Here is a 72,089-nt window from a genome sequence, read left to right as displayed (position 1 = left end):
ACCCGACCGCAGGTCGATTTTAAAATAAACCTGAGTCCCCTGGAGCTGATAAAACAAATCGTCAATTCTGGGAAGAGGATATTTATTCTTAATTGTCAATTTATTTATTTCCCTGTATTCTATACACATCCTCATGATTCCATATTTCTTTTTCACGAATAAGACTGGTGCTCCCCAGGGCGACACATTGGGCCTAATGAATCCTTTATCCAGTAATTCTTGCAATTGATCTTTTAACTCTTTTAACTCGGCTGGGGCCATTCGATAAGGAGCTTTAGACACTGGAGCTGATCCCGGTAGAAGATCCACTGTAAACTCAACTTCACGGTTTGGTGGCAAACCAGGTAATTCCTCTGCAAATACATCTAAAAATTCTTTAATTACAGGGACATCAACTTGTTTCAATTCTTCTTTCGGTGATTCCTTAATGTAAGCAACAAATCCCTGGCAGCCTTCTTGGATCAATTTTCTCACCTATATAGCCGACATAAGCTGTGGCAAAGAACGTACCCGCGAACCAAGAAATCTGTATTCTGGCTCGCCTGGAGGTCTGAAAATCACTTCTTTCAAATGAGAGTCAATACTAGCATGATTATCTGCCAACCAGTCCATGCCCAGAATTATATCAAATCCTTGCATATATAATATTACCAAATCAGCTGGCAATATCTTTCCCTGAATAGTTATTGGAAAATCTCTGAGTACCCTTCTACATCTCACCACTGACCCAGTCAGCGTAGCTACAACTAACCCAATATCTAGCAACTGTACCTCATACCCTGTTAGCTTAATATATACTGCAGAAACAAAATAGTAGGTGGCACCTATATCAAATAAAACAATAGCTATAAATGAGAAAGCAGTAAGGGTACCTGTAACTACATCTCAAGCTGCATTGGCGTCACCCGGAGTCAATGCGTACACTCTCGCCGATGTCGTATTCCTCTATTGTCCTCCACGGGGCGCCTGATAACCACCCCGGTATGGTCTAGGAGCTGGTGCCTGAACTGGCAATCCCTGACACAACCACGATTGGTGCCCGGGTCTCCTGCATCTATAGCAAACATGCTCACCCATCCGACACTCACCTGAATGTCTACATCCACACCTAAGACATGTAGGAACAACTCGTCCACCCAGAGGTCCACCACGGCCTATCGTCCGCCCCTGACTGCCTCCATATTGATCACCTCTCCATGGCCCTCGGCTAGAACTTGCATGTAGATCTTGAGTCGTGGACCTCTTCCTCTGTCCCTGAGCTACAACACCTCTCTGCATACCACTCTCAATGATAGCAGCTCTATCCACCACCTCAACAAACGTTTGAGCTCAGAAGCCAATAACTTGCTCAAATAAATTTTGTCTCGGGCCTTCTTTGAATTTTTTGGTTTTCTTTCCTTCATCTGGTGCTAAATGTGGGGTGAAACGTGATAACTGAATAAATATGGCAGCATACTAGGATACTGTCATCTGCCCTTGAGCCAAATGCAGGAACTCGACTGCCTTCGCACTCCAAACGATAGCAGGGAAATATCACTCAAAGAATAACTCCTTGAACCAACTCCAAGATACTGGCACTAGATCTGGCCTCTGCTCCTCAATCAATCGCGCATTGCGCTAACCTCCACCAGTGCTTTGCCTCTCCTGTCAACTTAAATGATGCAAATGCCACTTTCTACTCGTCTGTATAGGCCAGTACTGCTAGAATCTCTTCAACATCCTGAACCCAGTTCTCAGCTACAATCAGGTCAAGTCCCCCAGCAAAAGAAGGAGGCATCATCCGCTTAAACTACTCGATCGTGTAGCCATGCTCTCCTCCACTCCTGGCCATCTCAGTCATCACCTCCTGGGTAACGCTACGCAGTATGACATCTGTATCTCCACCTCCCATACTGGAGGGTCCTGGTCTCCAACATCTGTACCACTACTCCCTAGGTCCATCCTGAAAAATACACAGACATTGTTTCAGCATCCTATCTCCCGTACAAATCTAATCTACTCAAACAACTCCCCAATTCTTACCCCAAAATCCAATCCTGCAACCCAAACACACGATTCGTCGATAGTTTACTATGGTTTTCCTGAAATCGTCACCCCAGGAAAAACATAGAACCCATCACGAAAATCCTGTATTCAGACCACAGAACACAACCTCAAATTCTTTTCCTATATTCTGATATTGTACCCACTGCATTCTAGAGTCTACAAAACCTAGCAAACTAGGCTCTAATACCAAACTGTGACGACCTGCTATTTATTCAACATTTTTTTTATCATTTGTCTAAAATACTACTAGTAATATCCCAAGCCCAAAGGAGCACTAGGGAATACTCTGTACATCATACAAAACTAGGCAGCGGTAAACAAAATTGAAAATTGCTATATATAATATAATACCAGAAAACTATAAAACTCTGAAATATATTTACAATGCAAAATACCCAGTGATGTCTCTATGGTCTGAAAACTATCCCAAAACACCGTTATCTAAAAAATACCTACCCTTCCTACAAGGTAGCTCAAATCAACCTCTACCCGTGAGCCTGATCTGCTCGCCTAACTGGATCTCCTGAAAAATGGTAAGTTACTAGGATGAGACAACACTCACTAAGTAGAAATATGCTATTACTAGTGTGTGGTGGCTGAGTTAAATAGTTAAAATACTGAAATACTACTGTAATATGAGAAAATTGATAAATTGTATAGAATATATCTATCTATCATGTAATCTTTAAAATATGACTGTGTATATGAGTTTGCTATCTGAAGATACTGCTAGTATAATAATATAAATTGCTGCTGTGTGATATATTTATACATAGGAACTTCTACTATACCCTGGGATCTGCATATCGTGATATATCCCCTCATGATAGGGTTGTGCGGCCCGTAGGCTGGACTTACACTGGTTGGCTCACCAGGCAAGTCAATCTATATCTGAACATATGCCAATCTGTAATGATCTATGAAGATCCTAGCCCACTGCAATCTCTCCCAGCTGTATCAAACCTTTGTCATTGTCTAACCGGCTACCTCAACCCAGCGTGCTAGGGAGACTGCAATCTCTCCTAGCACGGTTATATGGAATCCATATGCTATCTGAGTCATGTGGTTGCACGTGTCTGAAACTAGCAACGTTACCGTGCTTTGCTGTATATCTCTATCTATAATATCCACAAAGGTTTGTAACTGTGTTAGTATACATATATAAATATATAATAATCTTGCTGCTTTTAACATGATTTCAAAAACAAGCATAACACTATAATTCTGAGCTATATTATCTGAGATATCTGACTGAAATATATATATTATCTATCTGTATCATCTGTGCTTTTTATCTGAACTATCTATAATATCTGTATAAAATATCTATATATAATATTTGTATACTCTGTATATAATATCTGTATACTCTGTATATAATATCTGTATACTCTATATATAATATCTGTGTACTCTGTATATAATATCTGTATACTCTGTATATAATATCTGTGTATTCTATATATCTGCTGTAGCATCTTGATGCTATCACTGTATAATCTGTTTGAGTGTTATGGTCTAGAAATCATGTTTTTCTCTGAAAATACTGTAAGTCTCATTCATTTCTAATATTTTGAAATATCTGAATATCCGTATATCTGTAACACTGTAAAATCTATATATATGGTACTGTAATAACTCATGCCACACATTTGAATAAACGTAGTCTCATGCTCAATTTTTGTAATTTTACTATAAAAATAATAATCATAATTCTCTGGAAAATAATCTGATATACATGCTTGTAAAAACACTTTCATAATCTTCTATATACATATTAAAAGTTGCTGGCATAGCATATTTCCCTTACCTTAACTCTGAAAAGCCCCTACTAAATTCTGGCCCTAAACCCGAAGGGTTCCTAGCTCAACATTTTGAAAAAAATATTCCCTAGAACAAAATATCAGTATTTTCTTACCTACAACATTTCTGATAACTATAAGGAAGGCATAATCTGAATAAAATACCGTACCCTGGATTTGGGATGAATTTCAAATCAACTTTCCCCACGATTTGCTCTGGCAGCCTTGCAGAGAACTTTGCCAAGAGCGTCGTGGTGGCCTCAGATCTTCAATCTGGCGAGAAATGGGGCCAGGATTGAAGAGAGAAGGGGAGGGGGTCATAGGAGAGAGAGAGAAAATGGTTTCTATGCTAAAATTTGATTAAAAATCTGAGTTTCAACTATTTATAGGGCTGGATTCGTCGACGAGACACGTCACCTCGTCGACTAGTCCTGTAGAAAGTTCGTCAACGAGCCTGCACCCTCGTCGATGAGTTTCAGTATGCTTTAAATTCTCTCTCGGTATCTTCTCGTCGATAGGAAGGGTCTTCATCGACGAGTCCTGTAGAAATTTCTTGGGTTATTACACATACACATTTAACACAATCAATCACCTAATCATGTTAACTACCAATCCCATGGGTCTAAGCCTGTCCCGTCACACTGACACGAATCCATCAATGGTTTGCCGTGATCTTTTTGAAATCATCATTCCAGGAAGAACACAGAACACCGCCAACGAGTCCCTGTCTAGCAACAACACAATCCTCGACCTACACTACTCATTTCCTACATCTTATACTCTGGTATGTACAATTAAATACACCTAACCAAGTCTACAAGATCTAACAACCTGGCTAGCTCTGATACCAAGCTGTCACGCTCCGAACCCGTAGATGAGTCCTAGGTGTGAATATAGTAACCTAACCTATCTTTGTATCAATTAAAATATAGATGTACAATACCAAATGAGGGTCCGACCCCATGGGGTACACAGATGCCCTTAAAACATAAACATACACATCCATACTCATCAAATACACAGCGGAATACGGTCTTTCTATACATGTACAGTACCATACCAGAATCTATACAAAACTATGATATACAATTCCATAATTACAAAACATACCTCGGGTCTCTACAAAAACTGTAATGACTTGGAAATTTAAATAATTAGGAAATATAATGAATAAAATGGATTAATGAATAATAAGGGGATAAAGGAAGGATTTAAGAAGGAAAGCAGGCCTCGTCAACGAATGTCCTGTATTCGTCGACGAGTGCCCTTCCAATTTCATCGACGAAGTTTGTTCCTCGTCGATGAAGGAATCTCGAGAGAGAATTTTGGAACTCTGAATTTCATCGACAAAAGTATCTTCTCATCGACGAAGTCTCTATAGCGCCTCGTCGACGAATCGACGTGTCTCGTCGATGAAACCCTACCTATAAATTGAAATTCTTTCATTTTTCAGCATAAAACTCAGGAAAATTCTCCTTCTCTCTCTAGAAAACGATCTCCCAGCCTTCTTTTTTCGATTTCGAGCCGGATTTGACCCAGGTTGATGATCCGGAACCGCCACGAGGTTCGTGGGATCATTCTCTTCAAGGCTGTAGGAGCTGATCGTTGGGTTGTGAGGTTTGAGAAACATCCCAAAATCAAGGAAGTTAGTTATTTTGGGATTGTCTTAAGGAACATTGTTATTTGGAGCCTAGGAAGTAGTAAATAAGTGTTTTCTTAAGATTTGAGTTAATTAGAATTTATTTTAATTAAATTAGGATTTTTGATCTAGGATCCAAGTGAACGCCGTGTGGGTATCGGTTCGGGGATCTTACAGGCGTAGTTTGAAAGTCAAGTAAGGGAAAAATTTATGTATTAAATCAGGTTTTTCATGAATTAAAATGGATTATATGTTATTTAAATATATATGTTTTTATGTGGGTTTAAAATGCCAGCCATGAAATTTATGTTTTCTGAGCCTAAGGACGTTTATATAGCTATGTATATGTGAAAGTAAATGAATGAAAGTGAAAAGGAATTTTCTGAGGAATTAATGTAAGAAATGAAATATATTTTCAGCATATAAATGTTAATTATGGGTTGATTTATTTTGTAAGAAATGTATATGAATTTTATTGTTAAACTGTGTGACATGAGAATCTATGCAAATATATGTTAAGTGTATGAGATGCAGACTAAATAAGTAAAGCTTTATGAATAAAATATGATATGAACAATGTTGCTTATGTATGTTAAATGCAACAATGTAAATGTAAGATAGCTGAAAGACAGCCATATTAGTAGATTCTAGCTCATTTTTATGTGGACTAACTGTAGCAGATTCTAGCGCATTTCTATGTGGAAACTAACAAATGATGGCTAAAAACCAAGGAATGAAATGAAAATGTTATGCAATGAAATGACAATGAAATGAAATGATAAATGTGAACGATGTAAATGGGAAAGAATTACTTAATGTGAAATGAAATGCAATGTTTAAGCTATGAACATGAATAGATGTGTATGAATGAATATTGACAGAAAGGAATAAAGTATTATAATATTAGAAGTATCTATGTATGTAGAACATGTTATGATAAGGCGAGGCAAACTCTTCGCTTGAGGGCATGCTGAGAAAGGTGAGGGTACTAGTAGCTTCAGATGTGGCAGTAGCTGCATATCGTACTAGGGTAAAGGGAACCTATTTGTATAGGCGGGTAGAGGGTGGGTAAATTTCCCTATCCTTAGGGCCTTTGCCGTAAACTATGGTTGAATGCGTGAGTACGAGATCAAGTTAACACTTAAGGACTTACTGAGTAAGGTGAGTGCCTTGGTATGCTTTCGTTGTGACCTTAGGGTTACCTAAGTATCAGAGCAGAGGGGTGCTACTTGTATGGGCGGGTAATTACCCCTATCCTTGGGTAAGCTCATGGGTTAAATATTTGCAAGTGAATGTTTAGGTTTAGAAATTGATTTCAGAATTATGTTAATGATTTGAAAATGTATAAAAATGATATCTTTATACCTCATGTTAGCCACACGCTGTTTTAATATGTATATTTTCTTCCCTTACTAAGATGTGTCTCACCTGAATATGAATGTTTCTTTTTCAGGACATCCTCAAGGTCGGTCTTAGGGAGCTTGAGGGTACTTAGTTTTAAGGAATAATAAGAAACAGGGTATATGTTCATACTATCTTGGGGATGTAAATATTTATGTTTTATATTTTGTGTCGTTATGTTATAAGGATGTTATGAGAGAAATGATTGTGAATATACTGAAATGTGTTGGAGATGTATGTATCTATGGAAAATGCAGGTGATGGATAAATTTTATGGATTTCTAGTTAGGATATAGCAAACTTTGGTATTATGGAATGTTGGTATTGTAGAACTATGTTTATGGAGATTATGGTTATGTTTTTTGCTGCGTCTATTATGAATTATGCAATATCAAGATTTTATTAGGTATAACGCATCGGACTCAGGTAAAGGGTTCGGGGCGTTACAAAAACGATCACGAAAATCCAGTTACAAAAATTCGTACCTAAACAGGTACTAACAGCAGCTAACGACACCCCCGCTTTCAAATGCTAAGATGCTAATTATGGCTACCTGAAGGACGTGAAAACATTTGTACGTACATTCGGGGTGAGACACCTCTCATTAAAGAAGAAAACAAGTTATATTAGTGTGTGGCATACTAGTGTTATTTTACGTAAAACATAACACTATACAATACGATACAGTTCGAAAACATTTCCATACAGTTCCATATAGTTCTAGTATTTTCAAAAATCCATTCTAGTACATAAGATACCCAAACATACGGTCAGTGTTGTCACACTAATACACAGTCTACTCTATGAAACCCGAAACTTCACAGCGATTACGTTGCCAATACGAGCACCCAATACCCTATGGAAACCGAAGTCCCACAGTAATACCGTTGCCACTATGGTTTAGCGCACACCCATCGGTGACCAGCCGAAACACACAGATGATATTTCACACCCTCGAATATAGAGTCGGACACTCTCACCCACGGTTTGACACCAGTACATGGCGCAACGTATGGTAATTAGCCGCCACATAGTTGTTTCAGCGTACGGTATTTAGCCGCCACTAGTTGATTTTATAAAACCTGAAATCATTTTGTAGCTCACACTCTATACATATCAGCGTACGGTAATTAGCCGTCACTAACTGTTTTACAAAATACCTGAAACAATTACATACAACAATACATTCGACACTTATTTGGTTTACGGTAAATCATATCGTTTTCCAATTCAAGCATACATTTTTATACAAATATGGATAACAGTTATCTCAATAATACAGTTTAAATAAAACAAACGGTTTTCCAAAAAAAGCAGAGATGATACCCAAAATCCCCAAATTTTCTCGAAAAATGTAACCCAAAAATTTTGTATTTTATCTGATAGATTTTCCCAAATAAGCAGTCAAAACATGCATACGATTGTAGCCTACAAGCTTACCGATCCCGATTTCGAAAATAAATTGATATAAACAGAATCGCCTTACCTTAACCCGAATTCCAACTACGAACTCTACGGTTTCCAAAACTACGAACCAAGACTCGAAAACCTATAAACCGCAGTACAATACATGCTTACAACTCATACTACTACACATATTTCGAATCAAAAAAGAAAATTGAGCCTTACCTCGATTTTGGCCCAAAACCCGAAACTACTCGAAACGAGATTCCAATCCGCCAAAAATGTAGAGAATCCTCCTCTGATCTACGCGGTAACGTCGGTGAAGATACCTAGAGAGAGAGAGTTCTTCAAGTTCTAGAGAGAGAGGGAGAGGATATTCTTGAGATAACTTAGTGATTAAGCAAAAGAAAGTGATATTTATAGCCCTTGACTCGGTCGCCCTCGTCGAAGAAATGGCGCCCTCGTCGACGAGCCACTGAAGACGCCTCATTGACGAGCTTGAGATTCCCGGTTTCCCGAAATCTCTCGGCTTCTCCTCGTCGACGAGCCTCTGAATTTCGTTGATGAGAATAGAAGGGACTTCGTTGACGAACCCTGGCCTCGTCGACGAACTTTGCACAATTTACCAATTTACCCTTCTTTTATATACTTAATCCATATATCACGGTTTGGGTTCTTACACAGGAGGTAAATATTTAATATTTCTTCTAAAAATTAAATATACTGACAGGAAATTTAAATATATAGCATTTCTTCTGAAGATTAGATATATAGCCTCTTCAGGAAGACTATCTTTTCGAAATATTAAATATATATAGGCGGTACATAAATAAAATCAGCCATTAAGGCGGTATTTATAGAAATAAAACCGTCCATTAAGGTGGTATAAATATATAGAAATATATTAGTTGGTTAGAGTCTCATGTTGATAACGTGTCATAAAATGATGCAAGAATTAATAATAAAATAAATAGAGATGAGTAGAAAAATAAATGAAGACGAGACAGAGATTTTACGTGGTTAGGATATACCAACTCCACATGTGAAATGGATCAAAGTTTCACTATTTCGGGAGGAATTACAATATGATATGGATATGACCTTATACAAAATATCTCTCCTTACTTCTTTTGTTTCTCTCATATTTCTATCTACTTCTATCTTTCTATCTTTTTCTTTTTCTTCACTTTATCTCTCCTTTTCTCATATCTTCACTATATGTCTACTCACATGGAAGCATCAAATGTGTGTCTCAAATGAGAAGTGGAGGGTGCCCTTTTATAGGGCAATATGGATAGCTAAACATTTATTGGGGGAAAAAATCTAAGGGGTGGAAGATGAGGTGGCATACACTTTATTAGTACGAACATATGGGGCTGGTTCGCATGAGACATGAATTAGTGTAGATATATCGGGTAAGTTCATAGTTGACATGAGGGACATCCACCTATATTTCATAACACATATACATTAATATCAGAGAGGGCTCCATTTCTAGAAAGTGTATACACATGAAAGGATAGGTCCCTTATATAATTTCTTTGTTTGATGCAATAAGTTTCTCTTCCATTTTTGTTGTCGTTGTTGTTGCAATTGTATGGATTTTTTTTTTTTCTGGTTATAAATATGAAAATTAATTCAGTGTTAATTAAGTAAATGCCTATAGTTTATAATTATTTTAAAAAATGTAAAGTGTTGAATTTAATTAGTAGTGATAATGAATATTGAGCTAAAACGTGTTAGAATTATAAATATTTTTTTGGTGTATTTAAAAATAAGTACTGTCGATAGTACGTTTTTACACAATAAAATAAAAATATCAAATTGAATATATAAAAAATTAAACTAAAAAGAAAAGACTGCAACATAAGATGATTGACCTGCCCCCTTTTTATAGTCGATCAAACCTATTTCCTGTTTTTAGTTTAGTGCCACCCGACAGTATTTGATGAAAATTTAAAATTTAGAGTTATTTCCATATAGTTGGACAATGGATCTAGGTCTATCAAGTGTCCTAAGAGTTTTCGCATGTCAAGCAGCAAATATCGGGAATCAAAATCAGACGGCCCAACCCGGATGAAATTTTTTTGTCACAGAGTACTCCGTGAAAAGGAAAATAGTAAAGAAACACTCATTTATAGTATCTAGTAAGGTTCCCAATGATTGACAAACACTAATCTCTCACAAAACAGCTTTCTATGTTATTCTACCTCTAGTACTCATAAACATTAAATGACCAAGGAATCATACTCTACACTAAGGCATTATAATCAAAGAGTAAATTATGAACTAAAATTTACATTATGGCTTTTTGTGGTTATCCATCCAATGTATACAAACAAGTAGTCACAACCAAATATAATGCCCTAAACAAGCTTGACTTGTGACAAAAGGAGACTTTCATGATATAAATCCCAAGAAGTCTAAAATTTCACTTTTATAATTTAATTTTAAGTATTTCTCAACACAATTCTATATGGGAAGCTCTTTTATTGCAAAAATTGTATAGTTAATGCAAGTTAATATGGTATCTCATGGTTAGTTAATTAACCAATCACCAAATGCCACATTTTTCTTGTAATGGCTTCCACCCAATGTTGCCCTCGATGCGACATCCCCACGGAGCGAGGGTGCCCTGGGGCGAGTGAAATAAAAAGTGGTTTTAATTTTCGTGAAAAATGGAAGGTGAAGTCGCCACTAACCTTTTGGAGTGTCGTTAGAACATTTGATTACTACTCAATTAAGAGTAGAATCGGTTTGCGTTACCAAAGCAGGGATTGAAGAGTTCAGTTATGCGAGAGAAATGTACGAGCACCCCCTAGACATCCGTTCTGTGAACGGTACCTAATTAATTAGAAAACTATCCCAAATTAAACTTAATAGTCTTTATTTACTCTTTTAGAAAAGTTTCACAACACTAATGCAAATAATGAGTTATGTAAATACTATATAATTATTCCCTCAGAACTAGGGTACGAGATGCTTAAAAAGCTCATACCCTTTCTTTAAAATCATAACGATAAAAATTGAGAAAATATTTTATGAAAATAACTCCTAGATTTATTTCAAAATTTTTATAGAATTTTTCTAAATATTAAGTAATATTTTCAAAATTTTCATGGAAGTTTATGGAACTCATTTCTATTTTTTCAAGTGCAAAAACTATTTTCTGGCCTTAAAATACTTTTTAAAATTTAAATTTTCCTGATTTTTTGTTGTTGTGATTTTTCCATATTTAGCCTGAATTTTCAAATAGATAACATAATAGAAAAATAAATAAGAAAATACTAGATAACCGGTTCAAACTGGTTTAGTGGGTCAAATGGTTCGTAGAGGAGCAAACGGGGTTTAGATTTAGGCTTGAACCTAACTTTGGGTTTGTGTAACACCTCGAACCCTTAAACCCGGGTCCAACGCGCTATACCTGATAAAATCCCTGATAATCCATAATCAACATATACGTATTGGAAAACAAAAATATAATCTCCATACATATAATACCATAATATTAGAGTTTACTAATTCCTATCTATTATCCATAATAATCATCCATCACCTACATTTCCATAAATCTACATAACTCCCAAAACATTTTAGTATTTTCACAATCATTCCTTACTCAACAATCTTAAAACATAAAGACATAAAACATAAATATTTACATTCCCCAAAGTATTATCAGTATATACTCTTTCTTTTAATACTTCTCAAAAAGTCTAAAAACCCTTGAGCTCTTTAAGCTCGACCTCGAGGATGTTCTGAAAAAGAAATAATCATATTCGGATGAGACACATCTTAGTAAGGGAAGAAACCATATATTAAACACAGCGTGTGGCTAACATGAGGTATATAAATATCATTTTAATAACATTTGTAAAACATTTTCATAAACATTAAAATCATTCTTTGAATCTAAATAATCACACGCAAAGGTTTAACCCACGAGATTACCCAAGGATATGGGGTGATTACCCGCCCATACAAGTAGCACCCCTCTGCTCTGACACTCAGGCAACCCTAGGGTCACAACTAAAGCATACCAGGACACTCACCTTACTCAGTAAGCCCTCAAGTGTTAGATTAATCTCATACTCACACTATTCAATAATAACTTACTGGCAAAGGCCCTAAGGATAGGGAAATCTACCCACCCATACAAGTAGGTTCCCTCTGCCCTAGTGCGTTATGCAGCTACTGCCACATTTGAAACTACTAGTGCACTCGCCTTTCTCAGCAAGCCCTCAGGCGAAGAGTTTGCCTCGCCTAATCGTAACATGTTCTATATACATAGATACTTCTAATATCATAATACATTATTTCTTTCTGTCATTATTCCTTCATACATATCTGTTCATGTTTATAGCTTAAACATTACATTTCATTTCACTTTAAGTGACTCTTTTCCATTTACATCGTTCACATTTGTCATTTCATTTCATGGTCATTCCATTGTCATTTCATTGCATAACGTTTTCACTTCATTTCTTCGTATTACAGCTGGTCTTTAGCCATCATCAGTTAGTCCACATGAAAATGCGTTAGAATCTACTAACACAACTCCTTTTAGTAGTCATTAGTTAGTTCACATAGAAATGTGCTAGAAATTGCTAACATGGCTGTCTTTCAGCTATCTTACATTTACATGGTTGCATTTAACATACACAAGCAGCATAGTCCATTTCATATTTTATTCTCAATACTTTACTTACTTAGCCTGCATCTCATACGTACATTTAACATATATTTGCACAGAATCTCATGCCACACAATTTAACAGTAAAATTCATACATATTCCTGTAAAATAGGTCAACCCACATTTAACATTTATATGTTGAAAATACATTTCCATTTCCTACATAATTATCTAAAAAATTCCTCTCACTTTCTTCAGTTCATTTCTACATATACATAATTAAATAAGTGGTCCTAGGCTTAGAAATCATAATTTTACATGGTTGACATTTTATAATTCACACCAAAACATACATATAATATAACATAATTTATTACCTTTAATTTCATAAAATATGATTTTATATATAATTTTCCCTTACCTGGTTTCTTGAACTACGCCAAAAAGAACCTCGAAAAATACCTGCAGCGCTCACCCGGACCCTGAATCAAAAATTCTAATTCCATTAAATTAATCTTAAATAAAATACTATTTAAATATTTCCTAGGGCCCTTAAATACTAAATAAATAATTATACCATTAAATATAGTCAAATTACTAAATTTCTCAAATCCCACTCTCGCCTTGAAGTGGGGCCTAAAAAATCCCAATTGGAAAATTACTTACGCCAAAATAATGATGATCACGACTAGGACCCCGTGGTGGTGCTTGATCGTCAATTTAACGACAAATTTAATAAGAAATTGAGAAATAAGGGGAAATATACCTTACCCCAAAAATGGTGCCTACGCCGCTCCCACAACAAATCCGCTCCAGTAGAAATATCGGTGGCGGAGTTACGAATCTAACGGCACCTTCCGTTTCTCTATCAGCGCTCGTTAAACTGACGAAATTAAGGAGAGAGAGAGAGAGAGAAGCGGAGACAGCGGAGAGACAAAGAGAGAACAGAGAGAGGAAGCTTCTGCAATTCGCAGGAAGCCTCTGCTTCCTTATCTTTTGTTTCTTTTTTTTTTTCTTTTACTTTATATATATTATAACAATATCATATTATATTTTATATATATATATATATATATATATATATATATATATATATAACCACCACTTTACTTAATTTAATTAATTCATTTTAATAATGTTTAACTAATTAATTACTAATAAATAAATTTAATATAATTTAATTTATTTTTCTATTTCCTTTATTTGTTTATTTAATACATTAATTTAATAATATATAACTAATTAATTGATTAATAATTTTAATTTATTAATTAATTTTTAAAATTTTTTTTTTCCAGGTTATTATAGTTTGAGTTTCCACATTCACAATTTCATACCCAGTCTATCACATTTTAGAATGTTACTCAGGAAAGAAAAGTCTATTAGTTTTACCTCTCATCTTTCTCTCCTCCGGTCTTCTTTTTCTGTTGGTGAGCCTATAGGTGTCAGTCTAGAGTGTCCTTCTGGAGGTGGTTCTTGAGTTGAGGCATTACGGAGTGTTTTCTTCAGATGGGATACCCCAGCACCGATGAGAGACGGGATTGGTCAACCTATGTCCGTGTCGGTGTATGTTGGTGGTGGCCGTGTTGATGGAGGAGGGGATGATGGAGTTGCTAGAAAGATAAGTGGTCTCTCACCACTTGATCTCCAGAGAGAGAGCGGAACATAGCCTCACTACTCACTCACAGAACGGTAATATTGATTGTGTTGATATGTTTTCTGTCACAGAGCACTCCATGAAAAGGAATCAAAATCAGATGGCCCAACCCGGATGAAATTTTTCCTTATTTTCATGTTCGCAAGCTTTGTCTACTATGCATTACCTGGATACCTATTTCTAATTTTGACATTTTTTCTCATGGGTCTGCTGGGCTTGGCCCCATAGTATCACCCTTCAGCAAATCGGATCTGGTTACCACGGGCTTGGGGTCGGAGCCTTCTCCTTTGATTGGGCTGGAATTTCAGCATACCATGGAAACCCGCTGGTGGCACCGTGGTTTTCAATTGTCAATATTGGGGTTGGATTCACCATGTTTATCTACATATATGTCCCTCTGTGTTACTGGAAGTTTAACACCTTTGACACGAGGAAATTTCCTATATTTTCTGATCACATATTCACTTCAAGTGGAGGAGATTATAATACCACAAAGATTTTGAGCCCACATTATGATCTTGATGTTTCTGCTTATGAGACATATGGGAAGATGTATCTTAGTCCTCTATTTACCCTTTCTATTGGATCAGGATTTGCAAGATTTACAGCAACTCTCACCCATGTGGCACTTTTTAATGGCAGGTATGCTATTTTCAAACTAGAGTAATTAACACCAGAAATAATTCATGAACGGAGCACAAAACATCAATATATTGCCACTTCCTTTTCAATTTCTTGTGGAAAGAACTTTTGTGGAGAAAGCACGACTACAATGCCTTATCCATTTCGTTTTATTACTAAATTTATAATTGTTGAAAGTGAAATATTGTTTTGACTATTTGCGCAGTTACATAATATTATGTTTGGTTTCCATTGTCTAGTGATATTTGGATGCAGAGCAAATCCGCAATGAAGAATATGAAATTAGATATACATGCAAAATTGATGAAAAGTTGCAAAGAAGTGCCTCAATGGTGGTTCCTCATCCTATTAATAGGAAGCATTGCCCTAGCTCTTGTAATGTGCTTTGTGTGGGAAGAAGAAGTGCAGCTGCCATGGTGGGGGTTGCTCTTTTCCTTTGCCTTGGCCTTGGTAGTTACCCTCCCTGTTGGGGTCAGTCAAGCAACCACTAACCAGGTAATTACACTTTTTCTGGTTTTAGAGGGTTTCATCTCTTCTCATTTTGTCCTTCTAGGCTTCAGCAACTATTTCTAGATTTTGTAGATATGAAACATGGAAAACTGGGGGAAAAAAAATTTTGTGGATTTTTTTTTAACTTATGTGCGTTCTTGTGCTTGTATCATGCAGCAACCTGGATATGACATAATAGCACAGTTCGTATTTGGGTATATCCTCCCTGGAAAACCTATAGCGAACTTGCTTTTCAAGATGTATGGTCGAACCAGTTCGATCCATGCTTTATCATTCTTATCTGATCTTAAACTCGGGCAATACATGAAAATTCCACCACGATGCATGTACACAGCGCAGGTCTGTGCACCTCAAAAACCTTGATGCATTAAAACACTCCATGTTTTGTCATTGGATTATGTAAAAGCCACCATGACATCTCTGTTTTGTCTCTTTTTTGTTTTCTTCAAACTTTTTTCAGCTGGTGGGAACTGTTGTTGCTGGTATAGTCAACCTTGCAGTTGCATGGTGGATGTTGGGGAGCATTGAAAACATATGTGATGTTGAGGCATTGCATCCCGATAGCCCATGGACATGCCCTAAATTCCGTGTCACCTTTGATGCTTCTATTATATGGGGTCTGGTTGGACCCAGGATATCAGCTACTTATTCTCCTCCGTATCTTCTACAGAGAATGGGCTGCTACAATTCTTCTACAGAGAGTGGGCTGCTACAGTTCATCTGTAGGAATACAACTCTAGCGACTCCAACTGTTTTCTATGTTTCACAAACTAATTTTCAGTTGTATTTGTTAAAACAAATTCAGTTGTAATTTTTTGTTATTCTTTCTGTTATTATTTCTGTCATTGTATTATATAAATAGCATTGTAATTTCCCAGTTTAATATAACGAGAATATTTATTTTCTTCTTTCTTTATATGGTATTAGAGCAAAATCTGCGATTTTCTTTGGAGTCTCTGTTTTCATGGCTTCCACAAATTCTTCCACATTTACAAATTCACCTACCATAGATGATTTCACAAATCCATATTATCTGCATCATGGAGATAATCCTGGAATCGCTCTTGTAACTTCACCTCTTACAGAAGCAAATTATCATACATCGAGTCGCTCCATGATAACTTCTCTCCATGCCAAAAACAAGCTTTCATTCATCGATGGATCTCTTCCGCAACCTGATGTAAATGATCCTCTTAGATCTGCTTGGGGACACTGTAATTCCATGGTTGTTGCATGGATTACGAATTCATTATCTAAAGACATTGTATCCAGCGTCTTATTCTCTGATAATGCATGAAACATTTGGCTGGATCTGCAACAACGTTTTTCAAGAAGTAGTGCACCGCGAGTTTATCAATTGAAGAAATCAATATCAAATCTTTCCCAAGGACAATTATCCATTACTCAATACTACAGTCAATTGAAAACTCTATGGGATGAGCTTCAAAGTTATCGGCTAGCTCCATGTTGTTCTTGTTCTCCGTCATGTACATGTGGAGCACTTCAGAAAATTTTTTTTCGTGAGCAAGTTGATTACACTATTCAATTTCTCATGGGATTAAACGATTCTTTTTCAGCAATACGGGGACAATTGTTAATGATGGATCCTCTTCCCACCATTAACAAGGCATTTTCTCTTCTTCGTCAAGATGAAGGACAACAGCAGCTTACATTTGTTTCAACTCCAATTTTTGATTATGCTGCTATGATTACAGCTTCTTCACCATCATCAAACATTTCTAAGTCTTTTAAGAAAGACAAACCTGTGTGCTCTCATTATGGAATTTCAGGCCATACAGTTGATAAATGTTACAGACTTCATGGTTTTCCACCAAGATTTAAATTCACAAAATCCAAAAGAATTGTATCTTCTGCAAATCAAATCACTTTGGATGTTCATAACTTACTTTTTACTCAAGAACAATGTAATCAATTGTTGGCTCTACTTCATCCTTCACCTCCATCATCTTCAACTCTCGTTGCATCAACAATTTCCAATGGTAGTTCTTCTTTACCTTAAAATGTCTATGACTAGTATATCTTCTAATTGTTCTTCTTTTTTATCTTTTTCCACTTCTTGGATTATAGATACGGGTGCCACTGATCATATGGTTGGTGATATTTCTCTGTTAACTACAATGACTTTTTCAGTTTAGTCTTTTGTTAATCTACCAAATGGTACTCGTGTTCCTGTAACTCATATAGGAACTGTTTCACTGTCATCATCTCTTATTCTACATGATGTTCTCTGTATTCCTTCATTCAATTTCATTCTTATTTATGCTAGCAAATTATCATCGTCTTTGGCATGTTGTCTAAATTTTTCTTCCTCTTTCTGTTATATTCAGGACCTGAAGCTGTGGAGGACGATTGGACTGGGCCAACTGTTTAATGGCCTCTATTACTTGCTTCCTTTCTCAAATAAAGTTCATTCTGATTCATCAACTGTTAATTCCTTTTCTTCAAATAATGTAAATCAATCATTTGATCGTTGGCATCAACGATTTGGACATATTTCTTTTCAACGATTACATATGTTACATCATTGTATTTCTTTTTCTCCATCAAGTAATCATGAACCTTGTAATATTTGTCCACTTGCTAAACAACACAGATTATCTTTTCCACTTAGTAAATCTGATATTTGGGGTCCTTTTACAACTCCTTCATTACAAGGCTTTCGTTATTTTTTATCCATTATTGTTGATTTTTCAAGATGCACATGGATATATCTCATGAAATCTAAATCTGAAACTCGCCTACTTCTTCAATCTTTCTTTGCATTCATTCAAAATCAATTTCAGACCACAGTTAAAATTATACGAACTGATAATGGCTTTGAATTCAATATGTCAGACTTTTATAATTCAAATGGGATTATACATCAACGATCTTGTGTTGCAACTCCACAACAAAACTCAGTTGTGGAAAGAAAACATCAGCATTTGCTTAATGTTGCTAGATCCCTTCGTTTTCAAGCTCATTTACCTTTTGTTTTCTGGTCTGACTGTATTTTGGCTGCTGCTTATATTATTAATAGAACACCAACTCCTCTTTTGTCAAATAGAACTCCTTATGAAGTTTTATTTGGTAAGTCTCCTTCATACTCTCACTTGCGAGTTATTGGTGCATTGTGTTTTTCTTTTACTCTTCCTTTTAATCGTCATAAATTTGATACTCGTTCTCGTCGTTGTATTTTTCTTGGTTATCCTTTTGGCATCAAAGGATACAAATTATTTGATCTACAAAATCATCAAAATTTTGTTTCTCGAGATGTCATTTTCCATGAGAATGTTTTTCCTTTTGCCACTTTACCATTTGATTATCTTACAAAACATTCAAATTGTAATATACCTCTACCTATTCAGTCATTAGATATTGTTCCTACTAAATTCAAATTTTCTTCTAATTTTCTATCTTCAGTTATTCCCTTATCTTCATCTTCTACTCCATCTACTTCACATGCTATTCCTCTTCGACATTCAATGAGATCCAGACATCCTCCTTCTTATCTTTGTGACTATCATTGTTCTTTGGCCAAAATTATATCTCAGTTCATTCTCCTCTTCACAGTTCAGTTTAGAATGTTTCAAGTAAACCATATTCTTTATCCTCTATTCTGTCATATTCTCATCTTTCTCCAGTTTATCGTTCGTTTGTGTTAAATGTTTCTATGAACTCTGAACCTCAATATTATCATCAAGCTGTACAATTTCCTAAATGGCGTGAAGCTATGAATGCTGAGCTACAAGCACTTGAGGAGAACAAAACTTGGTCACTTACATCATTACCTCATGGTCACAAACCTATTGGCTGCAAATGGGTATATCGTATTAAATATAATTCAAATGGTTCCATTGAGCGATTTAAAGCTCGTTTAGTAGCATAGGGTTACACTCAATAGGAAGGTATTGACTATTTTGAAACATTCTCTCCGGTAGCAAAAATGGTTTCAATTCATTGTTTACTAGCTGTTGCTGTCACAAAACACTGGTTTGTTCAACAGCTTGATGTAAACAATGCCTTTCTTCATGGTGATTTATCAAAAGAGGTTTATATGAAATTACCTCCTGGTTATAAATTTCAAGGGAAAAATGATTTGGTCTGTCGCCTTCATAAGAGTCTTTACAGTTTGAAGCAAGCATCACGACAATGGTTTTCGAAGCTTGCCAAAACTCTTCTTAATTACGGATTTATTCAGTCTAAATCTGATTCTTGTTTGTTTATTCAGCAATCTGCTACACATCTTACTGTTCTTTTGGTCTACGTTGATGATATCATTCTTGCAAGTTCCAGTATGGAATCCATTACTGCTATTAAGCAATTTCTACGTTCCAACTTCAAAATTAAAGATCTTGGTTGTTTACGATATTTTTTAGGTCTTGAAGTTGCTCGATCTTCTAAAGGGTTCTTTCTTTGTCAACGAAAATATATTTTGGATATTTTACAGTATACTGGTTTTCTTGGTTCAAAGTCAATCTCATTTCCCATGACTCAATTTCTCAAGCTTTCCAGGTCTGATGGTGAACTACTTAATGATCCTCTGCAGTATCGTTGTCTCGTTGGTAGATTACTCTATTTAACAATTACTAGACCTAATATTGCTTTTTCTGTTCAAGTTTTTTCTCAGTTTATGGATGCACCACGATTGCCTCATCTTCATGCAGCTCATCATGTGCTTAGATATTTGAAATCCTCTCCTGGATAGGGTTTATTTTTTCCTGTTCATTCCACTCTTAAGCTCACTGGTTTTACTGATTCTGATTGGGCAAGTTGTCCTGATTCTTGTCGCTCTGTTATGGTTTTTGTATATTTCTTGGAAATTCTCTTATTTCCTGGAGATCTAAGAAGCAGACAACTATTTCACGTTCTTCTGCTGAAGCTGAATATCGTGCTATGACCACCACAGCCTGCGAACTTTCTTGGCTTATTACTCTGCTTCGTGATTTTGGAGTTTTGGTTTCTTTGCCAATTTCATTGTTTTGTGATAATCAAGCTGCAACACACATTGCTTCCAACCTCGTTTTTCATGAACGAATTAAGCACATTGACATTGATTGTCACTTGATTTGTGATAATGTTCAGGCTGGTTTTTTATGTCTCCTTCATGTCTCCACGCATCATCAAACAGCTGATATTTTTACCAAGGCTTTGGGCTCTGATGTTTTTCATTGTCTTCTATGCAAGCTTGACGTGTTGAATGTTTATTCCCCACTACCTTCTTGAGGGGGCGTATCAGCTACTTATTCTCCTCCGTATCTTCTACAGAGAATGGGCTGCTATAGTTCTTCTACAGAGAATGGGCTGCTACAGTTCATCTGTAGGAATACAACTCTAGCGACTCCAACAGTTTTCTCTGTTTCACAAACTAATTTTCAGTTGTATATGTTAAAACAAATTCAATTGTAATTTTTTGTTATTCTTTCTGTTATTATTTCTGCCATTGTATTATATAAATAGCATTGTAATTTCCCAGTTTAATATAACAAGAAGATTTATTTTCTTCTTTCTTTATACAGGAGGCTATTTGGACCTGGAGGGATGTACCGTAACTTGGTATGGCTATTCCTTATAGGAGCAATCTTGCCAGTACTTGTCTAGGTACTGAGCAAAATTTTCCCTAATAAGAAATGGATCCCCCTGATAAACATCCCAGTTTTATCCTATGGTTTTGCCGGGATGCCTCCAGCGAGGCCCACCAACATAGCTAGTTGGCTAGTCACAGGGACAATCTTCAACTATTTCATATTCCGATACTGAAAGGGATGGTGGCAGAAATACAACTATGTTCTATCTGCAGCCTTGGATGCTGGAACTGCCTTCATGGGTGTTCTTCTGTTCTTTGCCCTGCAGAATGAGAACCATGATTTGAAGTGGTGGGGTACGGACCTAGACCATTGCCCTTTGGCCACATGCCCAACTGCACCAGGGATTGCGGTTAAAGGATGCCCAGTCTTCAAATAGGCAATCCATACTAGGGCTTGGAGATTATAGAAAATGCAGAATTGGTGGTGGTTTTGAGAGAGAAGCGGGCATATGCTGGTTTAGAATGTTGAATTATGGCTTATTCTAGAAGCCTACCATTGCCATTGAAGTCTTCAATGGTGGGCTATTTTTTCTAAGGTAGGTGATTAGTGGTTGTAATAGTGGTTTTTCCTAACCTATATAAACCCATCACCTCCATTTGTTATCTCATCCCCAAATTTGCCTACTTCTCTCTTAGGCACATTCTCTCTTCTCTTTCTCATTTTGTAATATTTCTACAATTGAGAAATATTGATTGATAGTATCCGAGGACGTAGGCACAATTAGCCAAACCTCGTTAAATTCTGGTGTTCTTCATTTTATCTATTCAGTAGTTAACTTTTGTCGGGTATAGTTGTAGTAATATATTGTGTTAATTACATGTCTAAGGAAAATTTTGTCTAGGAAAGAGGGATTTAAGCGGTCCGTTGTGACCCCCCACTTCCCTGGGAATTTACCTGGTGTAATTTTGCACAATTATTCACTCTCTATTTACCTGTACAATTGTAACTGTGGTAAAGTTAGGTGGAATAATCTCAAGTTTCACAACAATTGGTATCAGAGCCAAGGTTATTCTTAGTATGCTCTGTGGTTGCAGCTTAGTCTGATCTTCCACATCAGAAAAGTTTTCCTTGGGCTATTGGCATTCCGTGTCGGCAACTATTGAATAGCATTTATGGTAGAGATGGCAGATAGTGCAAAAGCATCCACATCAAACTCGTCTATTTTGACAAGAACTACTGTGACAAATGCCAGATTTGCAGTGAAGATTTTTGACGGCACCGGTCATTTTGGTATGTGGCAAAGTGAGGTTCTAGACGCTCTCTTTCAACAAGGTCTAGACATTGCCATTGAAGAAAAGAAACCAGAAGATATTGAGAAGAAAGAATGGGGGACCATCAATCGGTTAGCATGTGGTACAATTCGATCGTGTCTTTCAAGAGAGCAGAAGTATGCATTCTGTAAGGAAACTTCTGCAAACAAGTTGTGGAAGGCACTGGAGGAGAAGTTTTTGAAGAAAAGCTCTCAGAACAAACTCTATATGAAGAAGAGACTATTTTGCTTCACTTATGTCTCGGGTACCACTATGAATGATCATATCACCAACTTTAATAGGTTGGTTACTAATCTAGTTAATCTGGATGAGACTTTTAAAGATGAAGACCTGGCTTTGATGTTGTTGGGATCCCTTCCTGAGGAGTTTGAGTTTCTTGAAACTACTCTGCTCCATGGAAAGGATAAAGTGTCTCTTGGCGAGGTTTGTGCTGCTTTGTACAGCTATGAATTGAGGAAGAAGGACAAGCTTGAAAGCACAAGTGGAGCCAACGAGGCTCTAGTAGTTCAAGGCCGTTCACAAAGCCAGAATAGTAGAAAGAAAGAGAGATCCAAGTCAAGGTCCAGACCAAACAAAGATGAATGTGCCTTTTGTCGGGAAAAGGGGCACTGGAAGAAAGACTGTCCGAAGCTAAAGAATAAAGGCAAACCTGATAAAGGAAAGGCCATCTCAAATGTGGTTGAGTGCAAAGATGGGAGCTCAGATCTTTCGCTTGCTGTTACGCCATCAACTAGTTCTTCGAGTATATAGCTACTAGATTCTGGGTGTAGCCATCATATGTGTCCCAATCGAGATTGGTTCTTTGATTTTAAAGAACTAGAAGGTGGAGTCGTCTACACAGCAAATGATGTCCCTCTTACCACACATGGGATTGGTTCAGTCCGCTTGAGGAATCAAGATGGATCAATCAAAATATTGATGGACGTTAGATATGTACCAAGTTTGATGAAGAATCTTATTTCTGTGGGAACCCTAGAATCAAAGGGATTCAAAGTAACAGCAGAAAATGGAGTCATGAAGATCATCTCTGGTGCACTTGTGGTAATCAAGGGAATTCGGAAGAACAATAAATTGTATCACTATCAAGGTTGTACAGTTATTGGGACGACAACAGCAATTTCTTCTAATGATAAAGAAATAGAAGCAACTAGGTTATGGCATATACGCTTGGGGCATGCAGGTGAAAAATCCTTGGGACTTCTTACAAATCAAGGATTATTAAAGGGAGCAAAGACCTGCAAGCTAGATTTCTGTGAACATTGCATCAAAGGGAAGCAAACAAGAGTGAAATTTGGTACTGCAATCCATAATACCAAGGGTATTTTGGATTATGTTCACTCTGATGTATGGGGACCTTCCAAGACAACTTCACTAGGAGGAAAACACTACTATATGACCTTTGTTGACGATTTTTCTCGACGAGTATGGGTGTATACTATGAAAACTAAGGATGAAGTGTTAGGAGTCTTCCTCAAATGGAAAAATATGGTGGAAACTCAAACAAGCAAAAGGATCAAGTGCCTCCGTACAGATAATGGTTGAGAATATAGAAGTGATTCATTTCTTAAAGTCTGCGAAGATGAAGGTATTATACGACACTTCACAGTGAGAAGTACACCACAACAGAATGGAGTGGCAGAACGTATGAATCGAACATTGTTGGAGAAGGTTCGATGTATGTTACCCAATGCTGGGTTGGGTAGAGAATTTTGGGCAGAGGCTGTAACATATGCCTGCCACCTCATCAACCGCCTACCATCTACTGCTATTTGTGGTAAAACACCATTGGAGAAATGGTTTGGAAAGCCTGCTACAGATTATGATTCCTTACATGTATTCGGTTCCACTGCCTACTATCATGTCAAGGAATCAAAGCTGGATCTGAGGGCAAAGAAAGCAATCTTTATGGGAATCACCTCTGGAGTAAAGGGATATCGTCTTTGGTGTCCAGAAACAAAGAAAATAATCTTCAGCAGGGATGTTACCTTTAATGAATCCACTTTTTTAAAGGTGACAACAGAAAGTGTTGAGCAAAAAGATGGTGCTCCAAAACAGGTAGAGTTTGATAGAAGAATTGTTTACCCAGAAAATGAAGACTCGGTAGAAGAAGAGTCGCCTGTAGAAGAGGTTTCAACCCAAGAACCTCTACAGCAACATGAATCTATTGCATTGAGTAAGCCAAAGAGAAAAATTAGAAAGCCTGCTCGCTTTGTTGACATGGTGGCTTACGCATCTCCAATTGCAAACGATGATACTCCTGTTACTTACAATGAAGCAATCCAAAGTTCGGAAGAAGAAAAGTGGAGGGAAGCCATGAATGAAGAAATGCAGTCCCTTCATAAGAATCGAACATGGAAGCTTGTTAGTCTTCCAAAGGGAAAGAAGGCAATTGGGTGTAAATGGGTATATACAAAGAAAGATGGATTTCCCGACAAGAATAGTGTTTGCTACAAAGCAAGGTTGGTGGCTAAAGGCTATGCACAAACGGAGGGAATTGATTACAATGAGGTATTTTCTCCAGTTGTAAAACATTCCTCCATTAGAATCTTATTGGCTTTGGTAGCAAAATTGGATATGGAACTAGTTCAATTAGATGTAAAAACTGCATTTTTACATGGAGACTTGGAAGAGGAAATCTACATAACTCAGCCAGGAGGTTTCAAAGTTGCTGGAAAAGAAAATATGGTGTGCAAACTTGAAAAATCGTTGTATGGATTAAAGCAATCCCCAAGGCAGTGGTACAAACGATTTGACAAGTTTATGATGGGGCAAAAGTACAGAAGAAGCAAATATGATCACTATGTGTATTTTTGCAAGCTACAAGATAGATCTTTCATATATCTTCTTCTTTATGTTGATGATATATTGATAGCCTCCAAGAGTCAGACAGAAATTGACAAACTAAAGGCTCGGTTGAATAGGGAGTTTGAGATGAAGGATCTAGGCGAAGCAAAGAAAATTCTCGGTATGGAGATAAGTAGAGAAAGGAAATTGGGGAGACTTTGTTTGACTCAAAAACAATATTTGAGGAAAGTACTGAAGCGTTTTGGTATGGATAAGAAGTCAAAACCCGTTAGTACTCCGCTTGCTCCTTATTTCAAGCTAAATGCATCTATGTCTCCAAAAACTGAAGCAGAACGAGAATACATGTCAAAAGTACCGTATTCAAGTGCTGTTGGTAGCTTAATGTATGCCATGGTGTGTACAAGGCCCGATATTTCACAAGCCGTTGGAGTTGTGAGCAAGTATATGCATGATCCTGGAAAGGAACATTGGCAAACTGTGAAATGGATTCTATGATACATTTTGTATACGGTAGATGTTGGACTAATATTTGAGCAGGATAAGCAAGATGATCATAGTATTGTTGGATACTGTGATTCCGACTACGCTGGTGATTTGGATAAGCGTCGATCAACTACTGGCTATGTTTTTACTCTTGCAAAAGCGCCAGTTAGTTGGAGGTTTACTTTACAGTCAACAGTTGCTTTGTCCACTACAGAGGCAGAATATATGGCAGTCACAGGGGCTGTGAAGGAGGCAATTTGGCTTCAAGGATTGATGAAAGATTTGGGAATTGAACAGAAGCACATCAAGGTGCATTGTGATAGCCAAAGTGCTATCCATCTAGCAAAGAACTAAGTCTACCATTCAAGGACAAAGCACATCGACGTTCGATATCACTTTGTTCGAGAAATTCTGGAAGAAGGTGGAGTAGTAATCCAGAAGATTCGAACTACTGAGAATCCTGCTGATATGATGACAAAAGTGGTAACTATGGTCAAGTTTCAACATTGCTTGAACTTGATCAACATTGTTAAAAATTGAAAGATTTACGCTACAAGCGCATTTGAAGACATTATGGAATCTATGAGAGATGTTAAGAGATGGAATTTCGCCAAGGTGGAGATTTGTTGAATTATGGCTTATTTTAGAAGCCTACCATTGCCATTGAAGTCTTCAATGGTGGGCTATTTTTTCTAAGGTAGGTGATTAGTGGTTGTAATAGTGGTTTTTCCTAACCTATATAAACTCATCACCTTCATTTGTAATCTCATCCCCAAATTTGTCTACTTCTCTCTTAGGCACATTCTCTCTTCTCTCTCTCATTTTGTAATATTTCTACAATAGAGAAATATTGATTGATAGTGTCCGAGGACGTAGGCACAATTAGCCGAACCTCGTTAAATTCTGGTGTTCTTCATTTTATCTATTCAATAGTTAACTTTTGTCGGGTATAGTTGTAGTAATATATTGTGTTAATTACATATCTAAGGAAAATTTTGTCTAGGAAAGAGGGATTTAAGCGGTCCGTTGTGACCCCCCACTTCCCTGGAAATTTACCTGGTGTAATTTTGTACAATTATTCACTCTCTATTTACCTGTACAATTGTAACTGTGGTAAAGTTAGGTGGAACAATCTCAAGTTTCACAACATAGAAGTCAAAAAAAAATTGTTTTGCACTATTGTAAACGAATTGTTGTTTTTTGTTTTTATTTTTTTATTTTTTTAACTCTAGTGGATGTGGAGGAAAGGCCTTTTTGAAGTCCAAGAGCAGATTTTCAATGTTTTAATGCACTATATTATTGTTGTGCAGGCATGTCATCAATAAATAATGCACTTACTTGCTGCAGCAAATTAAAAAAAGAGGTTCCGTAGCTTTTATTTTTTTTCACAGGTTCTGTAATATCTGCTCTGATTATCATCATCCTGCATCTTGAAAGAACTATAAAACTGTGGGAATAAGAAAAAATAATGAAACAGAAGAGAAGTGATCGCGGAACAAGCTAAAGTAGAGGAGTAACATGCAATGAGATAACAAGAAAGGATTTAATAGCTCCTAAAATTGTGAGAGTAAACCATCCTTGATCTTATGCATTGACGGAAAAGGTTCACTTGATCTCATTTGGTGGGACTTAAGGCTCGATTTGTGTGTGTTGATGTCCTCTTCAAAATTTATAATATATTATGTGTGTATTTCTAAATATCTATTAAAGTTAAATCCATTAATTTGTTATTTTGAATCACTTGCTATGAATGATTATAACTCAAGAAAAAAACAACAAATTTGAATGAAACAAATGAGAAGTGATAAAAATTTAGAAAATAAATGAAATGGATTTATTATTTTCATAATTATTTATTTGGGGCCACGCTATTTTAAATTAGGAAAAAATTGAACTACCCGTATTAATTAATTGATGCAAATGACAACCTAAATGATCAAAACAATCAACTATTCGATTGAAGCGGTTATCTAATTTAGTAATTGAGTAATGAAAAGTTTTTTTTTTTCATATTAAAAGACAAATACTTTATTAGTTGAAAAATTAATTAATTATAATAATTTTCAAGTAAATGATATCTCATGCATTACGTGGGTTATCATATACACTTATTGAATTTACATTCTTTGAATTTTTGGAATATATATGTCTCTAAACTTTTTTTAAATTTATATTTATTACACTTTTTATGACTCGTTAATTTTTTAAAGATTATATGTTGTGGCAAAAGAATTTGTTAAGTGGTCCTATAATTTTCACAATTAATTATTTGAGATTGACTCTTTCAAATTAGGAAAAGAAATCAACCGCTTTTATTATTTAACTTGAATAACAATCTAAATGAAAAAATAGTTAAAGGTTTGACCATATTATCTAAATTGAGTAATTTAAAATTAATACTATTTTTTTGAATAATTTGTTTAATATTAAAAAGAATGATATTCTATGCATTGCAGGGGTCTCTAACAAATTTTTTAAATTAAAAAATACATACACATACTATAAGTAGAAATAATATAACCCTACCCCAATTAGGAACATGGAATTTGAACTTTATATTTGGATTTATGTGAATGTGAATAAAATTTAGCACAAAGTTATATTAAGTTTCTTTCAAATCACAAATCCAACACTACAAGATTTTTGTTTTCTAAGGATAAAAAATTAACGACAAGGTAAAAAATGTTATAGAAAGCATATTAAAAATGGCAAGTCTTGAAATCCATTCCTCCAAACACTACAAAACTTTAATTTAGAAACTTTTATGAGCAGGGAATTGCCAGTATTCAATGACAATCAAAACATGGCAAAGATGGATAGAATAAGGTAATTTGGAACTAAATGATCCCTTTTAAAGCTTCTTATTGTCTCCTTTGGTTGGCCTCGTTGTGTTAAGAATTCTACTTGTGAGTTTGTCTCACATTAGAAAATTTGAGTGGATGATGGGTGCTTATATACATAGTTCGGCCCAAGACCTAATAAGCTTAAGCTTTTAGGTCAAGTTGGTGTTCATTCATGTGTATCAAGCCTATCCATGAGCTCCTCTGGTGCTAACAAGTGGTATCAGAGTCGATGATTGGTATCAGAGCCTGGTTCACCAACATTAATCTCCCTAGTGTGCCTTGCTGGGAAAGACCCCGATGTGTGAGAAAGAGATTGTTGGGTTATCCCACATCAGTTGTGAAAGAGGCTAGTAGTTAGTTATTAAATGTGAGGGAAAGTCTCACCCCATGGACTAACTTTTGAGATTGAGAAAGGCCCTAGACCACCTAACACGATGGATAGAACCCTCACCCAAAAAAATCTTCAAAGATGATGGGTCCTTGCAAATATGTGTATTTTTTGTAAACAACATAAGGAAACCACCAACCAGACAAAGTCGTGTTTAGTTTCTTTGAAATCCAGATAAATCCAACACTACAAGAATTTTATTTTTTAACAACGAAAAATTAATAACAAGAAAAAAAAATCGTTGTAGAAAGTATATGACAAAACGACAAGCCCTAAAATCCGCCCCTTCATTCATTACAGAACTATAATTTAGAAACTTTTGAACAACATAAAAAGTAAATTGAAATAATAAAGAGTACTTCATTAGTGCTTTCTGTCTTTAGTCCTTCCACATACGCATATGTGCATGCTCAAACTTGTAAATAAATTTCCTTAGTACATTGTAAGTTTGTCATTGTCAGATAAAGATGGTGGGCGTATTGTTTTAGAAGTGTCCCAATGGAGGAAAATATCACTATTTAGTGACCATCAAAAGGATAGCATGTGTCGTTTTGATTATTACAAGTGAAGCAAGAGTTTTTAGTCCAATATTTGTATATTGTGCCATGATCGAGTCCCTAATTCTCACCTCTTTCTACCTCTTAAAAAATCTCAACTAAAGAAAGGTTTGATGAGCTTAATAATTGTTAGAAGCATTGGACGTTTTTGTTTCTTGAGCAAGCAGAGATGTTTGAGTTTGACTAAGGGATATACTTTGGGTTCCTTTTGCTCTCAATTTTTTACTTCATTTATTAAAACTTTCAACGCTTAGTTCTTTTCTTTTACATGTTTATTATAAGCACGAGTCTTTAGTTTAGATACTTGTATGTTGCGCCGAGAATCCAATGAGAATAATTCTTACTTCTTTCTATATTATGTTTGTGGGGAAGCTCTTTCCTCTCGTTTCAGCAATGCGTGTGTGGTTTCTCAAATGCAGATGATTTTTAGTTAGTAACTTTTGACCAATTAAAAGTATGAGAATTTTCAAGGCTCAAACAACTTTTTTATTTTATTGGCCGTAAAATTATTTTTCTTGCATCTTTCTCAATTTTTTTTTAATTTTTTATTTTTATCATCAACATATTATACCTATTTTTTTTTTTTTTACTTTTATTTAATTAAATTTATTTTATATATTATTATAAAAAGAAAAACACACTACCACCCCATTGCATCAAAACCCAACTGTAATAGCTTGGACGACAGCAAAAACAATCCCTGCCATCTTCGCAACATTCCAATTATCATCGAATATCGGCGACTGCCCTATCGGCGGGCTTCTCCGGTGCACATTGTTACAGTCAATGGCCGCATTAGCTCCTTCCCTGACCAAGTTTACGACGTCGTTATAAGCCTCGCTGCTCGCCGAACTGAATGCTCCCTTGAACTTGTCTAGAGCTGTGCTGTAATCCGTTTGGCAAACGCCGAGCCTCTGCTTATCTGTTGGATTTGTTGCAGCGCTCAATAAACCGGGGATGCGGTCGGCGGTGTCTTGGATGCGGCTGGTGGCGATGGCAACAGACAAGGGACAAAGCCCCCGGAGGTCGGCGTCTTTCGTACGACGGTCGTCGAAGAAAGGCTTGCAATAGTTCTGATCGGAGGTAAGGTTGCAGATTTTGTCGATGGTGGTGAGGTCGACGGCGGCAGATGGGCCACAAAGAAGAATTGCCACGATGAGAGGGAGAACGAAGGCAAGGAGTAGTCTGGGGGGAAAGGAGGATGCCACTCTCTCTCTCTCTCTCTCTCTCTCTCTCTCTCTCTCTCTCTCTCTCTTTATTTTTTATTTTTATTTTCCTTTTTCCTATTTAGTGTTGTGTTTGATTATTGTTCTATGTTTGTTTATATTTATAGGAGGAAAAAATAGTAAAGGCATGCTACTAATTAATTAAGGAGGGTAATAATTAAACATGAAGGTATCTTCTTAGATAACTTCAATTAAAAAATTTAAAATTTAAAATTTTAAAATGGCAATCATAGCTTTTTTTATGTAGTTAAATACACAAAAAAAAAATTTAATTTAATATAACGGTTCATAATGTTATTAACAATAATATTAAATCTAACTTTTACTCGAGAAATTTTTTTTGAAACCAATGACTATAAGGGTAATGTAACTTTCTATAATGTATTTATCAAATTCTTCGACTCTTAGTTTATATATATATATATATAGGAATGATTTTATTAAACTAGAAATTAAGTTACTTGTCTATATTACTTGACCTAAATGATAATATAGTCAACGATTTAACTATTCAATATTTGAAGCAATTGTCTAAGTTTAGTAATTTATTAATGAAAAAAACTTTTAATATTAAAAGATAAATACATTATTAATGGATTTCAAATACATTTATTTTTTATAGTAAAAATTAATGTTATCCTATACATCGCATGAGCTGTAATGCTATTAATACCTAGTAATATTAAATTATCACTACAAAAATTAGGTTCAATATCAGTGGTTTGTTATGGGTTATTTAAAATGACCACCGACATAGAGCGTATTCGGCCCGTGGTTCTTACTTATAATTTAATCCACCAGTAAAACCTCATTTTTACAGCGGATTTGATTCTCATGTGAGTAACCACCAGTGAAATATTAAGTTTGACCCCAAAACAATTCCCTAATTTTTTGCCATGAATTTTGACTATTAAATGAAGTCATTCTACGCCATTAAAATGACGTCGTTTAACTTATTCCTTACAAGCTGGAGAAACTTAGCTAGTTTGCATTTACACGGGGATCTCTAACGCTTAATCGAGGGTTCCAGAACAAAAAGTACTGCACGGCCGCACGGGGATCCCTTGCGCTTGCCATGGCTTTCCTTCCATTTTCAGTGACACTCTATCCATATCTAGGGCTGTAACTGCGACTTCTCTTCCATTCTGCAAGTAACCGTCGTTGAGCGGTCCTTCTATTCTCAATGGTACTTTCTCCTTTGCTAGGGCTGTATCTGCGGCTTCTTTTCCATTCTGCAAGTCGCTGTCGTCGAGCGTTCTTTCCATTCTCAACGACACTCTCTCCTTAGGGCTGTAACTGCAGCCTCGATTCCTGCAAGAGGATCGCCATCAATTCTGCAAGTTGCCATCACCAGTTGCTGCATTTCAAAGCCATCGATGGATTAATCTGATTGCCATCGCTGATTCCTGCATTTTGAAGGCCTCGATTCGGCCGCCGTTGCATAATCTATGCATTCCGAAGCCTTCGATTCTGCTGGTCGCCGTCGATTTTGTGTACTCTCCCCTCTCTCTCTCTCTCTCTCTCTCTCTCTCTCTCTCTCTCTCTCTCTCTCTCTCTCTCTCTCTCATCATTTTATTACATTCTAATGTACCAAACAACTCATAGGTATTGAGTGATTTTGTTTTTGTTAAGAGTAATTTTTGGCATTTAACACTTTTTTTTAGTTATACTAATGGGATTGTAATTATTATTTTCTTAAGGCACTTCCTTCTATGGATAAGAGTTGGGTGAAAAGGAGTAGATTGATGCTCCAATACCGCAAAGGGGTCAGGGACTTGTTAGATTTTGCATTTATAAATGCATCAAATGATGGAAGATTTTCATACCCTTGTCTAAAGTGTACAAACTCATATAGATGGAGTCAAGATGAAGTTTGGGATCATTTTCTTTGTAATGGAATTAGTCTTAATTATGATAACTGGTTCTTTTATGGGGAACCCAAATATCAAGCAGCAACTACATTTAATTAGGTTAGTAGTCAAGTCCCAATTATGGTAGCTAATGATCTACGAGGTAAGCTGCATGAGGTTTTACAAATGCACAACCAAATTTGGGATGGATTTGAATGTGGTGATAATTTTCAAGAGTTATATGGAGAAGATCCCGATCTGCAAACCACTAGACAAAGACCAATTGAGGATTCAAAGAAGTTTTATGAATTGCTCAAAATGCTGATCTACCTTTGTATGATGGGTGTGATAAGTATAGTAAGTTATTAGCAATTGTGATGTCATACCATGTTAAATGCTTTAGTGGAATGAGCAATAAGGCATTTACCATGTTTCTTGAGATTATAAAAGATATGCTTCCTTTGGATGCTAAGTTACCAAAGGATTTTTATGAGACAAAGAAGTATGTCAAGGACTTAGGGTTTGGATATGGGAAGATTGATATTTGTTCGAATGGTTGTATGTTAATCCGAAAAGAAAATGCAGAAATTGAAGTGGTTGTATGAGAAGATTGATATTTGTCTGAATGGTTGTATCTTCAAAAACTACACCTTTGATAAAGTGGCATTTACAAGGTAGAACTAGTGATGGGTTAATGAGGCATTCAACTGATTCTCCAGCATGGGCATCTTTTGATGGGCGATATGAAAACTTTTCCTATAATCCTCGTAATGTAAGGTTTGGTTTAGCAGCTGATGGATTCAACCCTTTTCGAACAAAGAATGGTACTCATAGTTGCTAGCCTTTTGTCTTGGTTCTGTACAACTTGCCAACACAAGTATGTATGAAACACTCTTCTATCATATTTTCATTGATTATTCTTGGCCCCTACTCACTGTTTTCAAGATATATGTTTGTTTAGAACCTTTGATTGATGAATTGAAGGGATTGTGGGAGAATGATCTTGCAACTTATGATGCTTCTAGTGGAGAAACATTTCAAATGCAAGTAGCTTTGTTGTAGATGATAAATGACTTCCCTGCCTATATGGATTTGTCTGGATGGAAAACCAAATGCGCACTTGCTTTTCCTTCTTGCAATTATCATACTCATTCTAGGTGGTTAAAATATGGTGGGAAATATTGTTACATGGGTCACAGACAATTCTTGAATATAAATCATAGACTTTGTAGAGATAGGGCATTTTTTATGATAGATAGGAAACCAGGTCAGCACTTGAAACACTATCTGGAAGTGATGTTTTACAGCACACCAGTGTAATGTGCGATTTTAGTGAGCCTATTAATGCACCAAGGAGAAAAAGAAAATGAGATGCCAATGAAGAATTTCAAACATGGAAGAAGAGGATCTTTTTTTTTTCTTTTTACTTTGACTTATTTAGAGTGTCATTTATTGCGTCATAGCCTTGATGTGACGCACATAGAGAAAAATATGTGTGATAACATATTCGGAACATTATTGAACTTGAATGGGAAAACGAAGGATAATTTAAAAGCACATTTGGATATTCAAGATATGGGTATTAGAAGTGAGCTCCTTAGATTTATGACCCAAAAAAAGTGTATAAGCCACCAATTTGCTTGACAATGTCTCTAATTGAGAAGGATGCATTCCTTAAAGTCTTGAAAAATGTAAAAGCCCCTGATTGTTATTCGTTTAACTTATCACAATGTGTGCAACTCAAGGAAGAAGAATAATGGGCTTGAAGACTCATGATTGTCATATTCTAATGCAACAACTTCTTCTAATAGCATTACATGGTTCTTTGCCAAGGAATGTTGTTGCTCCTTTAATTGACCTTTGTTGTATCTTTAGGGAACGACTCTGAAGTTCTAGCTGTCCATGATCTTGAGCAACTAGAATCTTGAAATGTGATGTGCCAATTGGAGAAGATCTTTCCCCCCTCCTTTTTTACTGTCGTGGTGCATTTGGTTACTCATTTGGCGTCTGAAGCTAAGATTAGTGGACCAGTTCGCTATTGATGGATGTATCTGGTGGAGAGGTTAGTTTTAGTTATTCTTATGCAATTTTTTCTATTAACTTATTCCAATTTATTTTTCAGTTACATTATCTATAAAAAAAAAAAATGCTTTTCTTGAGCAATGTAAGATATATTTCAGAGTTAAGAAAGAGTTTGATATCATTTGACACCTTAAATTGTAATGGTTTTAATTACAAGTTTGAAGGTGGAGTTATGAAAGTATGGAAAGGAAATCTAATGGTGATCTTAGGACAAAAGTTAGATGAGAATATCTATACATTGCAGGGAACTACTGTTGTAGGTGGAACTGCAGCCGTAGATGTTGAATCTGATGAGACCGTCTTGTGGCATATGCGTCTTGGGCAGATGGGGGAACATGGTATGGAGGAATTACACAAGAGAAAACTCTTGAAAGGTTTGAAATCATGTTAGGTGAATTTTTGCAGGATTTGTGTTCTTAGAAAACAAAATAGGGCAAAATTCAAACCAGTTGTACACAAGACAAAAGGTATTCTTGATTATGTGCATTTCGATATTTGGGGCCCAGTTAGAGTTGCATCAAAGGGTAGACATGTGTATTATGTAAGTTTTGTTGGCAATTACTCACGAAAAGTTTGGATATATTTCATGCGATACAAGTCTGATATGTTTGCCAGGTTCAAGATTTGGAAGACTGAAGTGAAAAACCAAATGGGGAGGAGAATCAAATGCTTGAGGTCGGACAATGGGATAGAGTACGTTAATTCTTGATTCATGGAGTTTTGTGAGCAGTAGTGTAACACCCCAACCTAGGTCTGTTAGGGAGCACTGCGTCTCTCCTCCTCTACCTGGATCAGACAACAGGGAGGGCGAGTCTTATCGGACTAATGACTGGCCCCATAGACCAACACGTGTCCTTTTTAGTGTGTTTTGTCATCACTCACACACTTCCTGAGAAAAATTCTCAGAAGGTCACCCGTCCCAAGATTACTTCGAGCCAAGCACGCTTAACCATGGAGTTCTTATGGGAAGGCTCTCGGAAAAAAAGATGGACCTTGTTGATTTGAGTAATAACTTCTAATCATTTTAAGTCTTTCTTCCATTGTGTATCACAAGCAGAGCATTAAGAGACACTTTACTGTTTGCCGAACACCTCAGCAAAATGGTGTGGTGGAAAGGATGAACTGGACTCTGGTTGAAAAAGCTCGATGTCTCAAGCTTAATGCATGACTACCGAAGAACTTCTGGGCCGACACAGTTAGTATGACTTGTTTTATGATAAGTCAATCACCAAGGGTGTTACAAAAGGGTAAAGTGGCAGAAGAGGTATGGACTGAAAATGCCGTAGACTACTCCGAATTGAAAGTATTCGGGTGTCCAGCCTATGTCCACATGTCTAATGAGGAGAGGTCTAAGGATGAATTGAAGTCTCGTCGTTGCATCTTTCTAGTATATAAGAAGGGTGTGAAGGGGTACAAGCTGTGGGACCTGGTGGCAAATAAGGTGGTGATTAGTAGTGATGTATTCTTTGATGAAAAGGTTATGATAAAGTGTACTCAATATTATGATGAACAGAAACAGGAATCAGAAAGTTTGGGCGGTGATGAACATGTTGTGAAGGTAGAGTTAGAAGCTTAGGGCAATGACAATGATCATGGTCCTTTGGTTGCAGGAAGCTCTAGCTCGGAAAACTAGCAAGTCGACAATATTCCTTTACAGAGATCTAGACGCACTATCAGACCTCCACCAAGGTATGGATTTGAAGAGTTAGTGTCTTATGCTTTCCTTATTAGTTGCAACGATCCAACTACATTTCAAGAGGCAGTGCACGGCCAGGAGAAAGGTACGTAGATGGGTGCAATGATTGAGGGGATGGAATCACTTCATAAGAACCAAATTTGGGAATTGGTGGAGCTTCCAGATGGAAAAAGACCGACAGGTTGCAAATGGGTATATAGGAAGAAAGAAGCAATTTCAGAAAATGAAGGAGAAAAATTCAAAGCAACGTTAGTGGCAAAAGGGTACTCACAGAAGAAAGGGATAGACTATGATGAGATCTTTTCACCTGTGGTTCGACACACTTCGATTAGAATAGTGTTGGTTATGATCTTCATCTGGAACAAATGGATGTGAAGATGACGTTTCTTCACGGTGACTTGGAGGAACAGATCTATATGGTACAGTTGGAAGGATTCAGTGAACTAGGGAAAGAAAACTTAGTTTGCAAGTTGAAGAAATCTCTTTACAGGTTGAAACAGTCTCCAAGGCAATGATATAAAAGATTTGATTCCTACATGATCAAGATCGGTTACAAAATATGTGAGTATGACTACTGTATATATGTGAACAAACTTGATGATGGTTCTCTTATTTTTTTGTTATTTTGTACATCGATGACATGTTGATAGCCGCAAAAGATTTTACTGAGGTGAATCAGTGAAAGAAACTGTTGCATAAGGAATTTGACATGAAAGGTCTTGGTTTGGCCAAGAAAATACTTGGGATAGAGATTTGCAGAGACAAAACTATAGGGAGGTTATGGTTATCTCAGGGCGATTATGTACAGAAGGTGTTGGAGAGGTTTAGCATGACTAATGCAAAATCGGTGTGTACATCTCTAGCGAGTCATTTTAAGTTGTCTAGTGTAAATTGCTCAAGTACGAATGAGGATATTCGGGATATGTCAAAGGTCCCCTATATTAGTGCTATGGGGAATTTAATGTATGTCATGTGTTGTAATAAAGATCGGATATAGGATGCACAACAGAATGAATAAAACAACAAGAAGCAAATGAAACACAACCAGTAAATGAGAAACAAAAAGAACAATAACACGAGAATTAATGTGGTTCGGCAAAGCCTACATCCACGGAAGCAATCAACACAATAATTTCACTAAAAAATGTCACAGTACACAATACACTTCACAATGATCTCTATCTTCTATCAATACATGCTCAGAAGAACATAAATAAGCCTCCTTTGGGAGTTTCCCTCCGAATTCCCAACCACCCCAACATTCAAATTCAAAATTTAAAAATTTGCTTGCAGCGCAGGCGCACTCATCGATGAGAACAGGGCACTCATTGATGAGACACAGAAGACCACTCGTCGACGAGTCTCTTATTCTACTATCGGTAATTGCCTTGACGTCGTAAGTTGACGAAAAAAATTCATGTACTCAACCTCCCCTAGTGAGACTTAAGGATTGATTTGTGGTTGTTGATATCCTCTTCAAATTTTAGATTATATTCATGTGTGAGTGTTTCTATATATCTATTAATGTTAAATTCATTAATTTGTTATTTTGAATTATCTCATGAAAAAAGAACAAATTTGAACGAAAAAAATAAGAATTGAGCGTTATATTAAGTGATAAATATTTAGGAAGTAAATGAAATGGATCTATTACTTTCTTACTTATTTATTTAGAAAAAGAATATTTTAAAGTAGGGAAAAAATTGAAACTAACCTTATTAATTAATGTAAATGACAACCTAAATGAAGGAAATAGTCTAAGCTATTCAATTGATGCAATTATCTAATTTAGTAATCTAGTAATGAAGAGATATTTTTTTATATTAAAAAATACATTATTAATTAAACAATTAATTAATTTTAATAATTTTCAAGTAAATAATATCACATGCATTGTATGGGTTACCATATACTTATTGAATTTATATCCTTTGAATTTTTGGAATATATATATATATATGTCCCTAAACATTGTTTATAGTTAAATTTATTACATTTTTTATCACTTGCTATTTTTGTAAAGATTATATGTCGCAGGAATAGAATTTGTGCAGTCGTCATATTATTTTCAGAATTAATTATTTGATACTAGCTCTTACAAATTAGGGAAAAAATGGCCCAATTTTACTATTTAACTTAAATAACAATCAAAATGAAAAAAATAGTGAAAGCTTGACCATTTAATTGATACAATTGTCTAAATCTAGAAATTTAGTAATTTAAAATTAATAATATTTTTTAAATAAATTCATTTTTATGTTAAAAATAATGATATTCTATGCATTGCATGGTAGCATTTTTAAATTTAAAAATACCTATACATACAATAAGAAGAAGCAATATAACCTTGTGCTAATTAGGAGCATGAAATTTGGACTTCATATTTGGATTTGTGTGAATATAAACAAAACTTAGTACAAAGCTATATTAATTTTCTTCCAAATCTGCACAAACTCAATGTTGCAAGAATTTTATTTTTTTAATGAGAAAAAATTATTGATAAGATAAAAAAAATCATTGTAGAAAGCATATTAAAAATGACAAGTACTAAAATCCATCCCTCCAAACATTATAGAACTTTACTTTAGAAACTTTTGAACACCTTAATAAATAAGTTGAAATAATACATATTTGTATGTTGTGGGAAGAGTTCAATAAGATGGTTCTCACCTCTTTCTACCTCTTCAAAAGTCTTAAGGCAAAAAGGATGGTGAGCTTACTATTTGTTAATTAGGAGCATTCGGAGTTTTATAATAAACATCAATATTAGCAATTGATGGGAAAAAGTAAGTTGATGAGTATAGGATTTACGCAGCTTTACAAGTATAAGAACTTGAAGCCTTACCCCTTGAGACTATTTTATCCAATGTAGCTAGTCTATTTTGAATGACTAATATGTCAACAATGAAAGAGTATTTTGATATGCAAGCCTTAGTTCACAAGTTCAAGTACATGAATATTTTCGTTTCTTAAGCTATCACATGGGGTGAAAAATATAAACAAATTTATATGTGAGCTACATATTAATATATCTTGTCCGTAAATTTAGAGCGAGGGAAATGATTAAGATTTAATTTAAGTATAATTTGTAAACCTTCTTGGTCATATCTAGTTTCTACCATTTGAAATGGGGGCTATCTTTGCATTTTCAAAAACACCAAATTCATGGGCTACATACATACATATCTATCTATCTATCTATCTATATAAGTAGTATTGCAACTTGTACTCCAACACTCCATAATTTTTAGTATACGCTCACTTCTTATACAATGAAATGACAATTTGCCCTATCAATTGTGTGTGTGTGTGTGTGTGTGTGTGTGTGTGTGTGTGTGTATGTGTGTGTATAGGGTGTATTAGTGTTAAATTTGCTAATTTTTCTCTTTGGAATTCATTGCTATATAAGTAAATATTAATTCATGAAAAGAAAATTGAATTAAGAAAATGAGTGTTTTATGGAGGAGTCAACTCCTGAAATTAGGGGGTTGAATCTCTAAATCGCCTTGGTCGAATGGCAAACTTGAGATCATAAAAAGAGGTAATATATACAGAGAGGAATGAGCCATAAAATAGTCCAATGGAGTCATCACTAACTTATTTTAACTTTAGGTGAGGTTAGAATACCTATTTAATATGTTACTGGTTCGTTGGTCTTTAAGTTATTCCGAGGTCTAAGGAAATTGATAGTTAATTGTTTATGTTAGCAGGTCGGATTCAAGAGTACAATTATGTAAATGGAAGATATTAGCACCCATTTACACCCGTCTAGTGGACAATACCTTATTAGCCTAGGATAACCTTCAATATTAACCGATTAAGACTCAGATCTTTCCTTTTTATTTCAATTACCAATCTATACTATATTGGATAACCCTATGAAAGAAAAATGCTACCCTCACCTCGGTATCCCTAAAGGCAAGTGAAGATACAATCTGGCCCCGACGGTCCCTATGGGAATTAGTTGCTTATTAAGTTCATTCCATGTGAAGAGTTTCTTTTACATGACCTTTAAATATTGGGAGGCCTTGCAAAAAATAAAAGCCACCCTCACCTCTAATTTTTTGAGGGCATGTGAAAACATAACCCTCATGCTCAGAGAAAAGTTTATTATGGAAGTTCATCAATGTGGGCAATCAAGAGATAAAAAAACATTATTCATAGCATTTAAACTGTAAGGTAGACAAGAAAAGTATTCACCTAAATCAAGGAATTTAATGGAATCACTCTTGATCAAGCTCGAAGTGATTCCGCTAGAATCCTCACCCCTTAGGTGTAACTCGGGATTACGTAATCCTCATATTCCTCCTCATGGGGGTGTGCACACACAAGCATGCAAGCACGCACACACACACACACACATAAAAGAAAGGGACGACAGGCATTCAAACAAAGTCATGCAATAAACATGCCACGCAAGATAAACTCTTAAGAAATCACCAAAATTAAGCAAGTCTGCCATAAGACTTATTGCTTCGACTTCTGCATGGTCATTTTGAACAGGCTCCTCAAACTCTACCTGGTGACAACTTTGGGCATTTTTTCCTTTCGATTGGCCTAAATATAGCACAAGCAACGGACACTTCTAAGAAGATTCCCAGCTTGGTTGGGTCTACACAGAGTGTCTAGGAGATGTAGAGGCTTGAGGTTTTCCAAAGTGATTTTGTTGTTGTACTAGAGAAGTTTTGGGAAGCATACTTGTTAAACATTGTAGCCCGTTGAGTATATACGTGTGCCTCGAGGTGTAAGGCTTCTCCGTCGGTGAAGGAGATTGGATAGTGGAATCCTTGGGTTGGTCCCAAGGCATGGATGTAGGCTTGGTGCCGAACCACGTAAAATTTCCGGTGTTGATTCTTCTCTCCCTTCACTCTTTTTATTTACTTCTCTTGTGCTTGCTTTAATTTATATATTGTGATATTTCGACCAGGGTGCACCCAGCTTAATGCCAGTCGCGGACTTGGTCGACCCTTTTAGTATTCTTCGCACTCAAAACAACTCAGGGGCCAGACTAGGTCGCTCTTCACCTTTGATGGTCGCATACTTGGTCACAACCCGAACTTATCCTAAAACCTATTCCGAAGACTCTAACTTATGGCTAGTCTATTCTGACTACCTTAAGAACTTAAAAGGAAAATAAAAATTGTCTGGTTGCCTCCTAGAAATGCTAAGTTTACTGTCTTCAGCCAGACACCTATTGGGTTGCCTCCCAGAAGCGCTAAGTTTATTGTCTTCAGCCAGAACTTTGAAGCTTATTTTGAACTTATCTTGATTCCCAACTAACATTGGTTTCTCTTATCTCTTCCTCACACTCGGGATTGCATTCCCCCAACTTAGTTTTAGATTTGGGGTTCCAATCATGTTTTAGCATAGATTTCTCAAGAGGATCCTCAAATTCTACATGGATCGGGTTGTCAAGCAGTAGTGTAATTTCCCGAGGGTGTTTCCATAGCATTGAAGGAGTTGCTTCCCTAACAATTTTCTCAATCACGTTTTCATCCACAGCTTAGTTGACGTTCAGAGGATGTTGGAAAGCATTAAATATGTTCAGCCTACATTGCTTATGGCCTCATGAGATGTCCATAATCCCCATCCTACATTGAATGCAGGAGTTAGCCGTGGCTAGGAATGGTCATCCCAAATGGATAGGAATTGGGTTGGTGGAAGTCTCCATGTCCAAAATGATGAAATCAACAGGGTAATGGAAATCTCCCACCTTAACTACCACGTCTTCCACCACAGCCCGGGGTTGCTTAAGAGATCGATCAACAAAGTATATGGAAACTAAGGTGGGTTGCAACACTCCTAGGTTAAGTTTCTAATAGGCTGAGTATGAAAGAATGTTCAAACTTGCTCCTAAATCTAGAAAGGCCCCATCAATGGTGTAATTACCAATTACACACGAGATAGTAGGTGAGCCGGGGTCTTTAAGTTTAGGAACAAGGTACCTTAGTATTATGGAGCTCATATGCTTGACCTGCTTAACCAAACCATCCATGTGCCCCCTTGATTCTATCTCTTGTGTTGACAAGTCCTTAAGGAATTTTGTAAACACAGGTGATTGCTTAATGTCATCGAGAAGAGGCTTATCCATTTGCACTTGTTTAAATATATCTCAAATGGACTTGGTGGAAACCTCTTTCCTAAATATAGAGGGTATGAGTGGGGTTCTCGATGTGTCACCGAGTAGCCATGAAAAGCCCTATGAGAGGCGAAGTGAGGTGTGGTTCTTTTGGTGGTGGGTGGGAGACTCAATGGCCTGTGTACCCGACTAGAGGGAGAGAGAGTGCATGAATCCGCATTGGGTAGTTCTAGTTTTTCATCTTGGGTCTCCCCCGTGCTCAATTGCTCCTCGCCTTGTTCAGTTGTTAGCCTGCTACTTTGAAATGTGGTTACCGCCTAGGCCTACTCAGAGTATGATGAGGGGCCACCATCCAGTTCACATTCTATCCCATATTGTCCCTTAGGATTGACTATAGGTTGACTTAGCAGCTGACCTTCATCTCTCCAACTCAAAGTGGCAGCTAGTTGTCCTAAAGTGTTTTCTAGCTTTGCAATGGATTGGGAGTGAGAGTGAAGGAGTTGCCAATCCGATTGACGATTAGCTTCAATGTTCTTAAGAGACCTCAGCACCGTCTCTTAAAATGTATCATACTTGGGTTGTGAAGGAGACAGCTGCGGGGCGGTTGAAAATCTGGGGGCTGAATCCGGATGACATTAGAGATTTTGGTATGGGCATGGGGGCAAAGCATTCGGGGCTTGTGGAGGTCTTTGAGATTGAAAACCCAGAGCTTGCGACCTCCATGAGAAGTTCTTATGTTGTTTCCACCTAAGGTTATATGTGTTAGAATATGGGTCATTAAAGGGTTTATCATACCAGTTGTGGGCGACCTTTACTTCCTCATGCACAAGCTTAGGTTCGGAGTGTGTGTGTGGGCAATTATAACATGTGTGGGAAGGGTTGGAACAGATTGCACATATCTCTGCGCACGCTATTGTTTACGGTCCCAAGGACAAGCATTGATCTAACTTTTTAGATATAGTATGCAGAGTTAGAGCTAAGTCTTGGTTTGTAGCCAACTCATAAACCCCCTTAGATTTAGAAGTTGATGGGTTAGGTAGTCTACGGGTGGCAATCATGTGCTGCTAAGAATTTTTAGCTATATTTTCAAAGAGAACCTAGACCTCATTCTCATGCTTAGTGAGGAAAGTACCTCCACATGACGCGTCAATGATGGACCTATCTCTTTCAGTCAACCTTTCGTAGAAAGTTTGAACTAATTGCCCCTTGGGGACCTGGTGATGTGGACATTTACGGAGCAGGTCCCTAAAGCACTCCCAAGTCTCAAAAAAGAGTTCCCCATCTATCTGTGAGAAACTTGTGATGGCTCTTTGAAGTTGGTTAGTCTTCCTAATTAGGAAATACTTTTTAAGAAATTCATGTTGCATGATGGCCCAATTGGTCACCGAGTTTGGTTCTAAGGACGTCAACCAATATTTGGCCTTGTCTTTCAAAGAGAACAGGAAAAGCCTAAGACGGAGAGCATCATCACTAAAATTATGGATGCAGATGGTGGAATAAATTTCCAAGAACTCATCTAGATGTTGATAAGGATTTTTAGTGGAGTTCCCATGAAAGTTGGGCAGCATTGAGATGATTAAAGTTGTAATCTCAAATTGTGCCGCCTAGACATCTGAGAACTAGATGCAAGACGGCGATGTGTATGCATTCGGTACAAAGTAGTCCCTAAGAGGCTGAAGGTTTTGCTCTCCCACCACAAGTAGGTGAGGAGCATGGGGTTCAGGGATATGTTTAACAGGAACCAGGGGTTGTTTTCGGCCATTACTTTTAGTTTCAACGACTCAACCTTCTCTAGGTTGGAGATAGGTTTCCTAAGGGACCTACGGGAATTTTCAATCTCTATCTCTATGAGAATTATCTTGGGTTCTAAAGAATGCAACCCAAACATACACACTTTTAAGCACAAAGATTCAAACTTCACAAATAGAAAATAAAATAAAATAAAAACGAAAATGAAAATAAAAGGAGAGAAAATCAAAAGAACAAGGTTGTAATACTCTAAAATGGAAGTTGGCTTATAACCGTAGCCAATCCTGGGCAACAACGCCAAAATTTGGTAGGCTCGCCAAGGTTTGGGTCCTTAACTACTAAAAATAACATTTATAAATCTAACTATCCCAAGTTTAGTAGAAAATGGGTAAGTCGAGTATTGATTCACGGAGACTTGAAACGCTATTATTTGACTACTTCCCATTTAGTTTAATATAGCCCTGTTATGAAAAAGAAGTAAAAGATGGTACATTTCAATGGTTGAAATCTAACCAACTAATTGAAAGCAATGAAAGGAATGCAAGTAAATTTATACTACTAGAAATCGAGTAAATTTCTATGACTCCTAAAAAGCAATGTTGAGGTATGAATCAAACCCTAGACTCCATGCCTCTAACTATGCTCCTTCAGACTTCGATAGAAGTACTAACCCAAGTGGGCCAAAGCAGAGAGGGTCGATCGAGGGCACAGGGTAGCAAGGGTGCACCAACCATCTGGAGCACAATTGGGAACTGGAGTATACCCTATCTCAAAGATAACAGACACCTTTGCGGTTTTGTAGTCGACTACTTCCCTCTAACGAATACGTAGTAGTGCTTATCCTTATCTGCAATCTTTCATCAAACACAAAATAAGTAAATGGAAAGCAGTAAATCAAAAGCAATAAAGGATAAAGCGGGTAAAAAGATCATCCCTTTTGTATTCAAAATGTTTGTCACTAACGCTAGAAGGTACAAGAGAGTGATCGTGTAATATACACGGATAACACACGAACGCCGCTGGTTGTCACAGGTCGTTGAACACTTCATGCACACACCGAAACAGGAATTGAAAACTATGCTACTCCTAATCTAACTTGGCTCTCAATGACATCTTAAGTCTGTCACTAAACTAAGAGAGGCCAAAGAGGAACCTAGAGCTTGTGTTCGTAGCGAATATTTATAGGCTCTAAGATTTACAAGGTTTGTTTTACAGTTTAGGAAGGTTTGTAGAAGATCTTGCGCAGCAGATTGTCGTTGTCAACCAAGTCGAGCCTTTGTCATTCTTGTTCACGCCCTAGTCGAGACTCGCGAAAAGTCAGGGATTCGAATCTTCAATGTCTTCGACTTTGTCACACTTCAGGGTCTTGATGGTCAAGTTGATGGTCGAGATTTGCAGTATCTCAATCTTTAGAAAATCTCCATATCTCGACATAGTTGCCCCTGAAGGTATCTTGGTCGAACACTTTGTAGAAACTCTCGATACTTCTAAATTTTAGTACTATCTCAGCATCTTGACGTGGTCGCCCTAGCTGGTCACTTGGTCGAGCACTTTGTCGAATCTTGCAGTATTCAAATCTCAGTCTAAACCTTAGAGTTTGCAGTAGAAGACTAAGTCGTCCTTGTGGTTTGCTAGTCGCACAACATGGTCGAGCATTATCTTCTTGTCCATGTATGATCTGAAGCTTTTAGAGCTTGGTTAAACGTCTGGATTCAAGCTTTGAATCCTCCAAAGCTTCTTGTATTTTCTAACTCCATGGTTTTAACCTGTCTTTCCTGGAAAGACAAACAAACTTTGCATAGCTATGAACAATGATAACTCTGGTAAATATATAATAAAATAAGAATAAGCCCAGGTAAATGAGGGTCTAAAATCATATATTTTACAGACTCATCAGTAGACCTAATGAAAAAGTGAGAAAAGATTTAATAACTCATAAATTATATGAGTAAATTGCTTTGATATTGTGAATTGAAAAAAAAAAAAAAAAAATTCATGTACCCAACCTCACTTAGTGAGACTTAAGGTATGGTTTGTGGTTGTTGATATTCTCTTCAAATTTTAGAATATATGCATGTGTGAGTATTTCTAAATATCTGTTGTTTTAGTAAATCTGACATAAAGGTGAAATCATATTGGTTTTGATGTATACACTTAGCCTACATAATATTTATCGATTACACGCCTCCATGACTCAATATTAGTGTCATTTATGTTCTTTTAAGGTAAATATTAACTAATTGGAAAAATTCGACATGATAGACAAGCAAGCTGCTTGTATACTAGACTGCAAAAAGATTACAAAATAAACGAAGGTAGCATAAAAAACGAAATTACAAGCCCAAATCCAAAAACAAAGAACTAAATTTGTCTAGCAGAAATTATGCATTATAGAAGAAGTCCTTGACCAAAGAAAGATATCTTGCATAATATTTTAAAGAACCTAAATGGTTCCTTCGATGAGCCTTGAAAGGCTCTTGAATTTCTCTCTTTCCAGATCACCCACATAATCACTGCTGGAGTTGAGAATCTTAAAGCTTTTTGTAACTTCCTTTTTAGTCACATGAGCTTCCAAAAACAGAGTAATTCTTCGATCATATTGGGCATAACCCACCGCATTCCTTGGTTTTTGAAAATTTTGAACCTGATAGGGCTACTGAATTTGTAGTGTAAAAATAACATGCAATGAAAAAAAGATTTAATAACTCTTAAATTATTTGAGTAATTACCTTGATCTTATGAATTGATGAAAAACAATTCATGTACTCAACCTCACCTAGTGAGACTTAAGGATTGGTTTGTATATATTCATGTGTGAGTATTTCTATATATCTATTAATGTTAAATTCATTAATTTGTTATTTTAAATCACTTTCTGTATTAGTAATGATTCTATCTAATGAAAAAGAGAATAAAAAATTTGAACGAAACAAATGAGAATTGAGCGTTATATGACGTGATAAATATTTAAGAAGTAAATGAAATGGATCTATTATTTTCTTACTTATTTATTTGGAAACATAATATTTTAAATTAGGAAAAAAATTGAAACTTGTTATGAAAAATATGAATGTCACCCCTTCATCTTCCACTCCTGCATCTTCCACCTCCATGTATTGCCCTATAAACGAGTCTTCTCTCTCTCATTTTGTAATGTACAGAAAAATATTTGGAGTAGACATACAGAGAGGATGAGAGAAGAGAGAGAGATAAAGAGAAGAGGGATGTTTTGTACAAGGCCGGTTCCAAATCATCTTATAATTTCTCCTGAGATAGTGAAGTTTTTGATCGCATCTGCCCGTGGAATAGACATAGTCGAACCACACAAATTTCTGTCTCATCTCTAATTATTTTCCTGCATATTTTATAACACGTTGTCAGCTTGAGACTCTAATCAACTGAGATATTTTTTTAAAAATCATATTTAATTTATTTATTTGTTGTAAACTTTACTCCACCAGAAAATAATATTCTCCAGAGGAAAATATGTCTTTTAAAGTTTAAAGAGTATCAATCTCCAGAAGAGATGGTAAGATAGTCCTCGTGAAGAGGCTATATATTTGAATCTCCCGAAAAGATAGTCCTCCTAAAAAGACAATATATTTAAATCTATCGTCTACAAATTTAATTTTCTGAAGAGATAGACCTCTTGAAGAGGCAATATATTTAAATCTCTTGTCTACATATTTAATTTCCTGAAGAGATAGACCTCTTGAAGAGGAGCTATATATCTAATCTTTAGAAGAGATGATAAATATTTACCTCCTGAAGAGAGTATATTTTTTACCTCTTGAAGAGATGTTCAAATCGATCTCTTGAAGAGGTGAAACGTTTATCCTTCAGATGAGATAGTATATTTAACCTCTGGAAAAGATGGTAAAATACTACCCAATTAAATATTGTAAATTGGAATCATACGCTTGAAGAGTACAAATTGAGAATAATGAAATAATGTTCCTGAAGAAACGTATTTAAGTACTCAAGAAGGGTGGAAATAATATTATATTACTATTTTAATTTTATTTCAATTTTTACACTTTTTTTTCTAAATTGCCTTATTATTGTTAATTTATTTACATATCAAATATAAGTAAAATTGAATTTGTTCCCCTTAACATCAAAGACAACCATTATCGATTATGGATTCTTGATATTGAAATCCATCTAAATGTAATGAACTTGGAAAATACTATTTCAGATGGAAATACCGCATTCTTGCAGGATTGCACAAAAGTCATGATCTTTCTTCGTCATCATTTAAAGGAAGAATTAAAAAATGAATAGCTCATTGTTAAAGACCCACTTATCCTATGGAAAAATTTAAAGGAAGATTTGACAATCAAAAGTTTGTGATTTTACCAAAATGTCGATATGAATGGTTGCACTTGAGGTTGCAAGATTTTAAAATAATAAGTAAATATAACTCAACTCTACAAGTGGCGTAGCTTCCTCCTCAATCCCGGTTCATAATCAGAACTGTGCATACAAAATAAAGATTACAATTTCTGCAACAATTCGAAATGATTCTAACCAAGCTAGTGAGTTCAAAATAAATCTGAGTACATAATCATATGATAAATGCTTGAAGTTCAGTATGTATGTAATAATATGACCTTTATAAGAAGAATGATATACTTCACAAATCTACTTTTATATTTATATCTCCAAAAAAATATTTTTTATAAATAAATGCTTTGGAGAACTTAGGGTTTGATTTTAAATCACTTTATGCAAGAATACCAAAATAAGATCCTTAAAAAAAAATCTTGAATATTATGCAGATCTAAGTTCTTGTTATCAAATAACTCATAAGATTAAATATTTGAATAAAAATATGACTAGGAATATTTCAAAGATTTAAACAATATATTTCAAATACTTTTGGCATGAATAAGATAGATCTCTTTGGATAAAAATATAACTTTGAATATCACAAGGATTCAAACTTTAAAATACTATTCCCAAAAGATTTTTATTTTCTAATAAATAACTATGGGAAAATAAGTTTCTTACTCCCAAAAAGATTTTTCAATAAACAAATAATGGAAAAGATGACCGACTAATAAAAAAATGAAAGCTCAATAAATTTTTTTTCCAAACCTCAAGATCAAACCAGATTTGGCAGAAGTGGTGCGTGTATTTGTTTGGATCTTGAATATGTGAATGCCCAAACAAATGTGACTTCTTTGGAGTGCAAGCAATGAATTTTAACAATTCGTTCAAAGCTTCTCAAAGGTATGCCAAAAATTGATGCAATAAGCTCAAAGTTCTCAAGAGATAGGCAAAAAGTGGTGCTCTAGGGATAGAGATTGTTTTTATAAGTGTTCTTGGTCCTAGATTAAATCCTAGCCGTTGGATCATTTAAAAAGTAGAGTTTTAGTTCATGTCCGCGCTGAAACATAAATCAACGCCTCGACCTTTGTCGACAAATGGGTAAGTTCGTTGACGAGTGTATAACACTCGTTTGTCGACGAGGCCATGAGTTTGTCGATGAGAGTACTGTTTAAACTTTTTGGGCTCTCGGTATTTGTTCGTTGACGAGACAACATTGTTCATCGTCGAGTGACCTTCATACGTTCATCGATGAGGCCATTGGGTTTGTCGACGAGGCCTCTAAAATTTGCCTCGAAAAATTTCTTTCAACTTAGAACTAATGTAAATGTATTTTTCATAAAATGCATGAGTCTTAAAATCTGTCTAGGGTATATTTGAGTTTCGAGTTATATCATATGACATATGTAAATACATTCAATTCTAAATACCCATTTTCCCAAGAGCACATCTATTATTATTATTATTGTTATTATTTTCCTTGTGCAGGCATGCAAGTTTCCGTTTTTTTGTATTTTCCATTTTTTTTTTGTGATTCTGTATTTCCTTTTTTTTTCCTGCTATTAACAATAGTAATACAAATAATAAAAATGTATTTTTTTTTAAATTGGGCCCCATGACAAAATGGGGTGTCCGCATCTATAGTGATTCAAAAAAATGAATAAATAAATAAATATTATTAATTAAATAGTATAATATAATAATTTATTAATATAATAATATTATAATATATATATATACATATATATATATATATATGTATATATAAACAATATTGATTTCAAACTTAAATCATCCTGAGAGCCCCCCTATTCTCGCCAGCCGACTCTCTCTCTCCTTTCTCTCTCTCTCTCTAAAATTTTTCTTCAAATGTAAGATAAATTGAAAAATGAACACCACCACAGGGTCTTAACTTCGATTCTCATCATTTTAATCAGGGCAGATTCGTGGTTTGGGGATCCTAGGCACCACTCCAAAGTTAAGGTAAGAAAAATGAATTATATCTGTCGTTTTAGAATTTAACCGGTTAACGGGAGCATGAGAGTCTAGGAATGTTAGGATAGTAATTATTCCAGGATTTAGCTTATTAATCTAAATATATGATTATAGGATTTTGTGCTTCGAACACCGCAAGCGTCGATTTAGGATCCTTTCATACACATTCTTTGTAATCAGGTAAGGGGAATAGGTTGTGATACCCCGTGGAAGAAAGGCTTAAAAAGGATTTAATGTTACTACCAATATCAACAAAATGCATCTTTTTTTTCAAGAGTCTTCCCATAAGAACTCCACGGTTAAACATGCTTGGCTTTGAGTAATATCGGATGGGTGACCTTATGGGAAGTTTTCTTAAGAATTGTGTGGGTGAGGACAAAATACGCTAAAAAGGACACGTGGGATCTGTGGGGCCAGTTATTAGTCTGATAAGGCCCGCCCTTCATTGTCTGGTCCAGGTGGAGGAGGAGAGACGTAGTACTCCATGGAAAAACCAGGTTGGGGTGTTACAAAATGGTATCAAAGCAATTACCTAGTCGGAAGTGTGATGAGATTCACATCGTCTGGGTTTGGAAATGTGGGTTCGCAATAAGGACGTTGCTTTTTGTGAATGGGGGAGAATGTGATACCCCGCGGAAGAAAGACTTAAAAATGATTTGATGTTACTACCCATATCAACAAGGTGCACCTTTCTTTTCAAGAGTCTTCCCATAAGAACTTCGGTTAAGCGTACTTGGCTTGGAGTGATCTTGGGATGAGTGACCCTCTGGGAAGTTTACTTAGGAAGTGTATGTGTGAGGACAAAACACACTAAAAATGACATGTGTTGGTCTGGGAGCCAGTCATTAGTCTGATAAGGCTTGCCCCCTGTTATCTGGTCTAGGTGGAGGAGAAAAGATGCAGTGCTCCCTGGTAGACCTAGGTTGGGGCATTACATAGGTTATGTCAGGTATTTTTAAAAAATTCATTGATTAAATTGCATTATTTGATTACAAAAATAATATATATGATTTTTTAGAATATTCAGGCATATGGGATTTATGATTATGAATTATTATATTTTTGGGAAACTAGCTATTTTGAGTTGAGTACATCCTAGAAAATGATTAAATGTTCATTCCTCAGCTCAAGTATATTTTTCCCAGGCAGTTATTATATTATGGATTATCACTCAAACTATGTGGCATGAGTATAATTATTTTTATCACATAAATGAGTTTGTTAGAATATTTTATGTTTATTCAGAACAAGTATGATATAATAATGGTTTTCTAAAAATGTTATAAATATTATGGAATTATGATACGACAGTTCAGCCGACTTAATGTCGTGTTCAGTATAATATGACAATTTAGCTAGCTTAATGCCATGTTCAGTATATTATGATAGTTCAACCAGCTTAATGCCAAGATCAGTATATTATGACAAATTAGCCAACTTAATTCCGTGATCAATTATGAAATGATGATTTTTTTACAGAAATATGATATGACAGTTTTATATAAAATTATGAAAAATGAGATTTATGTTACAACTATATTATATGAATTATACTATATGATATCAGAACCCTGATGGACTAGATATGATTTAGAGCACGGTACCGTAGCTAGCTAGCAAGATCAAACAGTGTAATCCTTTTGTGTGTTGACCTGAGAAGTGTTGAGAAGAGTAGGATGGGCAGACCAGGTTGGGTGTATAACTGGCAGTGCAGCCACATTGTTCAAAAAGTGTCAGTGTCGTAGCCGATTAGCCCTGAAGTGTTGAGAAGCGTAGGATACCCACTATGTGCCGACCTGAGAAGTGTTGAGAAGTGTAGGATGGGCAGACCAGGTTGGGTGGACGAACGTGCGTAGTTATATTATGTTTGACTTAGCCTAGTAGGCCAGCCATGGTTAAGTCCAACCCTCGGGACGCACAACCCGATCCTGCGAGGTTAATTCATGACTTAATCATCCATCTAGGGGAAAATTTCAGTATTATACAGATATATCATATGATTTACATAAACAGATAAATTTATTATGATTAAATATGGTTATGTAGAAAAGTATGTATTTTTTTAGATATCGTTATATTTATGCATGAGTGCAGATATACATGATTTATTGGTTCAGTTTAATTATATAAAGATTATGTTTATATTACACCAGAACTCATGTTGCCACACACTGATAACAAATTATTCTGTCTTACTGAGAGGTGTCTCACCCCAATAAATATTTTAATATTTCAAGACCACGAGGGAATTGAGCTTAGCACTCCAGGACAGGGTATAGATAGTATTATTTAAAGTAAGTAACACTGGTGAGATCAGTTATGTATATAGTGATATTTTGATAAATCTGGGGTAGTATTGTAGTATCATCTTTGGAGAGTAAAGTATGCAGTTATGATGGCATTAGTACTCTGGTATTGTATCTAGGATACTATGTGTATGATTTTGCTGCATGGTTAAATATATATGATTGGCAGGTTAGCTCGATACCCATTTCAGGTTTAGGATGTTATAGCATGATATCAAAGTTTAATATGTGGATAATATATATATATATATATATATATATATATATATATATATATATAGCAGAATTTTTGGGGCATTACAATTGTGGTATCAGAGCCTAGATTGCTAGGTTCTGTAGACTTCAAGGGATAACAATACCAAAGTATAGGAATAGATCTTAATGAGGGTAGGAAATGGGTAGATCAAGATTTTAGTAAGCCACCATTGGAGGATAAAGAGGAATTTTAGGTTTTGCCTCGCAGCCTAGACATAGGAATTCCTTGGTTGTTTCTGTGATTTTCCTGAAACAACCGTTTCAGGAATGTCATGGTAAACTATCATCGGGTTTTGTTTCTAAGCTGCAGAACTAAATCTTAAATTGGGATCATGTATATAAGTTGAATGGTTATATGAGGATATCTTATGGTTTGTAGTTAGATAAATGTATTAGTTGTGTTATGAAGTTAGGAATCTCAAGCTATTTTGTTCTATTTTAAGATGGACCCTAGGAGTAGCAATGCACACGCTAGTGGTGGTAATGATGCGGAGCCTTCTAATATGGGCGGTAGTGATTCTGATGCAGTATTGTGTAGTGTCGCCCAACAAGTTATGGTAGAGATAGCGAGAAATTCAGGGGAATAGGGCTACCCACCAGCTCACCAGGGTTGCACGATTGAGCAATTTACTCGTATGAATCCCTATCATACTTAGGAGGGAAAAACTCATTCGTGGTAGAGAACTGGGTCTAGGAAATTAAGGAGACATTGGCAGTTCTCTGTTGCATCGAGGAGCAGAAAGTGTCATTTGCTACTTTTAAGATGACAGGGGAGGCTAAATGCTGGTGGAGATCAGTGAAGTTGCTGGAGGAACAGAGGCCACTACCTTTAGCTTTGACCTAGAGCCGCTTCAAGGAAATATTCTTCAAATGGTACTTCCCCACTACTATCAGGAATGCTAAAGTGGTGGAATTTCTGAATTAGACCCAAGGGCACCTAACCATCCAGTCGTACATAGCTAGATTCATTGAGCTCTCCCGTTTTGCCCAATACATGGTGCCAGATAAGGAAAAGAAGGCAAGGAGATTTGAGGAAGGCTTGAGACTGAGTATTTCATAAGGAGGTTGTGGCATTCTAGGTCCACACCTTCTCAGATTTAGTAGATAATGCCACAGTGATAGAGATAGGCCTACAGAGAGATGTTGGGATGCCAAATCAAAGGAAGAAGCCCACGCCTCCTGGATTTCAGGTAGGTACTAGTTGGGGTCTGTGGAGGAGAGATAGAAATAGTGGAGAGCAGAGACAAGGGGTGAGGGGTCGAATGCACGCTACTTGCCTTAGATGTAACAAGAAGCATGTTGGGGAATATCGAGCTGGGACAAACAACTGCTATCGATGCGATAGACCCGGTCACGTGGCACGAGACTATCGTGCGCCACCTAGTAATATGTATACTCCTAGACAATTCTAAGGAAACAACCAAGCATCCCGAGGCGGCCAGCAGAGGAATATCGCCCAGGCACGGGTTTATGCACTAACACCAAGAGAGGCGGAGATTGTAGGTGACTACCAGCCGATCTTGTAGTGTTGGATCTGTATGGGTTTGACATGATTCCGAGGATGGACTAGCTAGCCACTAATTATGCCAGCATCAATTGTCATAAAAAAAGAGGTAATATTCAGACCTCCTAGGAAGCAAGAGTATAGATTCGTATGGTCGTGCGTGTGCACCTCACCATAGTTATTGTCAACTATTCAATCGAGGAGGCTACTTTTGAATGGATGCTAAGGGTACTTAGCCTGGATAAAGAAAGCACTAGGAGGAGAATTGAAACTTGTAAATATTCTAGTAGTAAGGGAATTCTAGGATGTCTTTCCAGAGGATTTACCTAGATTGCCTCCTGATTGTGAAATTGAATTTGTCGTTGATTTACTTCTAGGGACAACACTGATATCTAAAGCTCCTTATAGAGTGGCTCTAGTTGAATCAAAAGAATTAAAGGAGCAGTTGTACGAATTACTGGATAAAGGGTTTATTAGACCTAGTGTATCACCCTAGGGAGCACCAGTTTTGTTTGTAAAGAAGAAAGAAGGGACGACGAGGATGTGTATCAACTATAGGGAGATAAATAAAGTGACAATTAGAATAAGTATCCTCTTCGCTGTATTGATGATATGTTTGATCAGTTTCAAGGAATACAAGTCTATTAATTCCAAGATTGATCTTCGATACTGGTACCATTAGGTAAAAATTAAATAAGAAGATGTTCCGAAAATGGCTTTTCGAACTACGTATGGCCACTATGAGTTCTTGGTTATGCCCTTTGAACTGACCAATGCTCTTGCGGCATTTATGGATTTAATGAACAGGGTTTTTCATGAATACCTGGACCAATTTGTAGTGATTTTCATGGATGATATTCTGGTCTATTCAAAGAGTTTCAAGGAGCAAGAAAATCAATTGAGGATGGTGTTATAAGTGTTGAGAGAAAGGAAGTTGTACGCTAAATCCAAAAAAAAAGTGAATTCTGGCTAGAGGAAGTTATATTCCTTGGGCATGTGATATCCAGGGATGGTAGTGAATTGGGTGAGACCGAGGAATGTTCAAGAGATCCGAAGTTTCTTAGGTTTTGTAGGATACTATAGGCAGTTTGTGAAGGGTTTTTCCAGACTATTTGGTCCTCTAACATGGTTAACGAGAAAAAATGTGAAGTTTGAGTGGACCGATGATTGTGAGTAGAGTTTCCATGAATTGAAGCAATGACTCGTCATTGCTCCAGTTTTGACCATTCCATCAGGAAATTATGGTTTCGTGATCTATAGTGACACATATCAGAAGGGGCTGGGGTGTGTTATGATACAGCAGGGAAAAGTTGTGGCATACGCTTCTCGGCAACTTAAGGAATTTGAGAAGAACTACGCTACGCATGATTTGAAATTTGCAATAGTAGTTTTTGCATTGAAAATTTGGAGGCACTATCTGTATGGGGGTAGGTGCGAGATCTTCAAAAACCACAAAATCTTAAATACTTTTTCATGCAAAAGGAGTTAAATATGAGGTAGAGGAGGTGGGTAGAGTTGATTAAAGATTATGACTGTACCATCAGTTACCACTCAGGGAAAGCTAATTTGATAGCTAATGCACTAAGTCGTAAGTCAGAAAGTGCATCATTATCTGCAATAGTAATCAACATCAGATCAGGATGGATTTAGAAAGATTAGGTGTGGAATTAGTAGAGGGAGATCACCAGGCACTCATCGCCAATCTAGTAATTCAGCCCACTTTACATGAAAGAATTAAAGTTGCTCAGATGAAATATGTGGAATCCGTAAAGATTGTGGATAAGGTGCCGAGCTGACAGAGGACATATTTTAATATCTCAGATGATGGAGTGTTAAGATTTCGTACCAGACTATGAGTACCTGCTGATGTTGAGATTAAAAGAACTATCCTAGAGGAAGCGCATCGTTCCCTTTATATAGTACACCCAGGACTTACTAAGATGTACAAGGATTTATAGGAGTCTTTTTGGTGGGGTAATATAAAGAAAGAAATTGCTGGATACATGGAGCAGTGTTTGACATGCTAGCAAGTGAAGGCTGAGCATCAGAAACCGACGGGACTGTTGCAACCACTAACATTCTCGAATGGAAGTGGGAGCACATTTCTATGGAATTCGTCACTGGGTTACTGCCGGCACTTCAGGGACAGAGCGCCATTTGGGTAGTCATTGACCAATTGATGAAGACTATCTATTTTCTTCCCATCAGAGTTAACTACTCCATGAGTAGATTGACAGAGTTATATATACAAGAGATAGTCAAACTGCATGGCGTGCCAGTGTCCCTCGTTTTTTACCGGGACCTATGGTTCACATCTCAATTCTAGAAGAGTTTACAAGGAGCCTTGGGATCAAAGCTAACATTCAATACAATATTTCATCCTCAGACTGATGGATAGACAAAGAGGACCATACAGATACTGGGTAGTGAACCGTGTGCCAGGTATGGGCTATCGCCTGAAGAGGGGGGCTCCATCCTACTGAAGGAGTGTGTTAGGCGTGGAATATCGCCTGAACAGGAAGGCTCCATCTGGTAAGGAGTGGTTGTAAATGGTTTTACTCTGCCTGGTTAAGTGAGTAGGATAGTGGAATTCACAAGCGGGTTGGCTTGAGGCAAGGACATAGGCGGGTACAGCCGAACCTCATAAAAAATATTGTGTTTGTGCTTTCTTTCCCTATACTCTTTATTTTTCCACAAAGTTGTGTGCTTACATTTAATTTGTTGTGATTATTATATTTGTTTTAAATATTTGCATACATAAATATTTAAGGGATTTAAGTTTGACTTGAAAAATATTAGGTTTGAGTAATACTGGCTATGATTGAAAAATAGGACATACTTGACCTAGAATTTTTAAAAAACCCAACTCACTCCCCCTCCCCTCTTGGGAATACACTATTCCTTACAGTTAGGATAAGAACTTAGACGATACTCATTTTACAATTTTTATTTAAAAAAAATTAAATCAGACAATCAACAAGAAAATCAACCTAAATATGCTTAAAATTTAAAATGAAAATAAGGTAAAAACACCTAAAATTTGCTATATAATGACCGAGCCAAATGGGGTGTTTATAATGAGAATCAAGGATTATACTATAAGAACATGCAATAAAATAAATTTAATAGTCTTATTAGTTTCTTAATTATTATTGTTTAGAGGTTGACTGTTTTAAATTTAAAAAAATTGAATTTTTTTATTACTTGATCAAAATGATAAAATAGTCAAATGTTTCATTATTCAATTAAAATAATTGTCTTCATTTTTAGCAATGAGAGATCTTTTTATCTCAAAAGATATATGTTATTGAATTAAAATTAATGTTAATAATTTTAAAATAAATTTAGTGATAATGTGTAAGAGAAATGTGTTTAAAAAATAGGTTGTAATTAAGAAGTGTTAAACATAGTTGAAGGGGAAAATGAGGAGTTGTTTACATTAAAGGTTGCAAGAATAATATCATCACAATCGAACTCATACAAGTTGACTGCCATGAAATATAATTATTATATATATAGACTCAACATATTTTTAATAAATTCAGTTGTTTTAGGAAATAATAGAAAGTTATTTTTTTAAAAAAAATTGTACTTTGATATTTGGACATGCAAGGTATAACTATAAATGCTTTGTGAAAATTATGTACATTTAAATTAAAAAAAAAAATTCGTTTGATAATCTAAAATAGGGATGTTATACATAATATTTTTTTTTAGGGTAAAAGACATTGACTTCCACTAGATTTCACAAAAAACACGAATTTTCTTGAAATTTTCAAAATCTCAAAGACCTTCCTTTAGATTTCAAAATTTTCATACATTTCTTTTTGGAATTGGAGTATTCTTAAGAAGGGGGGGGGGGGGGTGAATTGGTTTTGCCTAGGTAAAACCAAATAGCAGCAGTATTTTACAACTTAGGATCTTTCTATGCAATCTCAATCACACTGGTAACTAACTAAGCAAATATTTAAACAATTAAAACAATCTCAGTATTTCCAAGCATTCACAAAAATTGAAATATAACATACATGCGCAGGAATATAAAGTGAAGGAAATTAAAAGCAGACACACGATATGTTATCGAGGTTCGGCCAACACTACCTACGTCCTTGCCTTAGTTCGCAAGCCCGATGATTACCACTATTACTCACTTAATGAGTGGAGCAGCACCGATTACAACCAGGTCAAATTTTCAGGGTTGACTTCAACCTTTACACACTCTCCTTATAGGGCAGAGAAAGCCCTAAGTCACATTCACAGGGTTGATCACAACCTTTACAACCAATCCTTCCAAATTGGATTAACGCTCCCTCAGGCCACACTTGGAATACAACAATGAATATAAAATTTGCATACAAACAAAAATATTTATAATACAAGCAGATTTGTACCGATACGCACAAGCAATAACCAATGCACTTCAATATGATAGGAAATTATAAGCTCAATGAAGATATATGAAATTACTCTCAATATAATGTCATTATGCAATTAAAGTGTGAGAATGAGCTAGTAAAGTTTCTTTGAAACAATCTATATAAATACATCAACCACAAATAATGTTTCAAAAATATCCAAGAGTATAATCAAATATCTTGAAATGATTTTCAAAAGTTTAAGCACTAGAGATATTTGCAAACCAAACTTGTCAAAAATATTTTATACAAAACACAAGACAAGCTTAAAAGTCTTGCAATAAAAGTGCAAGGACTCACAAGCTTATAAAGTTTCCTCACAAATGAATTTATTGATTAAACCAATGAGGAACACTTTGGGCTTAACTCTCTCAAAAATCGACAATCAATATGAGAGTATAAGCTAGTATAAGAAGTGTAGGATCTCTCAAAGCACTCACACCAAATATGATTTTGCAAGAGAATGAAAATAGGTGGAGTATATGGGCTTGTAGGTGGAAATGAAGCTCTAGAAATTTTAGAGAAAATTTTTTTAATCAAAAGCCCTTATCTTGTTTTTAATCTTTCCAAATAGAGGCATATATATAGCCTCACTAAAAAAAGTATCCGTTGGGGCATGAAAGGTATTCTTAAATTTGTTTAATGAATTTTAAAACCAATTTTCCCTTAATTAACCCATGTTACCATAGTTAAAAATATAACAACCCGAGAGTTTCGGTCGCCCAAACCATAGGTTCGGTCGCCTGAATAGACGCATACCGAAAAGTAGATTTTCAACTTCGAGTGCCAGTGAACAGTTTAGGTGGCTGAGTTAAAGGCGATTTCTAAACTGCTCAAGGTTTGGTCGTCTGACAAATAGTTCCGTCTGCCGAACTTAAGGATTCGATCGCCCGTGGTAAAAATGAACTTAAAGTTCGGACGCCATGGAAGCTGGGAAAAGTTAAGGCCAGGGTTAGGTTGACCGTGGACGTTTAGTTCAAATTAGTTCGATTGCTCAAGCCATAGTCAACATATTGACTTTTTAACTATTCAGTCGATCGAGGTATTTTTAATGCACACAATTTGGTCGCCTGAAACCCTTTCAAACTTAAAATTTAGGTCTTTTTTTTTAGCAAAAGTTACGTGCAGGAACCTAGGGTCGTTATATGGCTAAGACTTTTTAACTTAGCCAAAAAACCTGGCGACGGTCGACTGTCTAATGTCCTTTGATTAACCTACGGTCTGTCTACGACATTACTGAGTTTATAGTCCTACCATGCATGCAATACATTAATTATTATAGACCTTGAATTATTATTACAGACCCAAATGATAAATATAAAAATACAACTTAAAACAAACAAAGGCTTCATGCTCTCCTCCTCGGCAATTCCATGGATTGCACTGAATGATGTGCTCATTTGAGTACTTCCCAACTACCATTTCTCATCTGTTATCCGTGCTTAGAAAAGTAAACTTGTTCATACACTTAACACACAGATGATATACTGTGGTTTGTCATAATCAAAACAGGAGACGAACTCAAAAAGTCAATATCTCTCCTAATATTTGTCAAAAAGGCATATATCTCCCCTTATATTTCACAAAAAAGATAACCTTTTTGAGGACATTAAGTGTCCCAAATATCAAATGTTAGGGAAGGTTTGTGGGTTTTTGAAATCTTAGGTGATGTTTGTAGATTTTTGAAATCTCAGGGAATGTTTATATGATTTTTGAAACCTCAAAGAAGATATTTGCTTTTTTTTTTTTAGCTAAATCACATAAGAGATTACTATCTTTTGTTCTATTTTATTATAAGGGCAAAAGACACTCACCTCTCCTAAAATTTGATAAAAAGATAAAGACATCACTTGAAGTTTCAAAAATGTCACAAATCTTCCTTGAGGAATGTCACAATCCTCTCCTAAGGTTCACCAAAAAGACACATACATCTTCTTAAATAACTTGTCTTTTTATAAAATACAAAGAAATTGTTGTGTATTTTTGGAAAATCTCAGAGGAGGTCTTGGATTTCTTGAAACCTTAAAGAAAGATCCTTAAAATTTTTAAAACCTTAGGGGAGGTCATTGTCTTTTAATCAAACCTCAAAATAGGTCAATGTCTTTTACCTTTAATTTTTTATGATTAGTAATTTTTGTTGTTTGTACATATATACTATTTTTTGCTTAATGGTTCTAAAAATGTATTAATTTATAAGGGACCCCACACAAAAGTAGTAGTTAAATTCACACACATATACACAAAAATATGTATGTATATATATGGGTGTGCATAAATTAACTTTGTAGTCTTCTTCATTCAATGTTGCTTATAATAATTTTTAACAATAACCATCTAACGTTTAATATAACATTAACATATTTGAAAAAAGGTAACATTTCATCTTTCCCCTCCTTGTATTCTTCTTGAAGATTTAAGCTGCTTGCTTGTTGCTCCTTTAATAAAGTTACATTTAATAAAAAAAAAAAAACCATATTTTTTATGAAATCATTTGTTTTAGGAAATATTAGAAACTTACTAAAAAAAAACTATGCTTAAATTTTTGGACATGAAAGGCATAACTATAAATGCTTTGTAAAAAAGATATGCATACAAAATAAAATTTCTTTTCATAATTTAAAGTAGAGTGCATTAATTCGTAATTTATATTACTTATTGCTATTGATAAGCATGTTTAATAATAACTAGTTAACATTTATGTATAAAATAATTTTTACAATTTCAAATTTTAAATAACTTTAATTTTTGTAATTACTTGGACTATTTTTTATCTCAGTTTTCATAATTATATTTAAAATAGTAACTTTAAAGTAATTTTGGCGCGAAATTTGTGCCATGGAAATATAAAATAATTTATAACTTAATTATATGTGTGCACATTTCTTCATTGACCAAGTGAATGAAATTAATTATAGTAAATGAGTAACTTTCGGTCAAAGACAAATCTCTTGAAATACCAAAGTGTATGCACTCATTAATTATATACCTATTATGTAGTACGCATTAACTCTGTTATCCAAGAAGATAATGCTCCTATACAATTTCCTCTCATTTGTCTTCTGTAGTTTTCTTTCCCTCTATGTTTATATACCAAAGCAAGATCAAGAATTTGAAGATAAACCTATCTAGGGAAAAAAAAAATGGCTCCTCTTTCTCAAGTATGGCTTTTGTTCTCTCTCTCTTTCCTTCTCACCTCTCTTTTTTGCTTCCACTCTAATGCTTTAAGGTTTGAGGTTAAAACCACCATTGGTGAGCTTAAGAAAGTCTGTAAGAAGACTCATGACTACAACTTCTGCATGACCATTTTCCAACAGGACCCTCGTACTCCTCCGGCTGACGACTTTGGGCTTTTTATCCTTTCTATTGCCTTAAATGTAGAACAAGCAACAAACACTTCTCATCGGATTGCCACTTTGGTTAGTGCTGCAAAGAGTGCAATGGAGAAGCAGAGGCTTGGAGTTTGCCAAAGTGATTTCAATTTTGCAATGGACAAGTTTTGGAAAGCATATGCGCAAGCACGGGACAGAGCTTACAAAGAAGTCACGGGATCTATTAAAGATGGCACAAATGCAGTGATTCATTGTGAAAATCTATACAAAAGGAGTCATCTTCAGTCACCCATAATAGGTGAAATCCAAAATGTGACTAAAATCACAGATATTACTTTAAGTATGATCAAGTAGTTACATGGTCCAAGTTAATTATTTTATATATGGAGTTATAAGGAAATAATTCTCCAAGTCAATGCATAAACAACAATATACCATTTTCCTATATATAGTGTCATTTTGATGAAGCTTTATGAGCTTAAAAAATATGTACTCTCTCTCTCTCTCTCTCTCTCTCTCTCTCTCTCTCTCTCTCTCTCTCTCTCTCTCTCTCTCTCTCTCCTTGTCTATATATGATGGTGAGGAACCTAGCTCTTTTCATCGGGAATTTGTTGGTTAATTGAACTAAGCTACAAGATCTTAATAGAAGTGAGTTCCTTATACTAACATGTAAAGGGTGGGGCTTGAGTAGAGCAATTTATTTTCACACATTAAGCGATTCCTAGGTTGGGTAGAGGTCTCGAAGAGATCCAATATCAAAGGAAGCAACTAAAGAGACCTTAACCAAAAGATGGGAAATTAGAGGAAAAACCAAAAAAAAAGATAAAGGTTCGTTCTTCTTAGACTTCAAAATGTTCAAATCATTTGAAGGTTTCTTGAGATTAGCGAAGGCCGGCCATAAAGAAATTTCAAAGAGATCTATCACCATCAAACAAAACAGCTAAGAGTTTGCAAAACAAAAGAAAAAAAGGTTAGTTAAAAGATAGTGGAGTTAGAAAAAACACATCTCTATTCCGTCTGTGAAACAAGGGATTTTTACGTGGGAGGGGATGCAAAATGACGTTTCTAAAGACAACCCTATTCATTGAGCGAAACAAGTCAAGTGCATAGAAGAGAAAGGACTTTCTTAGAAGATGTCTTGTAGGCAAGTTTGATGATTATTTAGGAAAGAATGATGAAGTCATTGAATGATGCAGCAATTATAGAAAGTTGAAGTGCATGTCTCAAATTAAAAGGTTGTCCTTTGATAGTCTACTTTTGTTTTTGATTAGAGAAGGACGTTGGGCTTTGTGGAACCTAGTTGTATTTAATCTAAATCATATCCTAACCCGAAATAATGGTGCATGGTTTTTTAATGGGAGATTCTTCTTTATCCTAGTCCACCTTAAGGGCCCGGGGGCAATGCCCTCTAGGAAAATTTTTTTGGCCCGTTTTGTAACCCATTGTGAATCCTGTGCGCAAGATATAAAAACTGTTGTTTTGGTGATTAGGGTTGAAGCATTGAAACTATGCGGCTGCACTCTATATTTTCTTCCTGATAATAGTGAAAACCCTACAATTCCGTGGACATAGACAACATCCGAAGGAGTTTAACACTATCACAAATCAATTGTTGTCTGTGGAAATTGATTTTGATGATGAGATCTATGCACTGATCGTTTTGTCTTCCTTGCCAAACAATTGGGAGGCAATAAAGATGGCAATAAGTAAGGCAGGTGAAACCTCAGGATCTGGTTCTGCCCTAAAACTTGAGACAAGAGGCAGAGGTAATGACAGAAATTCAAATTAGGGCAAATCAAAATCTAAAAATTCTAATCGGAATAGAAGTAAATCTAGAGCAGGCCAACAAGTACAATGTTGGAACTATGGGAAAACAAAACACTTTTGGCGATTTCCATTCTGTCCAAGATTTGGTCGTCTGGTCTTGAGTTCGGTAGCCCGAGGTAATTTTGAACGTGAAAGTTCAAGCTGCCGAGTAGGTGGAAAAAGTCAGAATATACGTACGGTTGACCGAGGACGATACAGTCCTTTTAGTTCGGTCATCTGAAACCAAGTCAACTTGCTGACTGGTCAATGGTTCGGTCCCCGAGGTGTTTTGAACACCATTATTCAATCACCTGATGCCTCACCAATTTAACCCTCTAAGTCCTAGTTTACTTCAATTAATTCCCGTGATAATATATGTGATATTGGGAACTTTCTTACATGTAAGTGCAAGGACCTAAAGTCTTTTGAGCTTATTGCTACTACATGAATGATATGCAGTAATTATTATAGACATTTTCCTATATAACTATTACAGACCTCAATAAAGCAAAATATAAATTACAACAAAAATAAATCTTCTAAGTCTTTATTCTTTAAGCTTCACATGTCATCAAGTGATCTAACTAATATGAACCTGCACACAATCTTGATAGGCATTAAATACCTGAGTATTTGTCATAATAAAAAACGGGTATGACCTATAAGGTCAATATTCTCCCACTTTTTGATGATGACAAATACATCATGCAAAAGTGGGTATAGCCTCGAAAGGTTTCCCCTAAGAATATGCACAATGAAAATTTTTAAAGATTTATAAGATAAAATATTTTTCAAAAGTATCCAATTTTGTGCTTCTTCTCCCCCTTTTAGCAACAGCAAAAATGACTATGATAAACATAAAGCACATAGACATAGGCATTAAGTATGAATCATTTGAATACAAGATATGTTTGGAAAAAGTTTTTAGAAATTTTAGTAGCATGACGTTTGAAAATAGAGTATTTTTTCCAAAAATACCTATATAAAAATGACTCGATTGAATTTAAATTAACAATTTATCCACAACTACTAACTCAAATAGTTCAATATGATCAGGACAAAAAACATAAATATAACTATCAACATGCAATATTTTCCAAGAACACATACAAACTCATAAAATATAAAACAATGATAGAATTATAGTTTAGAGTCATATGTTTTCTATGTTAAGAAGCTCCCCCTAAGTTTGTGCACTCTATCAAAAATCTAGGAGGCATCTCCACTATGCATTAGACCTAGCTCACGTCTAATATGTATGAATCTATCTTCCTAAAATGGTTTGATGAAGATATTGGCTCACTGCTCATTTGTTTACACAAACTCAAGTGCCACATACCCTTTCTGTACATGATCACGAATGAAATGATGTCTAATCTCAATATGTTTGGTTCGTGAATATGAGATAAGATTTTTAGATATATTAATTGCACTAGTATTATCACATCTAATTGAAACTATATCATAGTGCAATCCAAAATCCACAAGTAGTTGTTTCATATTGAGCATTGGAGCACAACAACTTCCAGCCGCAATACATTTTGTTTCGGCTGTGAATAAGACAACTGAGTTTTGTTTTTTGAAAAACCAAGAAATTAGAGATTGTCCTAAATAGTGACAAGAACTGCTAGTACTCTTCCTGTCAACCTTATTACCGGAAAATCAGCATCAATATAACTAACAATCTCAAATATCATATGCTTAGGGTACCATAAGTCTAATTCAACAGTTCCAACAAGGTACCTAAGAATTTGTTTGACTGGTAATAGAAGAGACTCCTTAGAAGCAATTTGAAACCTAGCACACATCCACACGCTAAACATGATATCAGGTAGACTAGCTATAAGGTATAGGAGACTATCAATCATGTCATGATATAACTTCACATCAACAGGGATGTCTTACTCATCTTTATCAAGTTTTATGAAAAAACTCAATAAGAGTGCCAAAAATTTTACCATCTTCCTTATTAAATTTCTTTAGCAAATTTCTAGCATATTTAGATTGACATATAAAGGTTTCGTGCTTAACTTGTTTGATTTGAAGACTTAGGAAAAAACTCAATTCACTCATCATACTCATTTCGAATTCACTTTACATACATTTAACAAACTCATTACACAAGTTATCATTAGTTATTCCAAAAATAAAATCAACATAAATTTGATCAATGAGCATATCATTTTTAGATTTGATGAAAAGTATAATCTCAATTTTGCCACGAGTAAACTCATTCTCTAATAAAAAATCACTACATTGACATCCATTTCATACAATTTAAAGTTCTTAAAGCGGCATAAGCAAACAACATACGAATTATTTTCATTCTAACTACAAGAGTATAGATTTCTTCAAGATAATTCCCTTCTTCCTGATTATATCTTTAGGCAACTAGTTTAATTTTATTTCTAGTTACTACTTCATTTCCATCCTTCTTGTTTCTATACACTCATTTAGTTCTAATAATAATATTATGATCATTTGACCTAAGAACTAAGGTCCATACTTTACTTCTTAATCTATATTTATATCAAAAAATAAATAAACAAAAAACAGCTACATTTCATTCCACAATTATTCAAAAATATTACACTTAAGAAGCATATATTAACATATAATCACAACCCCACGCTCTCCTTCAAAAAAAAATCCTAAACACTCCTTAAAAGATTACCTCCCCCACCCCCCCCCCCGGCCCAAAAAAAAAAAATTCCACTCATATATGTAATTTTTTTTTTTTTCAATAATGAAGTGGAACCCAATTCAGCAGCTCCCTCGCGCCCAGCTCTGAGTAATTAATTAATAAACTAAGCCGCCGAGGGAGCAGTCACGTATTGAAGGGCGTCGGCCTCCGACAGGGCCGCCCTGAATGGCTCCAGATTCACCGCCTCCGCCGTGAGGACCCCGCCGTCTGCGGCGGTCGGGCCTGATCTCTTGTAGTCCAAGGACTCGTCGTTGTATATGTCCCACCACTTCTTCACCAGCATCTTTATGTCCTCTCTCTGCATGTTCTGCTCCTTCCCCTTATACCTCCACGGTTTGGACCCCTGTTAGTCAACACAACTAAGTCAACCAAAGATCGGATACAATTTCCCATTTTCCAATCAAAACCCAGCTAAATTGACAAAAAATCAAACCAATTTGACCCATTTTCGAATCATTTCATTCAAATATTTTGATCACCATAAAGCCAATATTATTTTTTGTCATATTTTATTATTGGTGATTAATATTAATGGGCAATTGAACTCACCGCAGCGCAGTAATGGGCGACTTTCACCTTGTCAAGATCCACATTTTCTGGGTGCCGCCACAACATCGCAAGCACAAGATTGTAGACAAGCGGCAGCGGCTTGTATATGTCTCTGAAGAACATGTTAAGAAAATCCTGCAAACCAATTCCACCACTAGTCAGAATCCAATACCCATTTCCCATTTCCCGGTATTCGATTCCCGGAAAAGGGACTCCCATTTACCTGCTCCGCGAAGGTAGTAGGGGGCGTGATCCTGACGGTCTCGAGGAGATCGTGGTAGGTGGAGAGGCTGGGCTCGAACACGAACATGCCGGCGTTGAAGTAGAGGGACGGCGGCGGGCCCATCTCAGCCGGCCACCTCACCCTTTCCGGGCACTGCTGGCAGTACCCCACCTTGTACTGCGGCGTGTGGGCCCACGTCTTCTCGCAGAAGCAGTCCATCACGGCGTAGAAGTGGCCGTCCGGCAAGTCCATCAGGTGGTCTATGTTGCCGAATACTTGTATGTCTCCGTCCAAGTACACCATCTTACTGTACTCTACGAACTGCAGCCATTCACAACAATACCCTACGGTTAACATACTCATGTGATCAGAGCAGAGGGTATTTTTGGCAAGTCACGATTTCTGGAAGTTTCGATATTATAATGGACGGCAAATTTGGATATCTCTTGAGCGTTGGGTAAGGTGACATGCCATCCAAAGCTGCTGCCACACGAAATCATGAGGCCAGGTTTTATATGACGAAAATACCCATTTCTTAACAAATTTATTTGGATGAGTTGACGGGTATTTTCGTAAAATTTTAGGATTTATAAACTATAAAAAAAGTATTTTTCCTAAATGACAAAAAAAAGCCCTTGGGTTAACTTATTTGAAAGACCAGAGGGAAGGGTATTTCGGGAAGTTAAAAGACTTTCTGGAGGATTCGCCATTCGACCTTAGATCTGATTGGAAATTTGTAACTTTTTTAAGAGTTGTGCATGGCGACATGCCACCCAGAGCTCCCACGTCGGAAAGTTGATAGTGGCACGTGTTAACAGACACACACGTACGTACCTCCCATATACGGAGCTTAGAATAGTTGATGACGTAATACGCCATGGCGAACTGTGTCTGGTTCTCCGGCGGGTACACCGGCTCTATCTCCCGGACGATGCACCCCTGCTCCTCCAGCAAACGGAGGTGCTCCGCCGGTACGTCTGGCAGCACCGCCACCACCAGAGGGTACGCCGCCTTTGTCTTCCTCAACCCCTTGGCCAACCCTACCACGCCTTTCACGTAGTCCCCGTCGCCGGCCAAGAACGTCACGTACGCCCGGCTCGGCACCCTCGCCGGTTTCGCGAACCCGGCGGTTATCGCACCTGTCGGAATCATTTCTGGAGCCATTTGAACCCTCGAAAGCGTGCAGAAAGCGCGAAGAATGATTTGGTAAGGAGAGAGGGAGCTTTGGAGGGGGTCGGAAACGATGCTTCTGGTTTTGGGTTCTCTGGGACAAGGTCGGAGGCGGTGGAGCTGTTTAAATAAGCGCGAAATGAAGTCAAAATGAGGGTGAAATTACGATCTGTTGAATCTACTTTTATCAAATCTAAGGTATAAGATTGGTCTACATGCCGACACGTGGAAGAGATGCTAATCGGACGGTGGGGGTGAGGTTGCATGAGGGTTCTCGAATGGTTCGGCCACATGGAAGACACTAGAACGTCACGAGCTGGTTGATGAACGCTGATCCTTCTGCCATACGCCGAAGTAGATGGACGGCTCAGATTTATCTTTTAATTCTTTAGCATGAAGTTATAACATATATATCTTTTAATTCTTTAGCATGAACTTATAATATATATTAAACAAAGTAGCATTATGCCGTTGAATTATCATGGTGTGTCAATAGACGGACGGCTTTCACCTTCGGACTGGTATCGCTCATATATTCAAAGTGATACAATGGTGATGAAGTTCATGAATTATCAAAAACATAAATAAAAACACAATCCTATAGTAATATAAGCTTAATACATGGAGAAATGTTAGAGCTTATATTTGTTGCATTCATTGAATAATTGTAGCTTATGTTATAATGCATTCGTGATGTCGAGCTTATGTTTATTGTATTCATTGAATATTTGTAGCTTATGTTATTATGGGTTCGAATTATTTAATAATTTTTTTAGTAGAGATAGGCTTTACTTTTTTCCCTTTTTCTTTTGTGGGTTGTCACTTAATGTTTCTTCATTTATTTTAGATCAATTTGAGGTGAGTTTGAATTAGAGAGGACTATTTTTTATTTTATTTTTATATCGTTGGGTATCCTGGGCTTACACACTAGACTAATCTCACGTCTATACCAGTCTTGTCCTCGACTAACATGTAGGAGGTAAATCGCGGATGTACGTTGCAGGCGGTAGGGTTCGAACCTCAAACTTCACTTTTATCCAATGTCGTCTACCGCAAGTCCTTACCACCTGAGCTTAGTCCCGAGGGCGGGAGGACTTTTTTTATGTTTGACTACATATTATACTTTTTTATAATTTAATTTGGTTAGCATAAAGCGTGTGTAAATTTATTTCTTTTTAATTCCTAATTCGTTAAATGCAATTCTTTTATGTTGAAAATTTAACTTAGAAGAAATTAAAAGAGATAAAATAAGAGATGAGTTATCTTTTATTATGTAACACATGTTTAGTATACGCCTTAAATAAGACAAAAAAATAGATTTATATATATAAATAGTATTAATTAATTTAACATAATATTTGACAATAAAACAAAAATATTTTTCAAGATCTCAAAAATTTTATATAACTCCTTAAGTGAATAAACATATAAATATAAAAGAAAAAAAATTCAAGAAAATTTTGAAAACTTAATAAATGAGATGTGTAAATTTTAAAGAATTTAAGAGAAGGTTCATGAAGGATTAGCTTGAAAATTTTGGTTTAAATTGTTAAAATGTATGTTAGTGTATAATTTATTGTGAGTGAATTTAAAATGGTTAAGTAATGTTAGAGATGATATTTATTCTAACATTAACCGTAATTATTATAATATGTAATTTTAAAACATCGGGAAAAGATAACTCTTAAAATTGTCATTTGTTTGGTAGAAAATATAGTGAAATAATTTTATATCAATTTCTCTATGTGATTATCTATAACGTCCCAAAAATAATTATTACAAAAGGATTTAGTGAATGTAAAAAAAAAAATTTAATTAAAGTAAATTAAATTAAAAAAAACTATTTAATTAATTGATTAATTAGTTAATTGATTAATCAAATAAATAAAATATTATATATGTATATATATATAATAATTTAATATTATAATATACATAAGAATCCTAACTTCCTCAAGATTCAATTGATTTGGAAGTTCAATCTTCACTCTAAGCCGAGAAGCATTTCTCTCCCAACGTCTCTCACGCCATTCACTCGTCTCTCACTCCTTTGTTCCTCCTTCCATCTCTTCTCAATTTCTTCTTTAATGCTCGACCGATCGATAAACAGAAAATACCACTGAGATCCTATCTCTACCACTGACATTTTTTATCGGAGTGGATTTGTCGTAAGAGCGACGTAGGCACCACTCCTGGGATAAGATATACTCTCTCTTTCCTCATTTTTTCCTTAAATCTCCATCCAAATTGACGATTGGACACTATCACAGGGTCCTAAGTTCGATTCTCGTTATGTGTGCCATAGCAGATTTCTAATTTAGATTTCTTAGGCACCACTCAAAGGTTAGGGTAGGAAAATGGAAATATATCCGTTAATTATTTTTAAAATTTAATTGGTTATTGGGAGTGTATGGGTTTAGAAAATATTAAAATAATTATTATTCTGAGAGTTGAGTTGATTAATCTGAGGAAAATATAAATTTAAAGGTTTTGAGTGTCTAACGTCACGAGTGTAGCATTTGAGTATTTTAGTGAGATCTCAGTAAGTCGGGTAAGGGAAATAAATTATAACAATTTTTTTCTGAAAATTACTGGTTAGGAAATATAAGAAATTGAAATATGATATTTTACTTGAAATTATTATGATATGAATATCAAATGAAAATTGTGTGGCATATGATTTATACTGAAATGTATTTGAAATTGGGTTAAATGATTTACATTGAAAATAATGAGGTTATGAAATGCATATTGAAATATGATATTTGAAATGTGGAAAATGATGAAAAATGATGTAACGCTCCGAACCCTTAAACCCGGGTTCAGCGTGTTATACCTGATAAAATCCTAATAATTCATAATCCATAATATACGCACCGAAAAACATAAATATAATTTTCATATGACATAATACCAGAGTTTACTAATTCTAATTATAATCCATAATAAATCATTCATCACTTATATTTTCATAAATCTACATAACTCCCAAAATATTTTAGTATTTTCATAATCATTCCTTACTCAACAACCTTAAAACATAAAAACAAAAAACATAAATATTTATACACCCCAAGGTTAACATAGAAATATACCTTTTTCTTTTAATACTTCTCAAAAAGTCTAAAAAACCCTTGACCTCCCTAAGC

General features: G+C 35.9%; 3 protein-coding genes, 1 non-coding gene and 1 pseudogene across 4 annotated transcripts; 3 read left to right on the top strand and 2 right to left on the bottom strand.

Moving 5' to 3' along the window:
* Nucleotides 1-1,865: 1,865 nt before the first annotated feature.
* Nucleotides 1,866-21,699, top strand: LOC131156125 (oligopeptide transporter 3-like; annotated as a pseudogene).
* Nucleotides 21,700-30,326: 8,627 nt separating this feature from the next.
* On the bottom strand, nt 30,327-32,161 carry LOC131156124 (pectinesterase inhibitor 5-like). Its single transcript, XM_058109571.1, has 2 exons — nt 31,952-32,161; nt 30,327-30,743 (listed from the first exon to the last, which is right to left on the bottom strand). The coding sequence occupies exons 1-2, from the start codon at nt 32,159-32,161 to the stop codon at nt 30,327-30,329; spliced, it is 627 nt and encodes a 208-aa protein (XP_057965554.1).
* On the top strand, nt 31,896-62,961 carry LOC131154822 (pectinesterase inhibitor 5-like). Its single transcript, XM_058107588.1, has 3 exons — nt 31,896-32,389; nt 34,622-34,808; nt 62,474-62,961. The coding sequence occupies exons 2-3, from the start codon at nt 34,788-34,790 to the stop codon at nt 62,840-62,842; spliced, it is 390 nt and encodes a 129-aa protein (XP_057963571.1). The 5' UTR covers nt 31,896-32,389; nt 34,622-34,787; the 3' UTR covers nt 62,843-62,961.
* LOC131156931 (small nucleolar RNA R71) lies at nt 43,816-43,921 on the top strand. Its single transcript, XR_009137191.1, has one exon. It is a non-coding gene; the product is annotated as a small nucleolar RNA R71 (small nucleolar RNA).
* Nucleotides 62,962-66,836: 3,875 nt separating the features above from the next.
* On the bottom strand, nt 66,837-69,404 carry LOC131154821 (galactinol synthase 2-like). The gene is made up of 4 exons (XM_058107587.1): nt 68,605-69,404; nt 67,771-68,091; nt 67,548-67,682; nt 66,837-67,341 (listed from the first exon to the last, which is right to left on the bottom strand). Exons 1-4 carry the CDS (start codon nt 68,932-68,934, stop codon nt 67,102-67,104), a joined length of 1,026 nt encoding a protein of 341 aa, XP_057963570.1. The 5' UTR covers nt 68,935-69,404; the 3' UTR covers nt 66,837-67,101.
* Between the last annotated feature and the right edge of the window lie 2,685 nt (nt 69,405-72,089).

Source organism: Malania oleifera, chromosome 5 (genome assembly GCF_029873635.1).
Source record: "Malania oleifera isolate guangnan ecotype guangnan chromosome 5, ASM2987363v1, whole genome shotgun sequence".
NCBI lineage: Eukaryota > Viridiplantae > Streptophyta > Magnoliopsida > Santalales > Ximeniaceae > Malania > Malania oleifera.
This window is presented reverse-complemented; position numbering and strand designations above follow the sequence as displayed.

Bases quoted from the DNA above. Each gene is read 5' to 3' on its own strand.
- LOC131156124 (XM_058109571.1), bottom strand. From the start codon at position 32,161: ATGGAAAGAACGCTCGACGACAGCGACTTGCAGAATGGAAAAGAAGCC. The intron at 30,744-31,951 runs GTGCGGCCGTGC...ACCTCCGATCAG, and splicing joins GGCAAGCGCAAGGGATCCCC to AACTATTGCAAGCCTTTCTT.
- LOC131154822 (XM_058107588.1), top strand. From the start codon at position 34,788: ATGGATGTATCTGGTGGAGAG. The intron at 34,809-62,473 runs GTTAGTTTTAGT...ATTTTCCAACAG, and splicing joins TGGATGTATCTGGTGGAGAG to GACCCTCGTACTCCTCCGGC.
- LOC131154821 (XM_058107587.1), bottom strand. From the start codon at position 68,934: ATGGCTCCAGAAATGATTCCGACAGGTGCGATAACCGCCGGGTTCGCG. The intron at 68,092-68,604 runs GTACGTACGTGT...GAATGGCTGCAG, and splicing joins CTAAGCTCCGTATATGGGAG to TTCGTAGAGTACAGTAAGAT. The intron at 67,342-67,547 runs GTGAGTTCAATT...GTTGACTAACAG, and splicing joins TCGCCCATTACTGCGCTGCG to GGGTCCAAACCGTGGAGGTA.